The sequence below is a fragment of the Zingiber officinale genome, chromosome 1A (genome assembly GCF_018446385.1).
Source record: "Zingiber officinale cultivar Zhangliang chromosome 1A, Zo_v1.1, whole genome shotgun sequence".
Classification (NCBI taxonomy): domain Eukaryota; kingdom Viridiplantae; phylum Streptophyta; class Magnoliopsida; order Zingiberales; family Zingiberaceae; genus Zingiber; species Zingiber officinale.
Window position 1 is genome coordinate 134,561,343 of NC_055987.1, and position 68,619 is coordinate 134,629,961.

Consider the following 68,619-nt stretch of genomic DNA (forward strand, 5'->3'; position numbering starts at 1 on the left):
ATCAAATACGTATAAATTTAAGTGATACAGAACTCAAAGATAATCTATCTACCCGTAGTCGTCCCTATTATCAAGGCGGCATATTGTCAAGACTGCGTCCAACTAAGCAAGACCCAGAAGGAAAGAAAACAACTGCGCGTTGCATTGCAGCGCGTACATTAACTTCCTCGCGAGCATCAAATTTAATGAAGTCAATTCCAACCAAGCTCGTGGCCTCCACCGTCCTCCACTGTGCAGTAAGTACTATCAGAAACAATCTCATGGCTTTAGATGACATCCTCCTGTGCGACTTGTTTCAATGTAAGAAGACGGAACACATCAACGCGTTAAGAGGCATTGAAAAGAAAGGTCCCGAACAGACAAAGCACCTGTCCAACTAATTACGACCTCCATTTTGTACATATATAGATATATATCGATCGTATTTAATTAAGCTGATAAAGAAAACAGAAAAAAATGATTCACACTTCGACACACAAGCATCTACTTCAAAGAAAATAAAAAAAAGATCTTTGCTTTAAGCAGACATCCTCCATTGTGATTTCTTTCAGATCATGAAGAAAGAAAGGAAGGAAAGAAAGAACAAGAGAGGACGAAGCTAAACCCAACCATATATATATATATCTGCTGTACGAGTAAAACGATCGAGAAGTTATTCATCTAAACCAGCAATTACGGCTGCTAACTCTACCCGCGATCTAGTTGTGGAGGGGGTTTGGGCCGGTGGGGACGAGGCGCTTCTCGACGCCGTATCTGGGGTCCATCTCCTCCGCCCGCTCCGGAGGCGGTGGCGTATGGGGAGGACGGAAGGCGGCGTCCCGGGAGGCGCGGCGGCTGCTGCGGCCGTGGAGGTGGACGACCGACGGTCCGGAAGGGCGAGTCCGTGCGGCCGGAGTCAGGAGGAGGGCAGTTGTGAGTAGGATGAGGATGAGAGCGAGGGAATTGGGGAACGAAGACAGCTTCATGGCGGATTCCATGAAGTAAGGGATTTGGGGAAGCCAAATGGGAAGAGGGGAGAGCAGAGTGAGGGGAGTTATAAAAAGCAAGGAAAAGAAACAGAGAGAGAGAGAGAGAGAGAGAGAGAGCGCTTTCAAATTAATGAATGAGTCCCAAAGAGTTTTAATGTGCATGGGGTCGTCTTCTTATCAGTCGCTATTTATAGAGATCACAAGCGGAGGTGAGACCGTGAGAGTGATGCCTACTCGTGAATTGTAATTGATAATACGGTTTAGATCATGTGAGATTTGGGCGTGTTTACCACATGGATGATGATCATGTACTTGGTTTATAAGACAGAATTACTCATGAATTACTCACGATACTAGAAATTTAAAATATAAATATTTTAACAAAATTAATGATTTGCTTTTGTTGTCATTAAGATTTAAGAGCAGGAGAAATTTGGCTTCAACCTACAACTTCACCTTTTAAAGTTGAAAGGTTATCAATTATTCTTACCTCCTAATTAAGTTCTCGAAATAATTTCCTTTAACATTTTGTATTTTTTTTTATCATGATTGATTAATGTTAAATCATGAGAGTGAAATGAAGCAGATTTGAAACTTTAGCAGGTAAAATGTTTTTTTAAACAAAAAAGTGAAAGATAATTAAGGGAGTTGCATTCAAAATAAGTGTAATTGACCTTCATTTGAGTCACATTAAGGTTATTATTTTTATTACAATCATTTAGCATCTTTTCTTATAACTAAAGAATCATGTAACTTGGGTTGCAGGTATGTAGGCGATAGCTTGTAAAGAAATGTAATGTTGAAAATTTGAGTAGGTCTATTCTTCATTTAAGCAGATTTTATTCAGTTTTGAACCAAATGGTGTTAAGTAAATGAGACTAAAGAAATTTGTGACAGAAGCAAAATGAATCAAACAGTGGCAGTGATGCACATACAACTGTGACTGTCAAAAGAAAAGAACATGATACAAAGGCAAAGCTCTTCAAGTGTATTCAAGAAAAAAAAAAAAATCATTTCCCGAGCAATCGACGGCCTCGCTGGTTTGCACCTTTAACCCTCTCATGTATCTCATCCGTATCATCCTGCATGCGGTCCAAAGCTACAATTTGGCTGCAATTTCCAAAACAAAACAAAATTTTAAATGATTGGTATTAACCAGCAGCTAATTTTACACTAATGCAGAGAAATACTCTTTAATCAGACGAGCATCTTCTATTCGTGTATATAAATTGGGTAACTAGTATAGGACCGGGAAAAAAAACAAAGGACAAAAAACTAGTAAACATGATCTGGTTTTGACAAAATAGCATTTGTGTGAATTGGTACCAATGACAAAACTGAAGAGTTGAAAATATCCCATATGTTATTTATCTATCTTGAGTAATTATTAGAAACAAAATGAATTAGATAAGAGAACATTCAGATGATAGGTAACCCACCTCCCAATCTCAGAACCCATGTCAATAGCCATACTTTTCAGCTCACCCAACAAATTGCTTAAATCAGAAAGCACATCGTCTTGCTTTGCCTTCTCATGCTGGCACAACAAGCATAGAATGAATGTAGTGTAGTTTAGTGAAACAAAAACTAAATAGGACACGTAATAGATTCAATATCCACCTCGACTTTCTCAAGTGGAGAGGCTTGTTCCGAGGGAAGATGCCGAGGTTCTGACCGAGGTGGAGCAGTAGCTAATCCCAATTTCTGCTTCTGCTCCAGGTGGCTACTCTTAGTATGAAAATCATCTACCGATTTTGTTGACAAAAACTCAGAAAGAGTTGAACCAGTATGTATGGATTTCAATAGATTTGTTGGGAATTGTTTGACCAAAAAAATGGTTGCACTTTACCTTGGGGTACTGGAAGAGGTCCCTTAATTTTGTGTGTTTTCTTTGGCTTCCACGTCTTAGAAAACAAGCCCCCAAGACTTCCTAAAAGTTTTTCACCCTAAAGAAACACATACATTAATTAGAAACATAGTCTACCAAATTAACATGACAGCACAAGACATTACATACAAAAAACTGTATCAGGAACAGGTAGAACAAAAATAGACATATGTGACTCAAGATTATTGCTTCCACATCCTACTCCCGGTAGGGGTGAAGGTGGGTTAGGTTGGGTCTAGTTTCGGCCAAATTTTGATCCGACCAGTCTTTTGGATCAAGGAAAATTAATCCAATATAGTATCCAAGACAAAGTACGGTAGATTTGGCCAAACCCAAACAAGATCTGATTGGCTATCAATTTTCAAATCAGCATCAAGGACTTCCAATGTCAACAAAAGTAAAAAAAAAATTAATGGAACAAAAATTCATTCTAATGTCATAAATTAATATCCAAACACCTACTTAATGTGCTATAGTTATGAATCAAAAAATATAATATATAATCCTAGTAGTACAATGCAATAGAGTAAATAAGTATTTCATTACTATTAGAATTCACTGGTACATGTCAATTTTAAGAGTAAATTACCCAGGATAGCAAAATAGGTAATTGACTATTTATGTGATTAAATTTTGAGCAAATTAAACTTAGGCTTGGTCAAGCTAATTGGCATTTAGATATCCATGTATAACCCAAGATCCATATACATGTATATTTATATAAAATTAGATGCATCAAGCTGGATCATGTAACAATTGGATCGGATTTCTTGCTCATCCCTGATTCACAAAACCATGAGTAAATTTTATATCTCACAAGTTTTTGAAAAGGTATTGATTTTGAAAATAAAACCAACAAATTGTCCCCACTAACAAGTAAGTTTTCAAACAACTTCAGTGTTAAATTTAACAATTAATGAACTGCTAAGACAACTGAATATACTAGAAAAATGGTGTACCTATTTTTTGCAAGCTACTCCACTTGATATATCATGACAATACAAACATTCTAATAAATTGGTGCAGAAAATGGTGCCATAGATTCATTGAAAGCTCATCTACTATAAGTTATAAAAATTAGGCACAAATTACTCTTTGCCAAGGATGGATTCTACGTCAAAGACTAACTCACAAGTAGTCGTAAAATAGGTAAGATAAGCACAGATGCCTGGATTTTTCTACTTAAGTCTATTGAACTTGTTTGATTAAATATATTTCTTTGCAACTCAACACAGAAAGGGAATAGAAAAAAAAACTAACAAAAAGGTAGCATACCCTACTAAGATCGTGCTCAATATCTGCAACAGCTTGGTGGGTCCTAGTAATTTGCTGGCCTTGTTGATGCAACTTTACAAGAGTATTTGAAGCATCTTCTCTCATTTCTTCAGCAATTTTAAGGCACCCATTTAGGGTGTTTGTAGTCTCTTGAGCCTTGTATACAGCATAGTTTTCCAGTTCTTGTACAGATTGGTTCTCAATGCCACCTGAATCACGGAATTCATTCCTGTATCTGGCATTTCCTGATGAAAATCCCAAACGCGAGGATGCAGAAGTAGTAGGTTTGCTGCTTTGATCAACTTCAAAATCAGAAACAGAATCGAACGGGCTGGAGCTAGAAATTACAGGTTTTGTCTTCTTGTTGGTGGCTGATAGAAGAACCTGCCTTGCATCCATCTCAACTTTGACTTGCTGATAGCAATGGATGATAAACTCAGTACGGAGAGAGAAATAAATGGAAATGATTTATTTTCTTCTGCACGTGACAAGGGTAAAAGAAGCCGAATAATACATTCTTGAGAATATTATCCAAAAATAATGACAAAAGATGGAAAAGACAGCCCCATCATTTCAATTTAATAGCAAAAAATAGTTTAGGTACAACAGCAACTAAGAGCCTCCACAATGAAAATATTTGAAGAGGATAATTCTTCAAATATCCCTAAATCTCAAATTTTCACCATTGGAAGAGGGTGGAGATTGGGATATTAGAAATCACCGGGCAAAAAGTTTTGCCCCGTGATTTCTATTTTTTTGTATTTTTTATAAAAAAATTAAAATGGGTTATACAACATAGTGCACATGCCTAGCAGGTGAGCTTTAGGATTTAGGGTTTAGACCCTAAACTCTAAACCCTAAGCCTACCCGTGCTGTAATTTTCTCTTTAATTTTTTAAATTCTATATTTACCAACATTTGCATTGATTTTCAATTGACCAAGTTTTGCCCTGTGATTTCTATTTTTTTTTGTTTTTTATAAACAAAATTAAAATGGGTTATACAACATAGCGCACATGCCTAGCAGGTGGCTTTAGGATTTAGGGTTTAGACTCTAAACCCTAAACCCTAAACCCTAAGCCCACTTGTGTTGCAATTTTCTCTTTAATTTTTTAAATTCTATATTTATCAACATTTGCATTGATTTTCAATTGCCCAACGTTGCCAAAAGGTTGTGAACATTGCCAACATTCAATTTTTGAAACATTGGGCAACGCTCATTTTTTTTCTATATATACATCATTTTTTCATTACCAAATTTCATCAATTTCAACTTATTTCATCCATCTTTCTACCAAAAAAACACTACATACCAAAAATTTGGAGAAAAGCTAGTAAAAATTCTAGTCATTATTTTAGGGATTCATTGAACTCTTTAGATATCGACAAAAAATCGAGCGGGTAAAATTTTCAAATTCATCCTACAACATCCTCAATTTCCATTTCCCACACAACACCCATATAATTCCAAACCTTTCCATACCCACCACCATATTATCATAATTTCCAAAGTTATCCAAATTTTTCGAGTAGCGACCCTCGAGCTCCATTGTATACATGCCCCCTAGAATATTGGTAAAGTAGCCAATATTTCATGCAAGCTCAAGGATCGCTTCTCAAAACATTTGGATAACTTTGAAAATTATGATAATATGGTGGTGGGTATAGAAAATGATGGAAATTATGTGGGTGTTGTGCGAGAAATGGAAATTGAGTATGTTGTATATTAGGACAAACTCAGGAATTTTCTCTATTTGAATTTTTGTCAATATTTGGAGAGTTAAATAAACTCCTAAAATAATGATTGGAATTTTTATCGATTTCTTTCCAAATTTTTGGTATGTAGTGTTTTTTGTTGGGGTAGAAAGATGGATGAAATAAGTTGAAATTGATAAAATTTTGGTATTGAAAAAATAATTTTGATGGCCTCTTTTTCTACTCGCTCAGGCTCCTCTTCTCTAAAAAGCTTGGATTGTCCTTTTTGTTAATACAGTCTGACCTGGCTGTTGTTTTGATGTTGACACTGATTTAAGTTTGTATCAGATATTAATTAAACTCAGACTGATTAATGATCAAGGTTGATCATGTGGAGAGGAAAAGTCCAAGTACGGATACTTGGCACGCGAAGTCGGAGAGGGCTCAGAGCTGCTCTCCGGACTAGGTCCGAGAGGGCCTGCACTGCTCTCGCACTCAGGCCGAGAGGGCCCTGCCTCCCGACCCGGACGTGAAGTCGGAGAGGGCCCTGAGCTTGTTCTCCGCACTCAGGCCGAGAGGGCCTGTGAGCTTGTTCTCTGACCGGACGAAGCCCGAGAGGGCTCGGCACTGTTCTCCGCACTCAGGTCGAGAGGGCCCTGAGCTGCCTCCCGACCCGGACGGAAGCCGGAGAGGGCTCGATAGCTTGTTCTCCGGACTAGGTCGAGAGGGCCTGAGCTGCTCTCGGACCGACGGCCCGAGAGGGCTCGGCACTGTTCTCCGACTAGGTCAAAGAGGGCTCTGAGCTCGCCTCTCGACCCGGACGGAAGTCGGAGAGGGCCTGTAGCTCGCTCGACCAGAAGACGTTAGGTTTAGAAGCTCTAAAACCAACAGGCATGGATCGGTCATCGACCGATCCAAAGGATATTGTCGTCCGGATCACCGTCGACCGATCCAGGATACCTTAGTTATCCGACGCCTCCGATCGATCAAGAACTACACGCAGCCTTCGGTTATCTCGATCGGTCCGTGACCGATCGCAGCGACGTGATTCGAATCAGAGGACCGCCCGGACCGATCCATTTATAGGCCGATCGGTCCACGCATCATCAAGATTATCCCGCATCGATCGTGATGTGTCCGGATCGTCCAGTATGGATCGGCCTCGTTGACCGATCCACAACGATGCCGTTGTCTTCTGCTTTCTCGCGATTTCGATTCATCCGATCTAACCATCTGCCGTAAGCTTTTGAGTTGTGCAGTGTCGTGCTAATGCTTAAATTCAAATTAAGCTCCATCAAGAATAAGACCAAGTGCTCTTTCCGTGTTTCACCGCAAATGGTGCAATGAGCGCCAACGCTCAACGGTCGCGATCACCAGCAACTGACTCTTGCTTATTGGTTCGAGCTCAAAGACACCAGTGAAGACCATGGATGGTATTGGTGTGAGTTCAGAGAACCAGGAAATGAGTGGCAGGCGAGTTATCAGGATGAAAGCTGATCACATGTGTATCGTGAGTTGTCACTGCCATGAGCAGAGAATAAGAAGAAGAAGAAGGTGTATAATCATGGTGATAAAACAGGAAAAACAATACTTTTTTGAGCTCTTGGCTGAGGAACTTCTTCTGTCTTTGCGCTTTGCTTTCATCGTGGCCGTAAGTTTATTGTTCATTCCTTTTAGCCACTAAACTCTGTAAGTCTTGTGCTTCATTTCAAATCTTTTCTGAGACTTTGTGGAGAGGTTACTCCACCAAGAAGGAGAAATACTTAGCCGGAATCTGTCCAGGGTGTGATCTACCGAAAGATCAAGGGATCGTCCACCTTACGGATACGCCGAGGAGTAGGGGCAAGTTATCCCCGAACCTCGTACATCCTTGTTGTGTTAGTGGTGGGTTGTTTCTTTTCCTTGCATCAGTTTTCCTTTTGCTTATTTTCGCTGTGCTAACAAACTTTTGTGAGGAGATTAATTGAGTTTTTAGAGGAGGCTATTCACACCCCCCCTCTCTAGCCATCCGAAGGTCTTAACAAGTGGTATCAGAGCAAGGCGCTATTCATCCGGATTAACACCCTAAAGAGCAAGAAGATGGCTATGAAGGAAAGTTTTAGCACCAATCGTCCACCCTACTTCGACGGAGCGGACTTCCAATATTGGAAGAGCCGTATGGAGTATTATCTCAAGACCGACATCTCCATGTGGTTCTCGGTCAAGGAAGGGTTCACACCCCCGAAGGACAAAGAAGGTAAGGAACTAGAGTCGTCAAGGTGGTCCGCCGAGCAAACTCACAAAGGACAAGCCGATGCCAAGGCGGTGGTCACTCTACAATGTGGGATAGCCAAAGATCAACTTGTCAAGGTAGGTCCATTTGTGAGCGCAAAAGATTTGTGGAACAAGCTCATCGAGCTCCAAGAAGGAACCCGAGACTCTCGGATCGCCAAGAGAGACTTGTTCCTAAACCAACTACAAAATCTCACCATGAAGGAGAACGAAACGGTAAGTGAACTACACGGAAGGTTCAAAGAGATCATCAATGGTCTTCATTCCGTAGATGAACGCGTAGAGAATCATGATCTTGTAAGGTACGCTCTCAAAGCCTTTCCGAGGAATGCCTTGTGGTCATCTATGGTAGATGCCTACAAGGTCTCCAAGGACCTTTCAATTGTTAAATTAGATGAATTCTTTTGTGAAATGGAACTTCATGAACTTGCTAACAAGGGTTAAAAAGAGAAAGGTATTGCCTTAGTTGCAGGAGAAAAGAGCAAGGATGGAAGAAAGAAGAAAGAAAAGAAGAAGGAGAAAGAGATTCCTACATCCTCATCCTCCTCCGAGTCCGATGATGAAGATGGATCATCATCAAGCGAGATGGCCAACTTCGTAAGGAGAATCATGAGAAGGAGCCGGAGATACAAAGGGAAAGGTAAGTCTATTGATCAAAATGTTGATAAGACTAATGTTACGTGTTATGAGTGTAGCAAGAAAGGACACTATCGGAGCGAGTGTCCAAAACTCAAGAAGAAGGAGGAAAGGGCCAAGAAGAAGAAAGCTCTCAAAGCTACTTGGGATGAATCCTCCTCAAGCTCATCGGAGGAAGAGAAGAAGGAGAAAAGCACATGGCAAGGGAGGAATCGGATTCCGGAAGTGATACATCAGCCGCGGCTTCATCATCTTCGGATGATGAAGATGTAACTTCTCCTCACTTAGAAAAATGCTATAAAACTATTGCACATTTATCTACTTTGCTTAAGAAATCAAAAACTGAAATCAAATCATTAAAAGATGAAGTAGAACACTTGAAGACTCTTAGGGAAGATGAGGTTAATGACCTACATCAAGAGCTTCTTGAGAATGAAAACAAAGCCTTAAAGAGTGAAGTTGAGAAACTCAAGAAAATGCTTGAGAAATTCTCAACTAGCTCTAAGACCTTAGATATGATTCTAAATGCCCAAAGGGCTGTCTACAACAAGGCTGGGTTAAGATATCAACCTAAGGAGTCTAATTTCATTTCCCTAGTGTCTAGAACCCAATTTCATAGATCACATGCTTCTAGGGTTCATGAGACTAGGAAGGGTGTGACCAAGGCATGGGTTCCTAGGTCTTTCATTGTAGATGCATTAGGTCCCAAGATTTGGGTACCTAAAACATCTATCTTTCGTGTCTTGTAGGCATTTGTCAAGGGGGAGCATCTATCAATTTGGTTTGTTGATAGTGGATGCTCCAAGCACATGACCGGGGACAAGTCACTCTTTACTACCCTTCAAAACAAAAATAGAGGTAATGTGTCCTTTGGTAATAATGGTAGCCTTAAGGTTATAGGAGTTGGAGATATTCATATATCCGAATGTCTCCAAATCAAAAATGTCCTTCTAGTCAAGGGGATGACCTTTAATCTCCTAAGTGTCAGCCAATTGTGTGATACGGGTTACACAATTGAGTTTCATTCAAGTCAATGTATGGTCAAACACATTGACACGGTACTAGTAGGCACAAGGGTAGATAACATTTATCAAGTATTTTTTAAAAGTGCTACTAATGCCTCTGCTAAGTGTTTCATGTCAAAAGAAGAAGAATCATGGCTGTGGCATAGGAGGTTGGCCCACGTAAACATGAAGAATATTCGAAAGCTGGCCAACAAAGGATTAGTGCGAGACTTACCAAGCATCAAGTACCAAAAGACAAAATTATGTGATGCATGTCAAAAGGGTAAGCAAACAAAAGCGTCTCATAAAGGTAAAAGCGTTGTAAGTACATCTACTGCTTTAGATTTATTGCATATGGATTTGTTTGATTGTAGTAATGTTATTTCATTGAATGGAAGTAGATACTGCTTAGTGATTATTGATGATTTTACTAGATATACATGGACTTTCTTTTTGAAAAATAAGGATCAAACCATAGATGTTTTTGTTTCTTTTTGTAGAAGAACTGAAAATGAAAAATCAACAACAATTAAAACAATTAGAAGTGATCATGGTGGAGAATTTCAAAACCATAGATTTTTAGAATTTTGTCAAGAAAAAGGATATAGGCATGAGTTCTCTACTCCAAGGACCCCATAACAAAATGGGGTTGTGGAGAGAAAGAACTGAGTCTTGCAAGAGGCTGCACGAAGCATGCTCAATGAGTACTCACTACCGAGCTACTTATGGGCTGAAGCTGTAAATACCGCTTGCTATGTGCAAAACCGAGTCTTGATACATAGATTTTTAGGAAAGACTCTCCATGAACTTTGGTTTGGGAAACCCCCTACAATTAAACATCTTAGGGTGTTTGGTTGTAAGGTGTTTATCTTGAACACCAAGGATCATCTTGGAAAGTTCACGGCTAAGGCTGACGAAGGGATACTAGTCAGGTACTCTCTCATCAGCAAAGCCTATCGAGTCTACAACAATAGGACTAAATTGATTGAATGTAGCCTTTGAAGAAATTCCTAAATCAAATGATCAATCAAGGGATGTAGGAGAAATTCAATTTGAACTTAGAAATCTAAGTTTAAATGATCAAAACATAGAAAGAGTCGAAATTGACTCCGATGATGATGAGCAAAGGCAAGAGAGGGCTCAGTCTGATCCTCTGCCTGATACTGAGCCCTTGCCTGTGTCTAGTGAGACCACTCATGAGACACCGCCAACACCAAGGCAATCTAGGATAGCCTCTAGTCATCCCCAAGACCAGATTGTGGGAGACATTCAACAAGGGGTTAGGACTAGATCATTCTTTAGAAATGAGTCTAATGAGGTCGCCTTGATCTCAGAAATCTAACCAAAATTAGTTGATGAGGCATTGCACGATCCTGATTGGATCATAGCTATGCAAGATGAGTTAGGTCAATTTGAAAGGAGCCAAGTGTGCGACTTAGTTCCTAGACCTAAGAAGACCACCATTATTGGAACCAAATGGGTCTTCAAAAATAAGTTAAACCAAAAGGGAGAAGTCGTAAGAAACAAGGCAAGACTTGTAGCCAAGGGCTATAGTCAAGTCGAAGGCCTCGATTATGATGAGACTTATGCTCCCGTGGCTCGATTAGAGTCCATTCGTTTAATGCTAGCTTTTGCTACACATAGAGGCTTCAAGCTCTATCAAATGGACGTTAAATCAGCCTTCTTAAATGGTTTCATTAAAGAAGAGGTCTATGTTGAACAACCACCGGGGTTTGTGAATACCGAAGCTCCAAACCACGTGTACAAGCTCAAGAAAGCTCTTTATGGGCTTAAACAAACACCTCGAGCATGGTACGAAAGGTTGTCAACTTACTTACTAGAAAAGGGTTTTGTAAGAGGTCAAATAGACCCAACACTATTTCTGCGTAGAGATGGTGAAAACATATTTGTAGCCCAGGTGTATGTCGATGACATAATTTGTGGCTCAAATAATAAGGACTATTTGAATGAATTTATCACTCACATGGAAAGTGAGTTTGAGATGAGTCTGGTGGGAGAATTGACATTCTTCCTTGGATTTGAAATCAAACAAACTCGAGATGGCATTTATGTCCATCAAACAAAATACACTCAAGAGATGCTCAAGAAATTCAAATGAGTGACTCTAGGAAGTATCCACTCCAATGGCGCAAACACCGCCTTGACAATGATGAGAATGGAAAACCACTGATCTAACGCAATATAGAAGCATGATCGGTAGTCTTCATATCTCACCTAGTCGACCGACATACTTTGTGGGCATGCGCTAGATATCAAGTATGTGCAAGGAATCTCATTTAATCGCAGTTAAGAGAATTCGAGATACCTTAAGGGCACAATTAGAGTAGGTCTCTAGTACGTATCGAGTCTTTTGATTTGATAGGTTATACCGACTCCGATTATGCTCGGTGCAAATTCGGAAAAGCACTAGTGGGGGTTGCCAATTTTTAGGTTCATCATTGGTTAGTTGGTCAAGTCGGAAGCAACATTGCGTTGCTCTCTCCACAACCGAGGTTGAATACATTGCCATGGGAGAGAGTGTATCACAATTGTTGTGGATGATCCACACCCTAGAAGATTATGGGCTTTCATATAAGGGAGTGCAAGTGTTGTGTGATAACATCAGCACAATAAACCTAACAAAAAATCCAGTCCATCATTCAAGGACCAAACATATTGAAGTGCGTTATCACTTCATTAGAGATCACGTAGCTAGGGGAGACATTGCACTCACATATGTTGAGTCAAAGTCAAACCTAGCTGATATTTTCACCAAACCTCTTCCGGAAAATGAATTTAGTCATTTGAGGAGAGAATTGGGAATGTGTTTGGCTTAATAGGTCATTAGGACCACGTCGTGATCAATAAGGACAATTAAAACGATAAGAAAAAAAAAGGAAATTAATTTGGGCAACTTGGGAACATCTCACACAAACTATAAGGTTTAACAAATTATTTTTGTTTGCTAGAAATGGGGTGAGATGCTAGGATCAGCTGAATTATTCAAAATGTATCATGCATCCCTTGAATAATTAGGTTGAAAAGACATAAATTGAGTATGGGGAAGACCATTACATAATTCATGTGTATTTGGTTCCTAGATCTTACTCATATATTCCAACCAAGGAAACTTGGTTGGACCTTTACCTAGAAATTATGTAACTTTGGTTGATAGACTGTTTGATACCTTTGATCGATACTTTTCATGATTTTGATTGAAACTAGGACAAGTCCTTAAAATAATGATAGCAATTTGGTTATATTTTGACAAACTTGAAACTGAACATAACAAGGTCGAAAATTTCAGTTTTCAAGCCTTGAGTTGTCTATTTTTCTAAATGTCTGAAACTTTCGGGCTATAAACAATTTCAGACCATAATCTTTAGGAAATAGTTATGCTTGTAGATTCTTTAGGTTCTAGGTACTGAATTTAGAAGTTTTACTGGAGAAACTTCTACGAATTATCGAACACCTCTACGAATTTCAGTTACTGAAATTACTGGAGAAACTTCAGTATCAGACACTGATTGGTCTACAGCCCGATCAGGAGAAGGTGGATCGGTCTGTCGACCGATCCAAAAATCTCTCCAGACCCTTCTGTTTGTAATCTGATCGGTCCAGGGACCGATCATGTTCGTTTTGTACGCCAGGAAGCCTACTGATCGGTCTACAGACCGATCAGGAGTTCCCTGATCGGTCCGGGGACCGATCAGGTCAGGCTGGTATGCAGAGTAGCCCAGACCGATCAGGAGGTTTCCTTATCGGTCCAGAGACCGATCAGGAGGTTCCTTGATCGGACTGGTGACTGATCAGGAAGTTTCTAATATCTCCTGATCGGACAGCCGTCCGATCACTTCAACACCTGGACCCTAGCTGATCTCTCTTAAATCTTTCCGATCCTTTCTCTTCTCCTTTCACGCTGAAGCCCTAGCCGACACTTTCCTACACCTCAACTCTTCTCTTCTCTTTGCACGCCGAAGCCCTAGCCAAAGCCCTAGCCAAAAGATACTTCAATGGCACCAAGGTAACTCCATACTTCCCTAGAACTACTCATCTTGGCATTTCAGTTTCATTTCTCACCGTATCTGTGCATTTTGTTTTGGCTTTCGGTTGTTGGTGGCTCCGGTGCTCACTTATTTGCCTCATTGTATCACATTGTTAAACCTTAGGAAAAAACAAGTGGGTGAAGGAACCTCTAAATCACCTGAGAAGTCTAAGACTAAGGCTCCCTCCCGACCTCAACCATCTGTCTCCGGGAGATTCCCAAACCACCATTTTGAACAAGCCTATAAACAACGAAACTTCAAATTGCTCCCCTGTAGGTCTGTGGATCGAAAATTCATGGACAAATTTTGTCCATCTATGTCAGAAATCATTGCCTATTACAAACTTGATTCACTTGTCTATTTAGAACGAGATATCAATTATGACTTAGTATCTGAGTTTTATAACAATCTTCATCAAACTAATGATGTAAGTTATAAAACAAAAGTTGCTGCACTCTTGATTTCAGTTCTCGCCTTCTTTCGATTATCTAGCTTGTCGTAGTGTTCAGAAATGTCTTTCCATATATCCCGACTTACTGCACTTTATCTTCACCCTTCGATGTCTCATCGACTCCATTTATGAGTATTTTTCGGACATCCTAGGTGGGCTAGATGAATTAGATGTTGATTTTCCTACTTTTGCAGCCTTGAGATTATCTCCTGATTACATTCTCTTTAAGATTGTCACAAACCGCTTCCACAATCACATCTAAACCCTTGTCCGAGATCCACCATATCATTGCTCGATGCATTATGGATTACGCTTGGCCCGACTTTGACATCTCGCCTAGCATCTATTCTTCGATCATCTCCTATAGTGAGCCAAACAACTTCACTGTTTATATGCCTTATGGGCATATAATTATAGATTGGCTCGAGACCCTTTAGATTGATGTCTCCAAGGGTAGAATAGTCAAGATGGTCAGATGACTGCAGACTTGGGAAACGGGCATTTTCCAAGTCCGGCATCATAGGACAGAATGGGGATTGGAAGGATGGGAGAGCACTAGGTGAGTTACCACGGCACCTCCACGACAAAGTTACGGTTGTTCTCGCTCCTCCCGCCGCTGACGATGGAGAGGCGATCCCGATCCGGCAGATCCCGATCGCTACCGGCAGATCGCCAGCCGGAGAGCCGCATTGATCAAGACGACGAGTTCTCGAGCTCCACGGCCGCGCTCGATCGACCGCTACGATGATCTACGCAGTCAGCAGTTGGCGACACATCAGGCGATTATGGGATGGATGGCCAGATACCCACCTCCGCAGTATTTCCGGGCTATCCATCCTCGAGCAGCGGCATGCCACCTCAGGGACCCACTCCTCCAACTGATGATGCTGATGCTCCTCATGATGAGGAGGTTGATTGGTACACATTGTTCTATGCTGTCTTTTTGATTATCTATGTTTTGGATGTTGTTTGTTGGATACTTATGTCTGACCTGGATACTTGCTGATTTCATATATTTATGCTGCTCATTTTCTTGTTTTTCTTTATGTTTCACTTCCTATTGGCTATTAATATGTTGTTCATATGTCATGTCTTGTATGTCTCTTATTTCTTTATCACTGTCTTATAATACACTTAGAGGGCATTCTAGGTGGATTAAGAAAAAGACAGTATGGATTAAGGGGGAGTCTTTTAACGTTTTCTTACCTAATTCGCACCTTTTTGGTCTTTGACAAAGGGGGAGAAGATAACTAAGTTTAGAGATAAATGAAAGTTTAGTTTTAGGGGAAGGATCTTGATTCCCCTATCCTTACATGGTGTTGTATCTGTCTTAGGGGGAGGATCTTGATTCCCCTATCCTTACATGGTGTTGTATCTGTCTTAGGGGGAGGATCTTGATTCCCCTAAAATTAGGGAAATATGAACATTTCTTATCTAAACTTAAATCGTGTTGACAACAATTTCTCTTGCAACAGCAAGATCAGAGTACAAGAAATACAGCAAGAAGCCAAGAACAATATGAATGTAAAAACACTGGTTTGCTTGCCTTCTCGTCGACTGTTGATGAAGCAGCAACTTCACGGATGCCAACCACAGCAGCAATTGATCAGTTGGAGACCCAGCCGAGGGAAGCTCACACGAAGCTTCAATAATGGAGAGCTCAGCAAAGCTCAGATCGCAAGGAGGAAGAAGAAGTTTTTCTTCTTTTTTTTTTTTTTTTTTTTCCATCCTTGCTCTTTTCTCCTGCAACTAAGGCAATACCTTTCTCTTTTTGACCCTTGTTAGCAAGTTCATGAAGTTCCATTTCACAAAAGAATTCATCTAATTTAACAATTGAAAGGTCCTTGGAGACCTTGTAGGCATCTACCATAGATGACCACAAGGCATTCCTCGGAAAGGCTTTGAGAGTGTACCTTACAAGATCGCGATTCTCTACACGTTCATCTACGGAATGAAGACCATTGATGATCTCTTTGAACCTTCCGTGTAGTTCACTTACCGTTTCGTTCTCCTTCATGGTGAGATTTTGTAGTTGGTTTAGGAACAAGTCTCTCTTGGCGATCCGAGAGTCTCGGGTTCCTTCTTGGAGCTCGATGAGCTTGTTCCACAAATCTTTTGCGCTCACAAATGGACCTACCTTGACAAGTTGATCTTTGGCTATCCCACATTGTAGAGTGACCATCGCCTTGGCATCGGCTTGTCCTTTGCGATTTTGCTCGGCGGACCACCTTGACGACTCTAGTTCCTTACCTTCTTCGTCCTTCGGGGGTGTGAACCCTTCCTTGACCGAGAACCACATGGAGATGTCGGTCTTGAGATAATACTCCATACGGCTCTTCCAATATTGGAAGTCCGCTCCGTCGAAGTAGGGTGGACGATTGGTGCTAAAACCTTTCTTCATAGCCATCTTCTTGCTCTTTAGGGTGTTAATCCGGATGAAGAGCGTCTCGCTCTGATACCACTTGTTAGGACCTTCGGATGGCTAGAGAGGGGGGGGGGGGTGTGAATAGCCTACTCTAAAACTTAATTAATCTCCTCACAAAAGTTTGTTAGCACAGCAGAAATAAGCAAAAGGAAAACTGATGCAAGGAAAAGAAACAACCCACCACTAACACAACAAGGATGTACGAGGTTCGGGGATAACTTGCCCCTACTCCTCGGCGTATCCGTAAGGTGGACGATCCCTTGATCTTTCGGTAGATCACACCCCGGACAGATTTCGGCTAAGTATTTCTCCTTCTCGGTGGAGTAACCTCTCCACAAAGTCTCAGAAAAGATTTGAAATGAAGCACAAGACTTACAAAGTTTAGTGGCTAAAAGGAATGAACAATAAACTTACAGCCACGATGAAAGCAAAGCGCAAAGACAGAAGAAGTTCCTCAGCCAAGAGCTCAAAAACACAGCACTCTTGCTTGATCGACAGAGAGTTTTTGAAAATCCTCACTCAAACCTCTCTTCTTCCTTTTTCTTATTCCTCTGCTTTCTCACTGTCTTCAGCCAGAGCCGAATCACTGTCACCTGTATCGAATCACTGCGACTAACTCAGGCGTCGCCAATCACTCTTCCTCCTCATCTGGTTCTCTGAACTCACACCAATACCATCCATGGTCTTCACTGGTGTCTCTGAGCTCGAACCAATAAGCAAGAGTCAAGCTGTTGCCAACTAATCGCAGCCAGTGAACGTTGACGCTCCAATTACACCATTTGCAGCGAAACACAGCAGAAAGAGCACTTGGTCTTATTCTTCTGATGGAGCTTAATTTGAATTTAAGCATTGGCACGACACCTGCAACCTGTAACTCAAAAAGCTTACAACAGATGGTTAGATCAGATGAATCAGAAATCGCATAGAAACAGCAGAAGACAAATGACATCGTTGTGGATCGGTCAACAGACCGATCCATAGTTCGACCGATCGGGACACATCCCGATCGACCGATGATATTGATCGGTTCTGGACCGATCAGTTTATAGGTGGATCGGTCCACGCATCGATCCCTATTGTTCAATCACATCGCTTCATCGATCGGTTATACCGATCAAATAACCTACGTAGCCGCGTGGTTACCGATGGTCACGAGACCGATCGATAACTATAGATCACCGATCGGTCGACGACCGATCCGCATACCAAAGATCACTAGATCGGCCAATGCACCGATCCAATGCCTCTCGTTGGTTTTAGAGCTTCCCACCCCTAAACCCTAACGCCTTCGTCCAGAACGAGCCACCGAGCCTCTCTCGACCTAGTCTGAGAACAAGCTACCGAGCCCTCTCCGACTTCCACGTCCGGTCGAGAACGAGCACCGAGCCCCTCTCGATCTAGTCCGAGAACGAGCCGAGCCTTCTCGACTTCGTCCGTCCCAGAACGAGCTACCGAGCCCTCTCGACCTGGTCCGAGAACAAGCTACCGAGCCCTCTCCGACTTCCACGCCCGGTCGAGAACGAGCTACCGAGCCCTCTCTCGACCTAGTCCGAGAACGAGTGCCGAGCCCTCTCCGATTGGTCCCGTCCAGAACGAGCCACCGAACCTCTCTCGACCTAATCTAGAGAACAAGCTACCGAGCCTCTCCGACTTCCACGCCCGGTCGAGAACGAGCCACGAGCCCTCTCTCGACCTAGTCTCGAGAACAAGCCGCCGAGCCTCTCTAACCTAGTCCGAGAACGAGCACCGAGCCCTCTCCGGCATGCCAAGTATCCGTACTTGGACTTTCCTCTCCACATGATCAACCTTGATCATTAATCACCGAAGTTTAATTAATATCGATACAAACTTAAATCGGTGTCAACATCAAAACAACAAAGTCGATCAGACAACAATCTCCCTTTGTTGTTTGACAACACGATTTAAGTTTAGATCAGAAATGTTCATATTTTCCTAATTTTAGGGGAATCAAGATCCTCCCCTTAAGACAAACCTCATATTACAAGGATAGGAGAATCAAGATCCTCCCCCTAAAGCCAAACTTTCATTTATCTCTAAACTTAGTTATCTTCTCCCCCTTTGTCAAACACTGAAAAGGTGCGAATTAGGTAAGAAAACGTTAAAGGACTCCCCCTTAACCCATACTGTCTTTTTCTTAATCCACCTAGAATGCCCTCTAAGTGTATTATAAGACAGTGATAAAGAAATAAGAGACATACAAAACATGGCATATGAACAGCATATTAATAGCCAATAGGAAGTGAAACATAAAGAAAAACAAGAACATGAGCAGCATAAATATATGAAATCAGCAAGTATCCAGGTCAGACATAAGTATCCAACAAACAACATCCAAAACATAGATAATCAAAATGACAGCATAGAACAATGTGTACTAATCAACCTCCTCATCATGAGGAGCATCAGCATCATCAGCTGGAGGAGTGGGTCCCTGAGGTGGCATGCCGCTGCTCGAGGATGGATAGCCCGGGAAATACTGCGGAGGTGGGTATCTGGCCATCCATCCCATAATCGCCTGATGTGTCGCCAACTGCTGACTGCGTAGATCATCGTAGCATTGGTCAATCCGAACGCGCAGCCCGTGGAGCTCAGCAACCAGTAGCTCATCGTGCTGATCAATGCGGCTCTCCAGCTCGGCGATCTGCCAGCGCAGATCAGGATCTACCTCTCCATCGTCAGCAGCAACAGCAGGAGGTGCAGCAACAGGAACAGCCGCAACCTGTCGTGGAGGTGTCCGTGGTAACTCACCTAGTGCTCTCCCATCCTTCCACCGAACCTCCCCATTCTGTCCTATGATGCCAGACTTGGAAAATGCCCGTTTCCCAAGTCTGCAGTCTTGCCTGACCATTTTGACTATTCTACCCTTGGAGACATCAATCTGAAGGGTCTCGAGCCAATCTGTAATTATATGCCCATAAGGCATATAAACAGTGAAGCTGTTTGGCTCACTATAGGAGATGATCGAAGAATAGATGCTAGACATGATGTCAAAGTCGAGACGCCGACGCAATCCATAAAGCATCAGGCAATGATATGGTCGGATCTCAGACAAGGGTTTAGATGTGATTGACATAAGGCAGTTTGTGACAATCTTAAAGAGAATGTAATCTGGGGCAGATAATCTCAAGGCTGCAAAAGTAGGAAAATCAACATCTAATTCATCTAGCCCACCCAGTCTAGGATGTCCGAAGAAATACTCATAAATGGAGTCAGATGAGACATCAAAGGGTGAAGATAAGGGGTCTGGTAAGTCAGGATATATGGAAAAGACATTTCCTGAACACCTACGGCAAGCTAGATAATCAAAGAAGACTGAGAAACTGAAATCAAGAGTCTGCTTAGCAACTTTTGTTCTATAACTTACATCATTAGTTTGATGAAGATTGTTATAAAACTCAGATACTAAGTCATAATTGATATCTCGTTCTAAATAGACAAGTGAATCAAGTTTGTAATAGGCAATGATTTCTGACACAGATGGACAAAATTTGTCCATGAATTTTCGATCCACAGACCTACAAGGGAGCAATTTGAAGTTCCGTTGTTTAAAGGCTGGTTCAAAATGGTGGTTTGGGAATCTCCCGGAGACAGATGGTTGAGGTCAGGAGGGAGCCTTAGTCTTAGACTTCTCAGGCGACTTAGAGGTTCCTTCACCCACTTGTTTCTTCCTAAGGTTTAACAATGTGATACAATGGGGCAAATAAGTGAGCACCGGAGCCACCAACAACCGAAAGCCAAAACAAAATGCACAGATACGGTGAGAAATGAAACTAAAATGCCAAGGTGAGTAGTTCTAGGGAAGTATGGAGTTACCTTGGTGCCATTGAAGTATCTTTTGGCTAGGGCTTTGGCTAGGGCTTCGGCGTGCAAAGAGAAGAGAAGAGTTGAGGTGTAGGAAAGTGTCGGCTAGGGCTTCAGCGTGAAAGGAGAAGAGAAAGGATCGGGAAGATTTAAGAGAGATCGGCTAGGGTCCAGGTGTTGAAGTGATCGGACGGCTGCCCGATCAGGAGATATCAGAAACTTCTTGATCGGTCACCAATCCGATCACGGAACCTCCTGATCGGTCTTTGGACCGATCAGGAAACCTCCTGATCGGTCTGGGCTACTCTGTGTACCAGACTGACCTGATCGATCCCCGGACCGATCAGGGAACTCCTGATCGGTCTGTAGACCGATCAGTAGGCTTCCTGACGTACAAAACGAACCTGATCGATCCCTGGACCGATTAAATTACAAACAGAAGGGTTTGGAGAGATTTTTGGATCGGTCGACAGACCGATCCACCTTCTCCTGATCGGGCTGTAGACCGATCAGTGTCTGATACTGAAGTTTCTCCAGTAATTTCAGTAACTTAAATTCGTAGAGGTGTTCGATAATTCGTAGAAGTTTCTCGAGTAAAACTTCCAAATTCAGTACCTAGAACCTAAAGAATCTACAAGCATAACTATTTCCTAAAGATTATGGTCTGAAATTGTTTATAGCCCGAAAGTTTCAGACATTTAGAAAAACATACAACTCAAGGCTTGAAAACTGAAATTTTCGACCTTGTTATGTTCAGTTTCAAGTTTGTCAAAATATAACTAAATTGCTATCATTATTTCAAGGACTTGTCCTAGTTTCAATCAAAATCATGAAAAGTATCGATCAAAGGTATCAAACAGTCTATCAACCAAAGTTACATAATTTCTAGGTAAAGGTCCAACCAAGTTTCCTTGGTTGGAATATATGAGTAAGATCTAGGAACCAAATACACATGAATTATGTAATGGTCTTCCCCATACTCAATTTATGTCTCTTCAACCTAATTATTCAAGGGATGCATGATACATTTTGAATAATTCGGCTGATCCTAGCATCTCACCCCATTTCTAGCAAACAAAAATAATTTGTTAAACCTTATAGTTTGTGTGAGATGTTCCCAAGTTGCCCAAATTAATTTTCTTTTTTTTTCTTATCGTTTTAATTGTCCTTATTGATCACGACGTGGTCCTAATGACCTATTGAGCCAAACACATTCCCAATTCTCTCCTCAAATGACCAAATTCATTTTCCGGAAGAGGTTTGGTGAAAATATCGGCTAAGTTTGACTTTGACTCAACATATGTGAGTGCAATGTCTCCCCTAGCTACGTGATCTCAAATGAAGTGATGACGCATTTTAACATGTTTGGTCCTTGAATGATGGACTGGATTTTTTGTTAGGTTTATTGTGCTGATGTTATCACACAACACTTGCACTCCCTTATATGAAAGCCCATAATCTTCTAGGATGTGGATCATCCACAACAATTGTGATACACTCTCTCCCATGGCAATGTATTCAGCCTCGGTTGTGGAGAGAGCAACGCAATGTTGCTTCCGACTTGACCAACTAACCAATGATGAACCTAAAAATTGGCAACCCCCACTAGTGCTTTTCCGATCCAATTTGCACCGAGCATAATCGGAGTTGGTATAACCTATCAAATCAAAAGACTCAGTACGAGGGTACCAGAGACCAAATCTAATTGTGCCCTTAAGGTATCTCAGAATTCTCTTAACTGCAATTAAATGAGATTCCTTGGCACATACTTGATATCTAGCGCACATGCCCACAGCAAAAAGTATGTCCGGTCGACTAGCTGTGAGATATAGAAGACTACCGATCATGCTTCTATATTGCGTTAGATCAACTGGTTTTCCATTCTCATCATTGTCAAGGCGAGTGTTCGTCGCCATTGGAGTGGATACTTCCTTAGAGTCACTCATTTTGAATTTCTTGAGCATCTCTTGAGTGTATTTTGTTTGATGGACATAAATGTCATCTCGAGTTTGTTTGATTTCAAATCCAAGGAAGAATGTCAATTCTCCCACCAGACTCATCTCAAACTCACTTTCCATGTGAGTGATAAATTCATTCAAATAGTCCTTATTATTTGAGCCACAAATTATGTCATCGACATACACCTGAGCTACAAATATGTTTTCACTATCTCTACGCAGAAATAGTGTTGGGTCTATTTGACCTCTTACAAAACCCTTTTCTAGTAAGTAAGTTAACAACCTTTCGTACCATGCTCGAGGTGCTTGTTTAAGCCCATAAAGAGCTTTCTTGAGCTTGTACACGTGGTTTGGAGCTTCGGTATTCACAAACCCCGGTGGTTGTTCAACATAGACCTCTTCTTTAATGAAACCATATAAGAAAGCCGATTTAACGTCCATTTGATAGAGCTTGAAGTCTCTATGTGCAGCAAAAGCTAGCATTAAACGAATGGACTCTAATCGAGCCACGGGAGCATAAGTCTCATCATAATCGAGGCCTTCGACTTGACTATAGCCCTTGGCTACAAGTCTTGCCTTGTTTCTTACGACTTCTCCCTTTTGGTTTAACTTATTTTTGAAGACCCATTTGGTTCCAATAATGGTGGTCTTCTTAGGTCTAGGAACTAAGTCCCACACTTGGCTCCTTTCAAATTGACCTAACTCATCTTGCATAGCTATGATCCAATCAGGATCATGCAATGGCTCATCAACTAATTTTGGTTCGATTTCTGAGATCAAGGCGACCTCATTAGACTCATTTCTAAAGAATGATCTAGTCCTAACCCCTTGTTGAATGTCTCCCACAATCTGGTCTTGGAGATGACTAAAGGCTATCCTAGATTGCCTTGGTGTTGGTGGTGCCTTATGAGTAGTCTCACTAGACACAGGCAAGGGCTCAGTATCAAGCAAAGGATCAGACTGAGCCCTCTCTTGCCTTTGCTCATCATCATCGGAGTCAATTTCGTCTCTTTCTATGTTTTGATCATTTAAACTTAGATTTCTAAGTTCAAATTGAATTTCTCCTACATCCCTTGATTGATCATTTGATTTAGGAATTTCTTCAAATGCTACATCCGAGGACTCTTCAATCAATTTAGTCCTATTGTTGTAGACTTGATAGGCTTTGCTGATGAGAGAGTACCCGACTAGTATCCCTTCGTCAGCCTTAGCCGTGAACTTTCCAAGATGATCCTTGATGTTCAAGATAAACACCTTACAACCAAACACCCTAAGATGTTTAATTGTAGGGGGTTTCCCAAACCAAAGTTCATGGGGAGTCTTTCCTAAAAACCTATGTATCAAGACTCGGTTTTGCACATAGCAAGCGGTATTTACAGCTTCAGCCCATAAGTAGCTCGATAGTGAGTACTCATTGAGCATGCTTCGTGCAGCCTCTTGCAAGACTCGGTTCTTTCTCTCCACAACTCCATTTTGTTGTGGGGTCCTTGGAGTAGAGAACTCATGCCTATATCCTTTTTCTTGACAAAATTCTAAAAATCTATGATTTTGAAATTCTCCACCATGATCACTTCTAATTGTTTTAATTGTTGTTGATTTTTCATTTTCAGTTCTTTTACAAAAAGAAACAAAAACATCTATGGTTTGATCCTTATTTTTCAAAAAGAAAGTCCATGTATATCTAGTAAAATCATCAATGATCACTAAGCAGTATCTACTTCCATTCAATGAAATAACATTACTGCAATCAAACAAATCCATATGCAATAAATCTAAAGCAGTAGATGTACTTACAGCGCTTTTACCTTTATGAGACGCTTTTGTTTGCTTACCCTTTTGACATGCATCACATAATTTTGTCTTTTGGTACTTGATGCTTGGTAAGTCTCGCACTAATCCTTTGTTGGCCAGCTTTCGAATATTCTTCATGTTTACGTGGGCCAACCTCCTATGCCACAGCCATGATTCTTCTTCTTTTGACATGAAACACTTAGCAGAGGCATTAGTAGCACTTTTAAAAAATACTTGATAAATGTTATCTACCCTTGTGCCTACTAGTACCGTGTCAAGTGTGTCAATGTGTTTGACCAAACATTGACTTGAATGAAACTCAATTGTGCAACCCGTATCACACAATTGGCTGACACTTAGGAGATTAAAGGTCATCCCCTTGACTAGAAGGACATTTTTGATTTGAAGACATTCGGATATATGAATATCTCCAACTCCTATAACCTTAAGGCTACCATTATTACCAAAGGACACATTACCTCTATTTTTGTTTTGAAGGGTAGTAAAGAGTGACTTGTCCCCGGTTATGTGCTTGGAGCATCCACTATCAACAAACCAAGTTGATAGATGCTCCCCCTTGACAAATGCCTACAAGACACGAAAGATAGATGTTTTAGGCACCCAAATCTTGGGACCTAATGCATCTACAATGAAAGACCTAGGAACCCATGCCTTGGTCACACCCTTCCTAGTCTCATGAACCCTAGAAGCATGTGATCTATGAAATTGGGTTCTAGACACTAGGGAAATGAAACTAGACTCCTTAGGTTGATATCCTAACCCAGCCTTGTTGTAGACCGCCCTTTGGGCATTTAGAATCATATCTAAGGTCTTAGAGCTAGTTGAGAATTTCTCAAGCATTTTCTTGAGTTTCTCAACTTCACTCTTTAAGACTTTATTTTCATCCTCAAGAAGCTCTTGATGTAGGTCATCAACCTCATCTTCCCTAAGAGTCTTCAAGTGTTCTACTTCATCTTTTAATGATTTGATTTCAATTTTTGATTTCTTAAGCAAAGTAGATAAATGTGCAATAGTTTTATAGCATTTTTCTAAGTGAGGAGAAGTTACCTCTTCATCATCCGAAGATGATGAAGCCGCGGCTGATGTATCACTTCCGGAATCCGATTCCTCCCTTGCCATGAGCGCTAATTGATGAGTGCTTTTCTCCTTCTTCTCTTCCTCCGATGAGCTTGAGGAGGATTTATCTCAAGTAGCTTTGAGAGCTTTCTTCTTCTTGGCCCTTTCCTCCTTCTTCTTGAGTTTTGGACACTCGCTCTGATAGTGTCCTTTCTTGCTACACTCATAACACGTAACATTAGTCTTATCAACATTTTGATCAATAGACTTACCTTTCCCTTTGTATCTCCGGCTCCTTCTCATGATTCTCCTTACGAAGTTGGCCATCTTGCTTGATGATGATCCACCTTCATCATCGGACTCGGAGGAGGATGAGGATGTAGGAATCTCTTTCCGAAAGAGATACCAAAGATAACTAAGTTTAGAGATAAATGAAAGTTTGGCTTTAGGGGGAGGATCTTGATTCCCCTATCCTTACATGGTGTTGTATCTGTCTTAGGGGGAGGATCTTGATTCTCCTAAAATTAGGGAAATATGAACATTTCTGATCTAAACTTAAATCGTGTTGTCAAACAACAAAAAGGGGGAGATTGTTAATACAGTCTGACCTGGCTGTTGTTTTGATGTTGACACTGATTTAAGTTTGTATCAGATATTAATTAAACTCAGACTGATTAATGATCAAGGTTGATCATGAGGAGAGGAAAAGTCCAAGTACGGATAATTGGCACGCGAAGTCGGAGAGGGCTCGAGCCTGCCTCCGGACTAGGTCGAGAGGGCTCGCACTGCTCTCCGGACTCAGGTCGAGAGGGCTCGGTAGCTCATTCTCCGGACGCGTGGAAGTCTGAGAGGGCTCGGTAGCTTGTTCTCCGAACTAGGTCCGAGAGGGCTCGATAGCTCGCTCTGGACCAAGTCGGAGAGGGCCTCGGCACTGTTCTCGGACTAGGTCGAGAGGGCTTGTAGCCTGCCTCGGACCCGGACGTGAAGTCGGAGAGGGCTCTGAGCTTGTTCTCCGCACTAGGTCGAGAGGGCCGGTAGCTCGTCTCCGGACCGGACAAGTCGGAGAGGGCTCGGCACTGTTCTCCGGACTCAGGTCGAGAGGGCTCTGAGCTCGTTCTCGACCCGACGCCAAGTCGGAGAGGGCCTCGGTAGCTTGTTCTCCGATCAGGTCGAGAGGGCTCGGTAGCTCGTTCTCCGGACCAGAAGGCGTTAGGGTTTAGGGGGGAAGCTCTAAAACCAACAGAGGCATTGGATCGGTCTGCATTGACCGATCCGATATTGTCGTTCGACGGCTCTGTCGACCGATCCGGTGATACCTTAGTTATCACCGACCTGGCTGTTGTTTTGATGTTGACACCGATTTAAGTTTGTATCAGATATTAATTAAACTCGGACTGATTAATGATCAAGATTGATCGTGTGGAGAGGAAAAGTACAAGCACGGATACTTGGCACGCGAAGTCGGAGAGGGCTCGGTAGCTCATTCTCCTGACTAGGTCGAGAGGGCTCGGCACTGCCTCCGGACTAGGCCGAGAGGGCTCGATGGCTCGTTCTCACCCGAGCGTGGAAGTTGGAGAGGCCTGAGCTTGTTCTCCGGACTAGGTCGAGAGGGCCTGGTAGCTCGCTCTCTGACCGGACCAAGTCGGAGAGGGCTCGGCGGCTCTCCGCACTCAGGCCGAGAGGGCTTGGTAGCTCGTTCTCTGACCCGGACGTGGAAGTCGGAGAGGGCTCGGTAGCTTGTTCTCCAGACTAGGTCAGAGAGGGCTCGGTAGCTCGTTCTCTGGACCGGACGAAGTCGGAGAGGGTTCGACAGCTCGTTCTCCAGACTAGGTCAGAGAGGGCTCGGTAGCTCGTTCTCTGACCCGGACGTGGAAGTCGGAGAGGGCTCGGTAGCTTGTTCTCCAGACTAGGTCAGAGAGGGCTCGGTAGCTCGTTCTCTGGACCAGGAAGACGTTAGGGTTTAGGGTTGGGAAGCTCTAAAACCAACAGAGGCATTGGATCGGTCTGTTGACCGATCCAGTGATACTTTGGCTGTCTGGATCGGTCTGTCGACCGATCCAGTGATACCTTAGTTATCACTGACCTGGCTATTGTTTTGATGTTGACACTGATTTAAGTTTGTATAAGATATTAATCAAACTCAGACTGATTAATGATCAAGGTTGATCATGTGGAGAGGAAAAGTCCAAGTACGGATACTTGGCACGCGAAGTCGGAGAGGGCTCGGTAGCTCGTTCTCCGGACTAGGTCAAAGAGGGCTCGGCAGCTTGTTCTCCAGACTAGGTCAGAGAGGGCTCAGTAGCTCGTTCTCTAACCCGGACGTGGAAGTCGGAGATGGCTCGGTAGCTTGTTCTCCAAACTAGGTCAGAGAGGGCTCGGTAGCTCGTTCTCTGGACCAGACGAAGTTGGAGAGGGCTCGGCAACTCGTTCTCCAGACTAGGTCAGAGAGGGCTCGGTAGCTCGTTCTCTGACCCAGACGTGGAAGTCGGAGAGGGCTCGGTAGCTTGTTCTCCAGACTAGGTCAGAGAGGGCTCGGTAGCTTGTTCTCCAGACTAGGTCAGAGAGGGCTCGGTAGCTCGTTCTCTGGACCAGGAAGACGTTAGGGTTTAGGGCTGGGAAGCTCTAAAACCAACAGAGGCATTGGATCGGTCTGTTGACCGATCTAGTGATACTTTGGCTGTCTGGATCGGTCTGTCGACCGATCCAGTGATACCTTAGTTATCTGATCGGTCTCGTGACCGATCAGTAACCACACAGCAGCTTTCTGTGGGTTATCTGATCGGTCTGGTGATCGATCAGTAAGAAGCGATGTGATTCAGAACAATAGGGCGATCGGTCTGTGGACCGATCCACCTATTCAGAACAATAGGGCGATCGGTCTGTGGACCGATCCACCTATAGGTGGATCGGTCCACAGACCGATCAGTATCATCCCAGACCGATCAGGATGTGTCCTGATCGGTCCAGAGGGCTATGGATTGGTCTATTGACCGATCCACAACGATGTCGTTTGTCTTCTGCTGTTTCTCTGCGATTTCTGATTCATCTGATCTAACCATCTGCTGTAAGCTTTTTGAGTTACAGGTTGCAGGTGTCGTGCCAATGCTTAAATTCAAATTAAGCTCCATCAGAAGAATAAGACCAAGTGCTCTTTCTGCTTTGGAGCGTCAACGTTCACCGGCTACGATCAGTTGGCAACAGCTTGACTCTTGCTTATTGGTTCGAGCTCAGAGACACCAGTGAAGACCATGGATGGTATTGGTGTGAGTTCAGAGAACCAGATGAGGAGGAAGAGTGATTGGTGATGCTTGAGTTGATCGCAGTGATTCGATACAGGTGACAGTGATTCGGCTCTGGCTGAAGACAGTGAGAAAGCAGAGGAATAAGAAGAAGGAAGAAGAGAGGTTTGAGTGAGGATTTTCAAAAACTCTCTGTCGATCAAGCAAGAGGTTACTGTTTTTGAGCTCTTGGCTGAGGAGCTTCTTCTGTCTTTGCGCTTTGCTTTCATCGTGACTGTAAGTTTATTGTTCATTCCTTTTAGCCACTAAACTCTGTAAGTCTTGTGCTTTATTTCAGATCTTTTCTGAGACTTTGTGGAGAGGTTACTCCACCGAGAAGGAGAAATACTTAGCCGGAATCTGTCCGGGGTGTGATCTACCGAAAGATCAAGGGATCGTCCACCTTACGGATACGCCGAGGAGTAGGGGCAAGTTATCCCCGAACCTCGTACATCCTTGTTGTGTTAGTGGTGGGTTGTTTCTTTTCCTTGCATCAGTTTTCCTTTTGCTTATTTCCGCTGTGCTAACAAACTTTTGTGAGGAGATTAATTGAGTTTTTAGAGGAGGCTATTCACACCCCCCCTCTCTAGCCATCCGAAGGTCCTAACACTTTTAACTCGTGAGATCTAGTGTTTTGAGATGTATCATTGATTAGAGCTTGGGGCGGCTTGTCGGCATGACTCCTTCAACACTCAAGTCAGTCACTGAGAAGGGGAAAGAAAACGAAGTAAAGAAGAAGAGGAGAGGAGTTTGGTGGAGAAGAGATGCTTCCGCTTGAGAGAAGAAGACCGATGTACCTAGAATTTACCATTCATGGTGATTATATAGTTGTTAGAAGGAAATCTCCACGTCACCTGCTTCCATGCCTGTCTACTTCTTCCCGCTTGAGTCAGTGAAGACAGATTTGTGATGATCTGTTATTGTTCTTCTAATCCTTGATTGCCACTTGGGGTGAAGAAGGCCTCAAGAGAACCATTTCTGACACCCATTACTCATCTCTCCATTCATTGATTGTCATGTACTATGAAGAAGGAATCAAGGGAGTCGCCTCTGACATCCATTACTTGTCTCTCCATTCATTGATTACCACGTACTAATAACCAAAAGCTTCACCACACTTGAAATATGACAAAAGGATTTATTTTACTAAGTGAAGCGATCCTCAATGCTCAGAAGAACTTAATAATATTGCTCTGTGGAATTTTCGTTATATTGCTCTGCGGAACTCAATGATGTTTTCACTTTAGTGTTATTGCTCGATAGACATCAATGATATTACTCTACGGAGTTTAGTATTTTTGTTCAGTGGACATCAATGATGTTACTCTGTGAAATTTAGTATTATTTCTCTATGGATCTCAATGATGTTACTTTGCAGAATTTAGTATTATTGCTTGGCAGATCTCAATAATGATACTCCGTGAAACTTAGTATTATTGCTCAGTGGACCTCGATGATGTTACTCTGCGAAACTTTGTATTATTGCTTTGTGGACCTCGATGAGATTACTCTGCGGAATTTAGTATGATTGTTAGGCGGACCTCAATAATGTTACCCTGCGGAACTTAGTATTATTGCTCGGTGGACCTTGATGATGTTTCTTAGTAGACTTTAATGTCATTGCTCGGCGAATCTCAATAATGTTACTCTGCAAAACTTAATATTATTGCTCGGTGGACTTCGATGATGTTACTCTGCGGAATTTAGTATTATTGCTCGGTGGACCTCAGTAACATTGTTTTGCGGAGCTTCGATGATATTGCTTGGCAGACCTTCAGTAATGTCGCTGGGTGAAACTCTATCACTATTACTCTGCAAAACTTTGGTTATATTTCTGGCAATATTTATTTACCCCATGGGACGGAACCTAGCTATATTACCAGAGAGAACCTCACTATATTACTCAAGGTAAACCCAACAACCATCAGATGTTCCTCCTTTAAGTTAGACTGAAGAGCGAAGTCGAATGAAATCTGATTAAATGTTCAAAGATAATATTTTCAGAAAAAAAAACCCCGGCTACCATTAGATGTATATATAGAAAAAAAAATGAGCGTTGCCCAACGTTTTAAAAATTGAATATTGGCCACGTTCACTAACTTTTCTATTTGGCAACGTTGGCCAATTGAAAATCAATGCAAATGTTAATAAATACATTGAATTTAAAATAAAAAAATTTTAAAAAAATAAAGAGAAAGCTGTAGCATAGGTGGGCCCCTACTACCGGTCCACCAGCTAGGCACACTCGTTGTGATGTAGCCGTAAGCTGGATAACCCATTTTACTTTTATTTAAAAAAAAATAGAAACAACTAAGCAAAACTTTTTGCCCGGTGATTTCAATCCCCATCCCCTCCCAGTGGTGGAGATTTGGGATTCGGGGATATTTAGAGAAATACCCTCCAAATATCTCGTATTGTGGATGCTCTAAGAAAAAGTTGGTAGATGCAGCAAACACAAATATCAGTTAATTAAGGCTAGTCTAACACATGTCAATCTGGAAATTAGCATATAATCGAGTTACCAACAAGTCTAAACACAAAATATTATAAAACCATAACTTCTAGGTCATCATTTAAATAAAGACATTAATGAAGACTAGAAGCTGATTTTTCGAAACCACATTTAAACCCTTGAAACTAACATCTATAATTAGATTTGAAGAACCAAAAAGTTGTAACCTGATAGATCTATCTGTTCTATTTTTCTTTAAGTACCATTCATCAATCACTGATTAGTCTATTGTTTTTGTGAAAATTTTATCCATTTTTTTATTACATAGATAACACTAATGACAATAATGGAAAATAATCTCAAATTGATTTTAATCAATTGAGATTTATTATATTTGACATCACGATCAAAATCAAAATCGATATGAATCAAATAACAAAAATAATACTTCCAAATCTATTATATTCATTACTATGCTTATAATTGTATACCATATTTAATCTTTCCATTATTGTTTAGACAATTTGTATAAATAAGTCTATTGACTTTAGTAAATAACAGATCAAAAAATTAATTCCTCCCAATTTTCTCCCAATTAGTCTATTTCCTCCCAATTTTCTTCTTTCGAATTTTTGTTACAACAGCTATAGGAGTTTCTACATTTTGATATCATCGTCTATAGTGCAGCAACCTCGACAACTTCGACAACGACAACAACAGTTTCGATAGTAGCAGCTTTTCTTTTCCTTTCATCAACAACTCTTTTCCGTCAATGACAGCAACTTCAACAACGTCAATTATAGCAAGGCGGAGTTGTTATATGTTCCTGTTATTTTTCTCTTCGTTCTGTTTTTTTCCCCTTCCCCATTCTACCAAAAAAAACAAAAAAAAAACCTAAAAAAAACCAGAAAGCAGAAAAAAAACAGAAAAAAATGTCTTCTTTCAGTTCTACTGAGATCCTGCATCATCACAAAATATCTCCTTGTCTTTTCATATGGTTCCTTCTTTTTCCATTAAACTTGACCATGATAACTATTTACTATGAAAATTGCAATTTCTTCTTTACTTTGCGTTCATGACTTACTTGGTCATGTTGATGGTACTTCATCTCCACCTCGAAAAGATGATCCATCATATGCTATTTGGTTTAAGAAGGATCAATTAGTCTTGACTTGGTTAATCTCATGAGCCTATACTTCCCGTACTCGTTAGCCTCAACACCTCTGGTCAAGTTTGGGAAGCTCTTGATCATTCTTTTACACCCCACTCTCAAGCATGGATTCTCCAACTTCATCTACAATTACAGTCTGTGCAACGAGGAGATGCTTCTATTAATGACTATATGCAATTAGTCAAGACCATTGCTAACAACCTAGTTGCAATTGAACATTTGGTCTCTGATCCAGAACTATTAATGCATGTTCTTGCAGGTTTGAGTTTTCAATATAATAACTTTGTTCCCAGTGTGACGACTCGCATAGATCAAGTGTCACTTGGAACTCTTCATGGTATACTATCTTCTTATGAAAGACTTCTACAAATACAATCTCAAAGGGTGTCAAATTCTCTGCCTTCATCGACACACATGATTAGCAAAACTCCACAACCTGATCAACATAATCATCCTCCTCCCAAACATGGTCATCAAAATCAGATTGGAGGTTTTAGAGGCCAAGGTCGAGGGCGCTGTCAGATTTGCTTCAACTATGGTCATTATGCTCAAAATTGTTATAAAAGATATTATTCAAATTTTTGAGGAGGACCTGTATCATCAAATCGACTCCCTCCCACATCTTGACAATCTAGTACTCAATTATCTCATTCTGGAGCATTCTCACTCTCCATCCCTCCTAATGCAACGTCATCGATTCCTAAAACGCCAGGATGACATCCAGATTCTGGAGCGAGTCATCATGTTACACCGGAGTATGATATTCTTGTCGAAGCTTCGCCTTATCATGGACCGACATGGTACAAATACACAATGACTTAGGTTTGCAAATTGCTCACATTGAAAATACATCCTTTCATTCATATGGTCATACTTTTCGCATACATAACACTCTTCATGTTCCTTCTATCACTAAAAATTTACTTTCCATATGTCAATTTGCTCTTGATAATAATGTGTTTTTTAAATTTCATCCTCATCATTATCTTGTGAAGGATCTCGCGACATGAACTATTTTACTCCAAGGGGACACTAAAAATGGTCTTTATCATCTTCAACCCACTTCTCTCAAAACCTTTGTTGGAGAACGTACGGATAAATTCTCTTGGCATGCGCGTCTTGGTCATCTGCCTCTATATCTTGTTCATGATATTATTTATCGTTTTGGTTTACCAACTTTTTTAGCGTCATCATCTCATTTATATGAAGCTTGTATGAAAGCAAAATCTCATAAACAACCTTTTGTATCCTTTACTCGTAACTCTAGTTTTTCTTTAGAAATTATTCACTTTGATTTATGGGGTCCTGCTCCTATTCTTTCTAATCAGGGTTCTCTTTACTATGTTATTTTAATTGATAACTTTAGCAAGTTCATTTGGATATTTCCTATAAAAAGAAAATATGATCTCTTTGATATTTTTTACTGTTTTCAAAGGCATGTTGAGTGTTATTTTGATCATAAAATACTCTCCCTTCATTCTGATTGGAGTGGAGAGTATCAAGCGCTTCATCATCATCTTACTTCCTCTGGCATCCTCCATCGAGTCTCTTGTCCCCACACTCCTGAACAAAATGGATCCACTGAGAGAAAACATCATCATGTGGTTGAAACTGCCTTAGCTCTTCTTAATCATGCCTCAATTCCACTTAAATTTTGGGATGATGTCGTCCAAATCGCAGTCTATCTTATCAATCGTTTACCCACTCCGCTACTTTAAAACAAGTGTCCCTTGGAAAGATTTTATAATCGTCCTCCAGATTACTCTTTCTTCTGTATCTTTGGTTACACATGTTAACCTTGGTTACAACCTTACTCTAAACACAAGTTAAACCGTCGCTCTCAACAATGTATTTTTCTTGGTTATAGTAATTTGTATCATGGGTACCGTTGCCTCCATATTTCGACCTGATGGATATATATTTTTCGACATGTTACTTTTGATGAATCTCTTTTTCCGTTTACAGTTGCTACCTCAAATCCTCCTTCAGATAATCAAGGAACCTATCTAATATCACCGAATAATATACTAGAATCCCAACAGATTACTTCATCAAGACATATTGAAAGTACCAGGAGATGGTATATTGGGTCATGCTCTATCTCCACAAATTCTTGTAGACTCAACAGCTAATGGTGATCCACTCTCTAGTTCTGATTTCAATTCGTCTAACCACTCATCTCCAAGTAGCTTTGATGATGATACTCCTTGGCAAATGTTTCCTCTAAGCAATATTTATGCACGATGTCAACCAGTTTCCACTTGTTATCCTCTTCCATATGCTCTTATTACTTCTTCAAATTTTGTTGAACCTTCTAGCTTTACATAGGCAGTCAAAGATCCAAATTGACGTGCTGCGATGACTATAGAGTTTGATGCCCTTCTTCGCAATGCAACTTGGAGCTTAATTCCTCGTACTCCATCTATGAATATTATGGGCTCTAAATGAGTTTACAAAATTAAGTATCGTGCAAATGGATCTATTGAACATTACAAAACTTGCCTTGTTGCTAAAGGCTTAAATCAATAAGTAGATATTGACTTCAATGATACTTTTAGTCCAGTCGTTAAAATTACAACTATTAGATTGCTACTATCTATAGTTGTTAGCTCCAATTGGCCGATACGACAATTAGATGTTTCCAATACTTTCCTTCATGGACACCTTAAAAAAAACTATTTTTATGGAACAACCACTTGGATTCATCCACTCGCAACTTCCAAGTGTGTCGACTTCAAAAATCTATATATGGTCTTCGGCAAGCACCTCGTACATGGTTTCTATCGTTTATCTACCTGGCTTCATATTCAGGGATTTTCTAACTTAAAAACTGACTCTTTCCTATTCTACAAATGTAATGAGGAATTTTTAATATTTATTTTGATTTATGTGGATGATATCTTAATAACTGGTAGTGATCAAAACGGTATTACTACTTTACTCCATCTTCTTCGTCAAGAGTTTCCTATTCGAGATCTTGGCAATGCTCGTTTTTTCCTAAGTATAGAGTTTCTCTCCCATTCTGAAAGTTGTCTTCTCTCTCACAGCAAATATATTACTGGATTTCTACAACAAGCTAAAATGGATAGTGCACGTTCTATCTCCACACTAATCATTGAAGGTGGTTTCACTGCACCTTCATCCTCCTCTTCGGCTGACCTAGATCTACCGAAGCATTGTTGGTACTCTACAATATGTCACCATTATACGACCCGATATTGCTTTCGCTGTGAATCATGCTTGTAAATTTACGCATGCTCCTACTGAACACCATTGGGAAGGTGTTAAGAGAATTCTTCAATATCTCAAAGACACTATTTTACATGGTCTTCTTTTATATCGTTAATCCTCACGAGAGTTGATTGCTTACAGTGATGCAGATTGGGAGCTCCCGAAGATAAACGTTCTACTAGTGGATATGCCATATTTCTTGGGCAAAATCTTATTTCTTGGCTTTCAAAGAAGCAACCTACAGTCTCTTGCTCAAATACTAAAGCTAAATATAAAGCTATAGCTAATGCGACATTAGAAATTATTTGGCTACAATATCTTCTTTCAGAATTACACTTTTCCTCAACTGCTACGCCCAAAATCTGGTGTGATAATATTATAGCAACTTATCTTGCGACAAATCCTATTTTTTATGCTCATATAAAGCATGTAGAGATTGATTTCCATTTTGTTCGTGAGCATATGACGACTCGACAACTTTCAGTTTTTTACATCTCTACTGAAGATTAAATTGCTGATATTTTTACCAAGTCATTATCCAGACAACATTTCACCAAATTAGCATTAAACTCAATGTTCAGACACTTTCGTTGAGTTTGTCGGAGGTAATGATAATAATGAAAAATAATTTCAAATTGATTTCAATCAATTGAGACGTATTATATTTGACATCACAATCAAAATCAAGATTAACATGAATCAAATAGCAAAAATAATACTTCTAAATCTATTATATTCATTACTATGTTTATAATTGTATATCATATTTAATCTTTCCATTATTATTTAGATAACTTGTATAAATAATCTATTGAATTTAGTAAATAACATATCAAAGAATTAATTCTCTATTCTATTTCTTTTCCTTATCTATTAGTTTCAACAAACACAACCAAAATAGATGAATATATGAATCCTCACACAAGTAATTGTGATGATTTCTTCTCCTTTGTTTTTTCAAAAAAAAAAATATTGTTTACAAAATGGAAGCAAGTGGCAAACAGAGAAAAGGCAAAATTCTGTTCGATTAGACTTGAGAAGAAACACTTCAAGTGAAAATGCTTGATAGGAAATCCCACTTCTGAGATACAAACAAGCTAGCAGGATTGGAAATAAGAAACATCAGCTTCTCGGAAGTATTGCATCCAGTAAAATAAGAGCAATTTGGAAACAAACTTAAAACATTAAGCTAGACTTGGAGATCCTAAAAAGTCAGCAACAAGAAATAAGAAACGATCGATAATACTCAAAAATGTCAGGTAATTAAGAAGCCAATCAGATGCTTAGCAACCCGGAACCTCAAATCCGAAACAAGAAAGAGCTACAGACGGTGTACCACAAGGACGTCAAAGAAACTGACATACCTTAGCAATCGAACCCGGCAACAGATCCAATTAGCAGCGAAGAATGAATAAAATGGCGGACGGAAGAGTTAGTTAAAAGGATCTGAAGATTTCGCCCGAGCGGCCGCGTCAAAGAAAGAGACTTGTGCGGAAGCGGTAGGAAATCTAGGGCGAGAGTCTCGCGTCGAAAACTCTCTCCGAAACGTAGTCGTCGTCCTTAGTTGAATGGATCAAAGAAGACCGAGCACGGGCGGAAAGACGGGAATAGGCAAGGGAAATTGCTCCTCCACCTCGTGGACTGTGATCACTGCCAAAAAATTTGACCGTTGGGCGTCTCCTGTGATGAAGTCTGGCACAACTCAGGAACCCACGCGGTGGTTCAATGAACAATCATGTCGACGATTTGGGTAAGTAATAAGTTGAGTGCTAAATAAAATATGTTTTTAGATATATTAACTCGCTCTGCTAATTATGCGTAAATAAATAAATTATATATCTTATTTCTATGCAACTCCTCTACAAGTATGGAGGATGTGGTTCAATTACTTGGGCTACTTTTGTCTTTTTCTACAAGGCGTGGTGTAAGCTTGGATTGACTTCCCATGTTGTTTCGTTTTTGCCAGAATTCGGTCCGAGGAGGCTTCTATTGGCAATTCTCAGTTTTCAGATTTCGGAGCAATTTTGTTTATAGTCAAGTTAATTCGGTCTGCTAAAGTGTGTTTTTAATTTTTATTAGAATAAAATTGTATCGCTCATTCTAAACAGTCTATAATGACAGTCTTACATAAAATACAGACACATAAATTATGAGTATTTGCACGAAGAAGGACCATTTTATATCCGCTGAGATATTTTACTGCAGCATACATGAGAGGAGAGGAGGATGGAGGAGACAATAAAACGAGAGAACTCTGCTGCTGCTCATCCTTGCTAGCACGTGCCGACTATTGCAAGTGCTCCCAATGTGTCTCGCCACTCACTGAATGCTCTCGCCCTCTCCGCACACGCATCGAAAAGAGATAAACCTTCAATCCATTGTTATAGCATCACGTACAGGGAGATACAGTTTTGGGGCTAAAATTGCTCTTTCAAGAATAATGTCATATTCTTTCCATGAAACACACAACTTTCCATCCTCTTGGTTCCATTCCATTCTAATAGAGTATGATGGTGGAGCCCGTCCAGGTGATCTACCCGGGCTATGGGCTACTCCGACACGGTCACCCAGGCTGCTCTCTTCTTCTCTTGCATTTTCTTTCTTTCTCTCAGGGTAAATTTAAGCTTTTTTCTTATTGATTGTCATTAGCTACCCGGGCTACAGCCCGGGTAACCTAGAACGTGGCTCCGCCCGTGAGTATAGTTGAATACATAGAAAAGGTTCATTTATGATCTTGTACAAAAATCGTGAATAAGGCTAGTTGGGGATGTGACTTCTTGGTTGACCGCGTATAAACTCCGCTCTGCTCTGCAACACAAAAAACGTTAGTGCCGAGCCAGGAAAGGATTCCCGGCGTTGGCCCTCCAATGCTCAAATAAGGCACCGGAACAGTAGAAGAAAGTGGAGCAATAGTGAAAGCACAAGTGCGAATAGTGAACAATACATACCTCCGTCGATGCATGGACCCCCTTTATATAGTGTCCTAGTGGAGGACATGCACCCTCCTTAAGGCGCAGACATGCTTCCCCAACCGTCCTATGAAAGGACATGTCAGAAAAGTGTCTCTGATACCATACCTTAACAAGACATGCAAATCCTTAATAAAACAGTAGAAGTTTCCGTTGTACAATCCGCCTGTTGACCATACCCTGCTGTCAACGGCCGCTCGGCTGGGACTCCTCAGCTTGGTCGACCTCTGCTGCTTTTCCCCGTAGTGACTTGGTTCAGTAGATTGCTTCTGCCCGACTGGACAAGCACTCCAGTCACCTTAACGTTCCTCCGATTCGTAATGAGCATTTGATGTTCTTTCCGTAATGCTCTTGGTCGTACGGGCGTTCTGCTCAGACAAGTTGTAAGTACCCCATGGTAATTTTGATTTGATCAACCAAGTCAAATTAGGTCCTGTTATGTTTTAATGTCATGTGTCTAAGTGTGCAAAAACTTGGAAGCATAGAAATCGAGCGAAAGATGCAGCTAGCGAGAAGGATAGAATTAGAGAGAGCTGACGGCCTCAGTGCGTCCGAGAGATGAGATGCTACAGATGAGTACGCTGGCGGAGGAGAAAGAAGCACACAGCAGTTCTGAGAGACGAGAAGCCGGAGCAGAAGGATGCTCGAGAAGGCCAGAAAATGAGTTCAAGTGAGCCCTATTCCAAATAACCGAAATCACCCAAGCGAGCAGCGTCGAGTGGAAGATCCGGAGAAAAAGTCAACCGGAGGTTGACTGTGCTCCGGGCGCCCGAACCACCCGAACCCAAGGCGCCCCAGATGCACACCTTGGTTAAGCTAGATTAGCTCAGTCCTGGTGCCCGGACCTGGTCCAGGCGCCTGGACCGAAAAGTTTATTGCTTTGCCAGCTGTCGCGATCCATTACAATGGGGATCAAATTTCATCCCCCTTCAGGCACCTGGAACTCTTCCAGGCACCCCGATCAGGACTATAAATACAGTCGTAATCCCAGAAGCTAAAAACAACACTTACAAATGATTCCATTTTAGTTTAACTTTGTAATTATGAGCTTTTACTGGTGTAAGAGGTTGCTCCGCCCAAAGGAGATTTTTAGTGAGCTTTAATTTACTTAGATTAGCAATTCGCTGATTGCAAACCAAGTAATTCTTTCTATGCCTCTTCCTTTTAATTAAGTTCTTAATTCTTTTATGCAAATGTTTATCTTAATCAAGCTATAAGTTTTGAGAAAGGTATTTCTGGTTTTTGATTTCAAGTAATTCACCCCCTCTTGCTGACCTTTAAAGGACCAACAATTGGTATCAGAACAAGGACGCTTCAAAAGGACTAACCGTCGACCGAAGCATAAGAAATAGTCGGACCAAGTATCTACTCACCGAAGTTCGAAGGGGAGTTCGCAATTTGAAAATGAAAGATGGATGTATTATTTAAAATAGATTTTTATTTACTACTAATATTAAAATATGGTTTTGTAGTTCTAAAAGACAAAGAAGAATATCAATGGACCAAGAAAGAGCAAGCAGATTTCATAACAAATGGACGAGCTGAATTGCATCTACTAAGTGTGCTACCTCCACAAGAAGTCAACAGAATCGATGCCTACAAATCAACAAAAGAGATTTGGGAGATGTTTCTGGAGCTACACGAAGGTACGTCCGAAGCCAAACTCACAAGAAGGTACCTGCTCCGGAACCAGATCTGCAACGTCTAATTGGAGGAAGGAGAAACCGTCACACATCTCCACTCAAGAATCAAGGAGCTCATTATCGGACTCACAATCTCAGAGAAAAGATAACCAACTAAGATTCGCTAAGGTACACGCTTAACGCATTTTCTAGGACTTCGGAATGGTTAACCCTAATAGATGCGTACTTCATCTCTAGGGACTTAGAGATAACTGATTTATAATAATTATTTTTAACATTTGAGATTCATTAATCCAGAAATGCTGCAGGTCTAAGCACGAAGACAATGCAGAACATTGCCCTTAAGGAGAAAACTAACGAACAAGAGTTCAAAACATCCCTTGACGATGATGAAACGACATTCATGGTAAGGAAATTTAAAAAGTTATTTAAAACTAATAAGTTTAATCAAGTGAAGGGTAAAAGAAGGGAAAAAAAGTAAAATGCTAACACTGCAATAAAGAAGGGCACATGAAAGACAACTGCCCAAAACTAAAGAACAAGTACACAAGCAAAGACAAGAGACCAACCCAGAAAAGGCACAAGAACCTAAAGGCGATGTGGGACGAAACTTCATCAGAATCAAAAATCGAAGGCTTCGCCGGACTTGCATTGATGGCAAGTCACCAAGAAGACGACGAAGCCAGTTCATTGAAGATGAGCATCGAGAGCATTAATGAAGGGGAAGGAACATCGAAAAAAAGTAGTTTTACAGGGGGAGCATCAAATTCTGAAATCGACAAGGTAAGTTAGGTACGGTCTTTACCTCATGACCAGTTACTTAAATTCATAAAAATATTGTCAAAAATGCCTGTAAATTAGAGATTGAAAATATAAAATATAAAATATAAAAAGGAAAATGATGAATTAAAACTATCCTTAGCAACAATATGTCGATTAGAAGATTTCGACAAGATAAAAATTGAAAATGAAAAGCTGAAAATAGAAATAGAAAATTTGAAAAATTTTGCATGCTCACATGTTTAACTAGCTCGAAATTATTCATGACTTAATTGGTATTATATATATCATAAGAACCAAATCAGAAAATTATCACCAAAACATATTCTTAATTTTTTTTTATTAATCCGGTAGGAAGGAATCTATTTTGGATTTTAAAATCATGCTTGGATTGAATTTTTATGTCTTACATTTGAATTAACTTAATATTTTTTTTGCTTAGAATTGACTAAATAATTTTTTCCTATAATTTCTGTTTGAAATAAATTTGATCCTAATTTTTCTAAAAAATAAAATTTCATTACTCATTTATGAAAAAAATTCAAATTTTTTGACCGTTGTATTATTTCTATATAATTATTTTTTAAAAAATTCATATTTTTCAATTTAAAAATATCTTACCATGATATTTTTTTGTAAAATTTATTTTTCTGTAAAACTTTATCATTTTCTCTATCTAATAAAATATTTTTAAAATTTTTTTACCGTTGGTGAATTTTCTATGAATTATTTTTCTAAATGTAAATTTTTAATATTAAAAATTCTCAAAAATTACATTTTTGAAAGTTAATTTTTTTATAAAAAAAAATAATTCCTCTATTATTTTATCAAAAAATTTCTCATATTTTTTTGAGCTCAGAAATCATTTTAAAGAAAATTTTAGTAAAAATGAATCATTAAAGAAAAGAATTTATTACTGTTTAAATTTAATTCAATTTTTCTTGAAAATTTTATTTCATCTTTGGATATTTAAGCTTATTAGTTAAAAAAAATTCAGAATTTTGTGAACAATAAAAAATAATTTCTTTCATTATAAATCAAGAAACTTAAACTTCTTGATTTTTTTTTATGATAATCATTATATTTTATCCCTTAGATTTTATTTTAATTTATTTTCAGTTATTTGTATAGATTACCTCATTTTAATGTGATCAACTGGGGAGAATTAAAGATTAGGTCTAGGGGGAGAGTGCATTTTATTTTAGGGTGATTTTTTTTAAAAAAAATAATGTACCTGTAATTTTATAACTGTTATTTGTTTGTCGTTTACCCTAACTTAACTTGGGGTTGGTCACATGAAAAAGAGGAAGATTGTAAGTATCCCATGGTAATTTTGATATGATCAACTATGTCACGCCCCGAGAATAAGGTTGTCCGACAAAAATCAAACAGCACCTCCCCTGTAGCAGTGACATATGGAACCAACATACATAACCAACAGATATACATATGCAAAATATAGCCAACACGGCTAGAACTAAACACATGCATGCAGAGATAAGCAACCCATTCGGTTGCTAAATCAAACACAGCAGAAAATGAAATCACCAGTACCAAAATAGCAAAACTACTCACCGCGGGCTGGCCCGGCTTGACTCCTCGACAAAACAAAACCAAATACAAGTTAACCTAAAGTCCACAATGAATTATTACAATACCAAGTTCACAAGTCCAAATCATAACAAAACGATAAACTAAAACCAAAAACCCGTCCTCGGTAGCGACGTGGGACCGGCGGTCAGAATCCTCCTCCAAGTGTACTGGCATCAACTAACGGCTACTTGGTGAAGTTACCAATTTACAGGGTGGTGAGTATAAAGACTCAGCGGGTAAGGAATAGATAGTGCATGAGTAAAACAGTGTGCCAGGTATACAATATGATACAGTCTCGGAAAGATAAATAGCAGATACTACTGTGTACATAAAGCATGTAAATCCATACCTGATACCATATCCTAGGCTAATAGTATAGAGTCAGAAGTATCACAAACTACTACAATACTGCTCATAACTACCTAGTTCACATGTAAAGTATACTGTCAAGGTAAATAGAGTCCAAGCATATATAACAGGTATGCGATAATAGAACTGCGTAAGTAAACAACTAACAGCATAAGCATACAACAGCAATATAAACATGTAGGATAACAACAACGTATGCAGAAATAGCCACCCCACCCACCTCTCTGCACCACGACCCCTGTATGGTCGAGAGGCCAGATCGGTGACTACTGAACCACTCCAGCCGTCACCACTCTCGGGTAACCGAGTGGACAGTTCGCTTAGTAGCTATCTAGCTACGTCGCAATAGGGTCCCTGCTGCTCACAACTCCAACCGCCACTACCCATGCGTGACCGAGTGAGTGCATGACAGGACAAGCGGCACACTCCCGCTACCACTACCCATGAGTGGTCGAGTATGCGGCTCTGGTCAACGACCCCCTCAACCACAAGGGAGACATGGCCGCCGACATTCATGCTATGACATGATGAGGATAATGCAACAGTCATCATACGTATATAACAGAAAAATCAGGTATGCTACATGAAGTCGCATGCTCAATACGAATTATAAATAAACAATAGTCACCCAGGTATACATAGTGTCTAGTATATGCTAATTATCAAAGACAACAACATGAGACTGTATTGATATGAATTCGAGTAGCTCAAAGATTGAGTGGACAAAGTATCAAGCACAAGAAACGAATACGAGTGGAGTCAAGATAGATACTACATATCTGAAACTAACTTATGCACTAGGTTCGATAACTAAAGAAGCAAGTCAAGAAGTACCCACCTCTAAATGTAGGCTGAATCCGATGTCAACTTCGTCCCGACTTCCCTCTCGATCAATGTCCTGCAACAACGTATCAATTTTTACCATATACGTATATAACTGAATTGTTGGTTAGTCCTAGGAAAACGTACCGGTTCCACTGTACAAAAATTTTTGTACAAGTGTCGAACTTTTCCTTAAATAACCTATTGTGTTCTTTAGAAGTTAAATTAGGAATCACAGACGGAACTTAACATCATTGATTCCAAATTTAACTTATCTGTTCTTAATGGTTTAGATTTGAATTGCAAGCGGAACTTAACACTATTGATTCAAATCTACCTAGGTTATTAATTCCATAAATATTAATTTCCAAAATTGACTTCCAGGACTGCATGGCGAGGCACATGACCTTCTTGGATATGGGAGCAACCACCACCGCCTAGGCAAAGCCTTTTAAGGAAAGCTAATATTTATTTCCTTAAATAACTCTAGGTTAACCAAAAGGAACAATCGAATCACAAATTCGAAAAAGAAGAAAACACAAAATCGAAAAATAAATTCGATTAAACTAGATCTAACTGCCTATTATATTTAGAATTTATACAAAGAAAAATAACTAGTATGATGCGGAAGAAAAATACTAGTTATACCTTCTCTTTGTAAGTTAATGATCTCAAGATCTTCTGCCGAATTCCTCGCCTCGCCTTGGACGTCGTGTGGGCGACGATCCTCCAAGATGAACACCACCCAAAAGAGTCCTTCCTCTTCCTCTAGAATCTGGCCACCACCGCCACCAAGGAGAAGATAGCAAAGGGAAAGGGAGAAAGGAGAGGGCCAACCACCAAGAGATCACCCAAGTAAAAGAATAAGAGTTGTGTCTCATGAAGCTCCCTCACCTCTTCTTTTATATTACTTGCCCAAGGCAAATAAGGAAAAACTTTTTACAAAAAAATAAAATCATCCAAGAGTTTTTCCTTTTCCCTTTTAATTTTTCCTTTTCTTTCCTCTTGATTGAATCAATCACCAATCAATGGTTGTGATCAATCCTATTTGGTTTAGGATTGGGATTGGCCGACCCCTTGCTTGGACACCAAGCAAGGTGGCCGGCCATCATATTTAGGAAAGAAAAATAATAATTTTTTTTATAAAATTTTACAAGAAGAAAACTCTTATAAAATTTTACAAGCTCTCTTTCCTAAGTAAGAGTTAAAAAAGGAAAGTTTCTAAAAATTAAAACCATGTTTTAAATTTAAAAACTCTCTTATAAAATTTCCTTTTTTAACATGATGATAGAAAATTTTAATTTTAAAACTTATCTCCCTTTTTTCCTTAAACCATGAGGATGGTTAAAAAAGAAAAGTTTTAAAACTTTTAAAACTTTCTATTAAAACATGTGGCCTAATTCAAATAAGGAAAGTTTTAAAAATTAAAATATCTCTTTTAAAACTTATAGTTTTCTACAAAGAGAAGATTTTAAAAATTCAAAACAACCCTCCCTTTTTGAATTATTGTGGCCGGCCCCTTCATGCTTGGTCACCAAGCAAAGGGCCGACCCCTATAGGAGAGGATGTGGCCGGCCCTTGCTTGGTCACCAAGTATTGGACCGACCCACTTCTTGGACACCAAGAAGATCCTTACATTTGGATGGACTTAAGGCTATAATGAGGCTACGACAGGGACCTAAAAGAGAAATTGATTTTGGCCTTCCGATGAGCTTGAGTATCCCGTGTTCGCCCCGAACACACAACTCAAGTTCATCGATAATAACTCATTCCACTAGAGAGTTATTATCGCACTACCGCACCAATCCCAAATTATATTATGGGCTCCTTCTTATTATGAGTGTGTTAGTCTCCTTGTGTTTAAGATTACGAATGTCCACTAATTAAGTAAGTTACTGACAATTCACTTAATTAATATCTAGCTCCAAGAGTAGTACCACTCAACTTTATTGTCATGTTGGACTAGGTCCACCTGCAGGGTTTAATATGGCAATCCTTATGAGCTCATCTTGGGGACATTCTCAACCTAGATAACTAGGACACAAATTCCTTCTATAATCAACAACACACACTATAAGTAATATCATTTCACAACTTATCGGGCATATTGATTTATCGAGCTAAACCTCACCCTTTGATAAGTCAAAGAAATAAATATTAAATATATGTGCTTGTTATTATATTAGAATTAAGAGTACACACTTCCATAATAACTAAGGTTTAGTTCTTTTACTAAGTCAGTACAAAAAGAACTTACCTAAATGATCCTACTCAATACACTTAAAGTGTATCAGTGTAATTTGTTAGTCAAGATAAACTAATACTTAATTACACTACGACTATACTGATGATTTGTTCCTTTCCATCTTAGTCGCGAGCAACTGTTTATAATTTATAGAGAGCCGACAACATGATCTTCTGAGTGTGACACCACACTCCATGTTATCTACTATATAAATTAATTGAACAATTACATTTAACAAATAAATGTAGAAATTGACCAATGTGATTCTTTTATTTCAACAAATAAATGTTTACAAAAGCTAGGCTTTTAGTATACACTCTAACATGAATAACTAAGCTAATGCTCAAAACAGGCATTCTAATCCGGGTTCATTCATTATTCAAATAGACCCACACTGCTCTACTCCAAAACCAATCCTGAACCCTAATTTAAACCATCCCCATTAAGGTTCCCAATCAAGATTTAACCCCCATTTACTAATGAGCAATTACAATACAAGCTACAACAGGTATCTAAATTCCAAACTCTCACCTTAGAACAAAATCGCTTCTGTAAGCCCTCTTCTCGAAAGTGAAATCGCTGGTAATTTGCTCACTAGTGAAGTCTGCTGCCACAGCTCACCCAACCGAGCTTCTACAAGGCTATATGCATCACAAGCATCCCAATCGATACCTAATCAGTATCAAATTCAATTTGAAACCAACATTTAGGTATGCAAACTTAACATCTATAGTGGTAGAAACCTTACCTAATGGTTCCCAACCGAAGAATAGCTACCGGGAATTGTGACCGAGCCCCTCACAGCAAGCCACTGCCAAAATCAAAACCACAATCCATTCATTCTCTCATCTGGCCACACATCACAGCTTCCATAGCTACCAAAACTCTAACTGAATCAATCCTCACCTCAACTTACCTCAATGGTGAAATCCCTCACAGTCGGCGAAGGAAACCTGACGGAGAAGAAGTATCCGACGAACATAGCTCCGCTCTAGGCCTTGGGAAGAGGAGATAGCTGCCTGGAGTACCAATCCTCGCCACTATCTAGCTCTGGAGCAGGCGACCCAACTCTGGTGTTTACCGAGCTCCGACCACCTCACCCGACCGAGGGTTCTTCCCGCGACGCAGAAATTCGGAGAGAAGAATAGAACCCTGGTGACACTGTAGACGAGGATAGGGGACTGGGAAGCTTCGGTGAGACCTTGGCGAACCACTCGTCGCCGTGAGCTCGGGGCGAAGGGTCGTCGTGGCGCTGGATCGGGGAACTCGAGTGAAGGGGCGCACAGTAAGGGAGTCGGCGTTTTTAGGGTTCGCTACTGTAGCTCCTTATAGGGTTAGGTTAGGTTAAGTTTGTATCCTAACCACCCCTTAATTACCTCCTCACATGGTAATTCCCATTACCATCTTGTGCTTAACGATTTATTCCCTTAAATTCTATCATACAACCTCCAAATAAATCCAAAAAAATGCCTAAAAATTCCCATAAATTATTATAGGTTATTTACTTTGCCGTATCTCACAAACTAAGTCAAGTTAGGTTGTGTTATGTTTTGATGCACTGTGTCTAAGTGTGTAGGAACTTGGGAGCACAGAAGTCGAGCGAAAGACGTAGCTAGTGAGAAGGGCAGAACAGGAGAGAGGCGACAGACTCAGTGCGTCCGAGAGATGAGGCGCTGCGGAAGAGTACACTGGCGGATGAGAAGGAAGTGTGTGGCGGTTCCGAAAGATGAGAAGCTAGAGCGGAATGACGCTCAAGAAGGCTGGAAAATGAGTTCGGGTGAGCCCTATTCCGGATTGCCAAAACCACCCAAGCGGGCAGAGTCGAAGCAGAAGACCTGGAGGAAAAGTCAACTAGAGGTTGACTGTGCTCCAGGCGCCCAAACCGCCTGGACCTAGGGCACCCTAGGTGCGTGCCCTGGTTGAACGGATCAGCTCGGTCCGGGCGCTCGAACCGCCCGGACCCAAGGCGCCCTAGGCACGTGCCTTGGTTGAGCTGGATCTAGAGATAACAATTTCACCCGAACCCGATGGAGGATCCGATACCCGACCCGAATGGAGAAGGGTATGGAGGGACTATCAATACCCGATACTTAACCCGAATACCCGATTAAATAATATATATACATATATTAAATAAAATTTTCTTTTTACAAAATCAACTTGCTATTTTTGTTGATATTAGGAGGAGATTATATAGATGTTTAATCTATTTTTTTAATTATATATATATTTTTAATAGGATGTTAATTTTAATATATTTTTATTAAATGATAATAGTTGGATAGAAAGAAGAAAAATTAAAATTATAGAAGATATCCGATCTTTTAATGGGTATGAATATACCCATCGGAGATCCTATATCCGATGGGTATGGGGACGGAGGATATAGAATCTGACCTGAATCCGACCCATTTCTATCCTTAACTGGATCAGCTCGGTCTAAGCACCTGAACCTGATCCAAGCACACGAACCAGAAAGTTTATCGTTTTGCCAGCTGTCACGATTCGTTGTGACAAAGATAAAATTTTATCTCCCTCCAAGCGCTTGAAACCCTTCCAGGTGCCCCGATCAGGACTATAAATACAACTTTAATTCCAGAAGCTAAAAACAACACTTGAAAATGATTACATTTAAGTTTATCTTTGTAATTATGAGCTTTGACTGCTGTAAGAGGCTACTCCGCCCAAGAGAGATTTTTAGTGAGCTTTAATTTCCTTGGATTAGCAATTCACTGATTGCAAACCAAGTAACTCTTTCTGTGCCTCTTCCTTTTAATTATGTTCTTAATTCTTTTATGCAGGTGTTTATTTTCATCAAGTTATAAGTTTCGAGAAAGGTATTTCTGGTTTTTTTTTTATTTCAGGCAATTCATCCCCTCTTGTCGGTCTCTAAGGGACAACATAAGTCACTTGGTAGATCAGACACTTCAGGCCCGATTGACGGTTGGAGTCGATTTTTGCTCGGCCAAGTTTGGTGGGTCCGTTGACCACCATTGACCATGTTGACCACCTGGAATTTGACTTCCACTTCGACTGCTGTCTCTGCATTTGACCCACCCTTGGTGGGCCCCCGTTATAGCCGCATCACAAGCTTTCTCCTCAAGTCTAGTCGAAAGAAGTTATAAGTTCGACTGATTAGACCAGTAGTGTCTTCAATGAACTTTCCCTGATTGGGCATTCTCTATTCTAGGGCTGCAAATCGACTTATATTATTTTTATAGTCATCATTCTACCTCATCTTATTAACCCGAGCCTAGAATCGTTGCTCAGCTACAATGAATATTGAAACTTTCTTGCTGGCCTAGGTTTACAGTCACCACTCAACTATCATCTGACTTTGACTTCCACATTGACTGCTGTCTCTGCATTTGACCCACCCTTGGTGGGCCCCCGTTATATCCGCATCACAAGCTTTCTCCTCAAGTCTAGTCGAAAGAGGTTATAAGTTCGACTGATTGGACCAGTAGTGTCTTCAATGAACTTTCCCTGATTGGGCACTCTCTATTCTAAGGCTGCCAATCGACTTATATTATTTTTATAGTCGTCATTCTACCTCATCTTATTAACCCGAGCCTAGAATCGTTGCTCAGCTACAATGAATATTGAAGCTTTCTTGCTAGCCTAGGTTTACAGTCACCACTCGACTATCATCTGACCTAGGTTTAGAGCCATCGCTTGACTATTTCTTGTTGACCTGGGTTTAGAGTCGTCACTCGGTTATCATCTGATGAACCTGGGTTTAGATTTGTCGATCGACTATCATCTTACGCACCTAGGTTTAGAGTTGTCGCTCGGCTATGGTCGTTGACTTCGGAGTTTATAGGCATAGGATCGGAAAGATGTTAGAGGGGGGATGAATAACGTTCGTAAAAAAAATTAAGAGTGAATTAAAAACATGTACGTAGCGGAAGAAAAGAAAACAATGCCAACAAACCAAGTTTTACTTGGTCGGAGCCTTCGACGACTCCTACTCCAAGGTCCACTCTCGATGAGTACTTTCATTGGGCAATCCACTATCAGTTCATAAATATATTACAGGAATTGGTTACAAGAATTGAAAAGAATAATGTTACCAACACAAAAAGGAAATATGAAAGACTCTTCGTTCTTTGAACTTTGGAGTAACCTTTCGATATTGTCAGAACTTTTTAGGAGCAGCACACAAGAGAGAAACTTGTAGTAATTGTTCTTTTTAAGCTCTTGGTCGAAGGCCTTTATATAGGCCCATTTCGAGACCCTGGAATCTCTCCGAGCGCTTGGACCACGTGGCTCAGTCAGTCGACGCACTCTACATCATCTTGTGGATGAATTTTATGATCCGGGCACTTGGACCGACTCCAGGCATTCGGATCGCCATGGTGCCCTAGGCATCTACCCGGGCGAGACTGGTCCTAGTGCCTAGACCCCTTCCGAGCTCTCGAATCTTTTTTAGCTCCTTCTTTTTCTGCAAAAAAGAGTTAGTTCTGGGCAACAAAAATAGGTTCATCCTACAAAATAGAGTTAGTACAACTTAGTAGATAGGAGTAGTAATTGGATCTTGTCTCCTCGAGACTAGGATCTAGCCAAGACCTAAACTTAGGTTCCTCAAATGACTCTAAGTTTGATCGAAGCCTACAGTTCTCTCAATGGGGAACACGTCCTCACTGGATCTCTTCTCTAGTTGCTCACCTTCACTTACCAACTGCGGTCACTTGACTTGCGTTTGACCCACCAGGGTTTTTCGTCAATTGTCAGGTCCATAAACCCATCTAGATTTAGGCCGATTGTCAAATCCCGAGGATCCAATCGAACTTTTTGTCAGATATTGAGCTCCACGAACCTATCTGGACTTGTCACCAGCTATTGGGTCTCACAGACCTAGCTAGATTTTAGCTTGGCCTCAGGTCCTTCAGACCAGTCAACTCCTGCACACTTGGTAGAAAGGTTAGACAAACAACATATCTAACTTTAACCTATTTTTCATACATCAAAATCAGATTATTAGTGCAACCTGCGCCAACATATAGCCGCCGCTCTTCTTTTGTTCTTGTTGACTCATGGGTTTATAGTCGTTGCTTGACTGTTGATCTAGGATTTATAGCTGCCGCTCGACTATTGTCGTCGAATTCCGAGTTTATAGTCGTTGCTCAACTTTTGATCCAAGGTTTATAGTCACCGTTTGACTGTTGATGACATAGACTCTGGGGTTTATAGCCACCGCTCAACTTTTGTTCTAGGGTTTATAGTTGTAGCTCGATTGTTGATTTTGTCGACTCAAGGGTTTATAGTCGCCGCTCACTTGTTGATTTCGTCGACTCAAGGGTTTATAGTCATCGCTTGACTGTTAATTTGAGGTTTATAGTCGCCTCACGATTGTTGAATTCATCGACTAAAGGGTTTATAGTCACCGCTCGACTGTTGATCCTGGATTTATAGTCGTCGCTTGACTTTTGTGCTTTTCTTGAATAATTTCATATCAAGGGTTTATAGTCGTCGCTCGATTTTTTTGATCTAAGGTTTATAGTCGCTGCTCGATTGTTGGTCTAGGGTTTATAGTCGTCACTTGATTTTTTGATTCAGGGTTTATAGTCGTCGCTCGACTATTGATCCGAGGTTTATAGTTGCCGCTTAACTGTTGATCTGAGGTTTATAGTTGTCGCTCAACTTTTGTTCCAGGGCTTATAGTCGCCGCTCGACTGTTGTTGGTGTAGACTCAAGGGTTTATAGTTGCCGCTCGACTTTTAACTTGGTCGGTCGACGTAAGAGTCTAGTATACTTGTGATTTTTATTTATCGTTCCCATGCACTTATAAGATATATGTTTACACAAGTGTATTTAAATTTAACCACGCCCCTCTCATCCAGCCCTATAGGGTTAGAGGTAGTTTACGCTCCAGGCCTGCTCAAGCTTTATCACATCTTCGTCCTGTAAATAGTAAGCTCCCAATCGGAGCTTATGAATAACTTTGTAGGGTCTCTCCATGGGGCTTCTAGCTTGGTGACATTGCTGACTGGCTTCACTCTCTTCCAAACCAAGTCGCCGACCTAGAATGACCTCGGGATCACCCTCCAGTTATAGCTCTGCTACCTGTGTTGCCGATATACCATTAGTCGAACCGCAACCTTTTCTCACACTTTATCTATCAAGTCAAGCTCCATGAGGCTCCAATAAGCATTTCCATCATTATAAAGCTACACCCAGTCGGACTCTACTCCGACTTCCACTGGAACCACTGCTTCACCCCTGTACACCAGGTGGAATGGGGTTATACCGGTCGCCTCTCTTGGTGTGGTGTGATGAGCCCACAATATGCTAGGGAGTTCATCGGCCCAGCTGCCTCTAGCGTGGTTGAGCTGAGCCGAGACAAGCCCGGAGTCTTCTAAGGATCTCCTTGTTGGTGACTCCTGTCTGGCTGTTACTCTACATATAAGCCACTGAGGTGAAAGCCTGTAGAATGTCATAGCCTTCACACCACTCCTTGAGCCTCTATCCTGCGAACTATTTTTCGTTCTCCAAGACGAGCCGGCGAGGGATGTCGAACTAACATAAGATGTTTTGTCATATAAATTTGATAACCATATGCTTGATTATCTTAGCTAGTGGCTCAGCCTCCATCCATTTCGAGAAATAATCTACTATCACTAGTAGAAATCTTCATTGACAGGTTGCCATGAGAAATGGTCCAACGATGTTCATGCCCCACTGATCGAATAGACAGGACACCGTGGATGTTTTCATCTCCTCAGTGGGTTAGTGTGGGATATTATGATACTTCTGGCATGACAAGCAAGTAACAACTGTCTGAGCGACATCATTTTACAATGTGGGTCAAAAGCTGTTGCAAGATGTAGTCAATGTCCTCTAATTCAACGCACTTAAGCAGCAACCTTGAGAACACTCTTTTATATAACTGGTCTCTAATCAGAGTGAACCACTCGACTCTCTTTTTAACAAACAAGATTTCTCCCGATCGACCAGTGTAGTGCTCGATCAGAGGAATTCTATCAAGGGCATCTTCCAGTCACTCGAGAAGTTTATCTTAGCCGTCTTGTCGATGTGTGTCATCAATAAGACTTGTTCAATCGACTTATCAATGACGATCGACGATAACAAACTAGCTAACTTAGCTAGCTCGTCTGTGGCCTGGTTATCCGACCGGGGTATCTTCTGTACAATCACTTCTTGGAAACTTACCTTCAACTTCTCGAAAGCTTTAGCGTATAGCTTAAGCTGGGCGTTACTTATCTCGAACGTGCCTAGTAACTACCGAGCTGTCAGTTGAGAATTCTAATGAGGACTCTTGTGACCCCTACGTGTGGAGTTGCTTGCAGGTCCGTTATCAGGGCCTCATATTCTACCTCATTATTTGTAGCCTGATAATCTAGCCGTACGAATAACTGCATCCTATTTTCCCATGGCGATATTAATAGGATGTCGATCCTGCTACCTTGCCGAGTGGATGAATCATCCATATATATCTTCCAAGTCATGTCTGGCTCGACATTTTAGACCTCAGTGACAAAATTAGCTAAGGATTGAGCCTTGATTGCCATCCGTGGTTGATACTATATGTCAAACTCGCTCAACTTAATGGTCCATTTGATCAATCGTTCGGATGCTTCTCGGTTAAGGAGAACTCTTCCCAGTGTGCTGTTAGTCATCACCACGATCGGATGTGAGAGAAAATACGGACGAAGTCTCCAAGCAGCGAGTAGTAGCATGTACACCAATTTTTTGAGACTGGTGTAGTGGGATTCTGCATCTTTGAATATATGACTTAAAAAATACACTGGCTATTATTCAAAGTCGTTCTGCCGCTATAACGCCGACCGAACCACATACTCTATGGATGACAAATAAATCCAGAGCGATTAGCTGACGTTGGGTTTTTCCAATACAGGTAGGGAGGTAAGGTACTCCTTAAGCTCCTCCAACTCCTTGTCACACTCTGCATCCCACTGAAACTTCATCACACGACGCAGTACCTTGAAGAATGTGTGACTCCGGTCGGATGATTTGGAGATAAATCTTGATAATGTGGTGATCTATCCGGTCAGCCATTAAGCCTCTTTCAAGTTGCGGGGCAAGGGCATGTCCTGCAATGCCTTCACCTTGCTCGAATTTGTTTCAATCCCACATTCAGTGACAATATAGCCAAGTTCCCACTCTTTGCTTCGAACAGATACTTGCTCAGATTTAGCTTGATTCTGTATGCCCTCAGAGTTTGCCAAGCTTTTTCGATATCTGCGCAAAGGTCGACAGTTCAGAGAGAATTTATCAAGATGCCATCAACATATACCTCTATGTTACGACCGATCTACCGTCGAAATAACTTGTTCATCAATCTTTGATAAGTGGCATCGGTGTTCTTCAGTCAGAACGGCATGACATTATAGTAATAGGTACCATCGGGCTTAATGAAGTTGACATTCTCTTGATCTTCACGGGCGAGCAACACTTGGTGGTAGCCCTGGTATGCGTTGAGCATGCAGATCAGCTCACAACCCATCGTGAAGTCCACCATTTGATTTATTCGGGGCAGGGAGTAGAAGTCGTTCGGGCAGGTTTTGTTTAGATCGTGGAAGTTGATGCAGACTCACCACTTGTTGCTCGGCTTGGAGACCAGCAAGATGTTGGCCAACCAACTCGGAAATTGTACCTAGCGGATGTGACCAGCTTCAAGCAACTTTTCTATCTCCGCTCGGATGATCTAATTTTGCTCCAAGTTGAAGTCCCTCTTTCTCTATTTCACTGACCGAGTGTTCGGTCGTACGTGAAGCTCGTGCTAAGTAACACTAGGTGAGATGCTCGAGAGCTCGTGTGTCGATCAGGCAAACACATCATAGTTTTGCTTAAGACAGGTGACCAGCTCTACCTTCTTCTCATCTGTCAGATCGGCGACGATAAATGTAGTGGCTTCCGACCAGCTAGGATGAATCTGAACCTCCTCTTTTTCATCATAGATCAGCGTGGGAGGTTCCTCCATGATGGTGTTCACCTCCAAACGTTGGATCTTCCGCACAACCCTTATCTTCAATTTGACCATCTCCACGTAGTACAGCCGAGCGGTCAACTGGTCGCCTTTGACTTCGCCCACCTCATTGTCCATCGGAAACTTTATTTTTTGACAGAAAGCAGGCACCATAGCTCGAAACTCATTTAGGGCCGGTCGACCCAATATAACATTATAGGCAGATAGCACATCCACCAGAATAAAATTTATGGTCATGATCCTCTTGAGAGGCTCCTCTTCAAGCAATATGGTCAGCCGAACCTGGCCAATTGGCAATACTTTGTTGCCTGTAAACCCATAAAGCGACATCGTAATGGGCTGTAATTCACTCCAGTCAATATATAGTTGTTCGAACGCTTTCTTAAAAATTATATTCACTAAGCTACCTGATCCGGCAGTGAGGAGGGGGGACCCCCCTTTAAGCAGAGTCAACGCCACGTGGAGGTTGAAAGGTAAAAGGTCAACCAGAGGTTTGGCCGAGTGGATAAAGATTGGGGCGACTGGCCAAACGTTCCGAACGGAAGCAAAGACACCCCGGCGGGGAGTAGGGGTTCCGACGCTCGTTGAACAAGGTCGTATGGCCGAGCGGGTAGCCCGCTTGGCCGAAGGCCTAAAGTAGCAATACTGCGAACAGTCTCTACCGAGCGCACGACCGGGAGTCGATCCGGTCAGACCAAAGGTACTTGTCGAGCGGCTGGACGCTCGGCGCAGGAACAGAAAAGACAAGGATTAAGGGACATCGAGAAACATCTTCTAACAGCAGGCATGTTCGACGACTAGGCCATACGCAGAATCGTACGATGGAAGGTTCTGTTGTCCCATCAAAGAGATGCTCATACTGTAGCAGTATGGGGTCAGGCAAGCTCCTCTGACAAGCCCATACTGAGGTATGGTTAGAGGACACTTATTCACCTCGGCATGTGTGCACTCGCTTCTCCACAGCCCTATATAAGGGTCCTCATACTTCGCCGGAGGTACGCATTCTCCCGTATTCGAAGCCACTTCTGCATTTCCTCTTGCCTGACTTGAGCGTCGGAGGGTCGTCGTCGGGAACCCCCTCCCGGCCCAACTTCCTTGCAGGTTCGTCGAAGACCCGTGCGACCGGTCGGAGATCCACGTCAGCAGTTCGGAGAGCGCCACGTGCCCAGCGTCCGTTGAGTCAGCATTTGGACAAGATCAATTTGGCGCCGTCTGTGGGAACGCACCTGCATCCGAGCGGAAGCAATGGACGAAGCTAGACGACCGCATACGGTGATGCTCTCCATGGAGGAGCTAGACGCTCTGGTCGAGGCAAGAGAAGCTAAGCTTGTGGAACAACAAAAACAGAAGACGCAAGCCGAGCAGATTGAGCAACAAGCAACATCAGCATTAGGAGGCCGAGCGGAAGCACCGCATGCTACGGTTCCATTTCATCGGGCCCTATTCCGTACGCCTCCTGAAGCCGCAGCAATTAATCATGATCGAGGATCTTTATCAAACGAGGCGCTCGTGCGAGACAACAGAAAAGGCAAGGCCCCCCGAACGGACGCTTCTCCTGAGCGGATCAATCGTCAGTTTTCGGAGGTCATCCTGCGGGACCCTCTACCAAAGCATTATGTGCCCCCGGCGATCGGTGAGTACAACGGAACCACCGACCCGGATGATCATCTGGATAAGTTCGACAACACAGCTACCCTTCATCAATACACAGATGGAGTAAAGTGCCAGGTGTTCCTTATCACCCTCTCGGGATCGGCGCAACGGTGGTTCCGGAGGCTGTCGGACGGATCCATTACAAGTTTCAAGGAGTTCCGCACGGCCTTCCTCCACCATTTCGCAAACAGTCAGCGTTATCAGAAGACAAGTGTCATCCTGTTCGCCATCAAGCAAGAGCCCAGAGAGCCGCTCAGAGCTTATATACAACGATTCAACTAGGTGGTCATGGATATTCCAACGGCCACCTCAGAAACGATGACGAATGTGTTCACGCAAGGCCTCGTGGATGGGGACTTCTTCCGCTCGCTCATTCGGAAGCCGCCCCAAGACTACGATCATATGTTACACCGGGCCAATGAATACATCAATGTGGAGGAAGCCCAGGCGGCCCGAAGAAAAGAAGTTTCAACTTAGCGGCTGGCTCCTCCCGAGCGGAAGGCTGTCACTCGCCAGGAGCCGCCCAGAGGATCGCGGGCCGAAGCAGTCCGCTCTCACCATGCGAGGTCCCATGTCGTCCAAGAAGTAGCTGCCGAACGACCCAAACCAAAGAAGAAGGTATGGACCCCCATGTTCTGCTCATTCCACCGGACCGACACGCATAACACAAGAGATTGCCGAAGCCTTCCCTTGATCGCCCACCCCGTTCCCCGGAGTGGACGCCGTCGATCGCCATCATCCGACAGGCGACAGCGACATTGTGAAGCCGATCGGATGATATCCGACCGGCGACAGAGACAGACTCCCGAGCGACATCATACTCTGAGGCGTGAGGACAATCCCCAGAGGTCTAGGGAGCAGGCTAGGCCGTCTGCACGGGAGGAAGAAAACAGAAGCAACACTTCCCGAGGCAAATCAACATTATCGCTGGTGGGCCGACCGGAGGAGACTCCAATAGAGCAAGGAAGGCGAGCATCAGACAGCTTCAGATCCATGCGGTCGGCTGCAGCCAAGAACGGGCGAGCGGTCCCGAAATCAGTTTCGGGCCCAGGCACTTGGAGGGAGTCGAAGTGCCACATGACGACGCTCTCCTCATCAAAGCGGTAATAGCTAACTATACTATTCACCGCGTTTTCATTGATACAGGAAGCTCGGTCAATATTATATTCAAAAAGGCCTTCGACCAACTACAAATCGATCGAGCCGAGCTGCTGCCCATGACAACCCCCCTCTACGGGTTTACGGGCAATGAAGTTCTGCCGGTCGGACAGATACGACTGGCTATTTCGCTAGGAGAGGAGCCGCTCAGAAGGACGCGGACTGCCAACTTCGTCGTGGTCGACTCTCTTTTAGCATACAATGCTATTTTGGGGCGACCGACGCTCAGTGAGTTCCTAGCGGCCGTCTCCACCTTCCACCAGAAAATCAAGTTCCCGGTGGAAGATAAAGTGGGAGAAGTACGAGGAGACCAGCTGGCGGCTCGGCGATGCTACGTCGAGATGGTCCAAGCTGAAGCTAATTCCGCTCGGAAGACGCCACGGATCGAGGTGAACGCTATAACCGAAAAACCACCCTCTTTGGTTTATGAAGAAAAAAAGGAAGTGCAGATTCACCCGACCCGATCGGAGGCCACCACATTCATTGCGGCCGATCTGGAGGCAAGCCAGAAAAAGGAAGTAATCAAATGTCTCCAGAAAAACTGTGATGTCTTCGTTTGGTCGACGCATGAGCTGCCCGAAATTTTGCCAAGTATAGCGCAGAACAAGCTCCACGTCCAACCGGACGCTCGGCCGGTGAAGCAAAAGAAGAGGGACTTCAGCGTCGAACAAAATGCCATCATCCACGCGAAGGTTGAGAAGCTCCTGGAGGCCGGCCACATACGCGAGGTCCAGTTCCCGAGCTGGCTGGTGAACGTAGTACTAGTCTCCAAGACGGGCAACAAGTGGAGAGTTTGCATCGATTTCTGGGATCTCAACAAAGCATGCCCAAAGGATTTTTATCCTCTACCCCGGATCGATCAGCTGGTGGACTCCACAGCCGGTTGTGAGTTGATATGCATGCTCGACGCCTATCAGGGCTACCATCAAGTGCCGCTCGCCCGAGAAGATCAAGAGAAGGTCAGCTTCGTTACAGCCGATGACACTTACTGCTACAATGTGATGCCGTTCGGATTGAAGAACGCGGGAGCAACTTACCAGCGCTTGATGAACAAAGTGTTCAAGGAGCAGATCGGACGAAATTTGGAAGTGTACGTGGATGATATTCTCATCAAGTCCGTCCGAGCGGCTGATCTCTTTAAAGACATGGAGGAGACTTTCCGAACGCTGAGGAAGTATGGAATTAAGCTGAACCCTCAGAAGTGTCTGTTCGGGGCAAAAGGCGGGCGTTTCTTGGGCTATATAGTGACCGAGCGGGGCATCGAGGTAAATCCCAGCAAGGTGAAAGCATTACAAGATATGCCGCTCCCAAGAAATCTGAGGGAAGTACAGCGCTTGACCGGTCGGATAACAGCATTGTCAAGATTCATCTCGAAGACGGCCGATCGGAGCCTCTCATTTTTCAAAATCTTGCGCAAAGCTACTAAGTTTCATTGGGATGAAGAATGCGATCGGGCGTTTGAAGAACTGAAGACATATCTGAACTCTCTGCCCGTGCTCGCCAAGCCAGCTGTGGGTGAGCCGCTCTGTATTTACTTATCCTCGACCGAGCAGGCAATAGGCTCGGCATTAGTGAGGACGAGTGGGGAAGAACAACCTGTGTACTTCTTGAGCCATATATTAAAACACGCCGAATCTCGCTACACTGGGCTCGAGAAGCTGAATTTTGCTTTGGTCCTCGCCGCTCGGAGACTTCGCCCCTATTTCTTGGCACATACTATCATCGTCCGGACAAATAGCCCTTTGGGAAGAGTGCTGTTGAACCCAGAAGCGTCCGAACGGCTCATCAAATGGACCACGGAGTTGAGCGAATTCGACATTCAATATCAACCTCGTTCGGCGATAAAGGCGCAGTCCTTGGCAGATTTTGTCACAGAAGTGCAAAAGCGAGAGCCTGAAGCTATGTGGAAAATATTTGTAGACGGATCGTCCACTCGGCTAGGGAGCGGGATTGGCGTGCTATTACTCTCTCCTCAAGAAGAAAGGATGCACTTATCCATCCGGCTGGATTATAGAGCTACAAATAATGAAGTGGAGTATGAGGCCCTTATAGCCGGTTTGCAGGCCGCTCGGCATGTTGGAGCCGGTCGGGTGACACTCCATTCAGATTCTCAGTTGGCCGCCCAACAGCTCTCGGGCACTTTTGAGATTAACAACGCTCGGCTCAAACTCTACGCTGAAGCCTTCGAAAAGCTCAAGGCCAACTTCAGAGAAGTCATTATCCTGAAGATACCCCGAGCGGATAACCAGGCGGCAGATGAGTTAGCCAAACTCACAAGTGCAATATCACCGGTCGTCTTCCAGCAGCCAATTGAACAAGTATCTTTGGTGGCGCACGTCGACTGGATGGAGGGCCTCGCGTTTCCGAGCGATTGGAGGACAACCATCATAGAGTTTCTGCGCTCGGGTGTGACACCGTCCGATCGGGAGGCTGCCCAACTATTAAGAAGGAGAGCCGGTCGGTTCACACTCATTGGAGACCAACTCTACAAGAAGGCTTTCTCCCGCCCGCTTTTGAAATGTGTGAGCTCGGAAGACGCGGCGTACATCCTCCAAGAAGTGCATCAAGGATCGTGCGGAGGGCATCCGGACGGACGATCGCTGGCTAAGAAGATCCTGCTGGCCGGATACTTCTGGCCAACCCTGCAAGCAGACGCCGCTCGGACCGTCACGACGTGCCTTTCCTGCCAGAAGTATCACAATGTCTCCCACCGACCGGCTGAGGAAATAAAGGCATCTATAATATCATGTCCGTTCGATCAGTGGGGAATGGATATAGTGGGTCCGTTCCCTATGGCGATCGGTCAGCGGAAGTTTCTACTGGTGGCGGTCGACTATTTTTCCAAATGGGTGGAGGCCAAGCCACTAGCCAAGATCACCGAGCAGATGGTCAAGAAGTTTATCTGGTAGCATATAATCTGTCGTTTCGGCATCCCTCGCCGACTCGTATCTGATAACGGACGACAGTTCACCGGGAAGCTGCTCGAAGACTGGTGCAAAAGTTATGGCATTGAACAACACTTTACTTCCGTGGCTTACCCCCAAAGCAACGGCCAAGCGGAAGTAACCAACAGAGAAATTCTTAGAATTCTTCGGGCTCGCCTTGACCATATAGGAGGAAGCTGGGTGGACGAGCTGCCGGGCGTCTTATGGGCTATCCGCACGACCCCAAAGGAAGGAACGGGCGTCAGGCCATTCCATTTGGTGTATGACGGCGAAGTGGTTATCCCGGTTGAAGTCGGCGTTGAGTCCGTCCGAATCTAGAATTATGATGATGATAAGGCCGAGTGGAGGAACATGGAACTGGATTTGATCGATGAAGAGCGAGCCAAGGCGTCCGTCCGGCTGATGGCGTACCGGCAAAGAATGAAGCAGAACTACAACCAGCGCGTGATCCCTAGAGTATTCCAAGTTGGCGACCTTGTCTGGAAGAAAGTAAAGCCGGTCGGCGACGTTGGCAAGCTAGAGGCTCCTTGGGCGGGCCCCTTCAAAGTCATCGAAAAGCTCCGCTCGGGTGCTTATTATTTGGAGGATGAAGACGGACGGCGGCTGGATCGACCATGGAGCACGAATCATCTCCAGCCGTACCGAGCTGGGTGAGAGGTGCACTGATGTAATTTTATATATATGTTCTGGTCGCCTATGTCCTTGTAATGCAGGAAGCAAAATGATAAAAGATGGCAAATATCTTCGCCGAACGGCAATGTTAAAATTAGCCTTAAAGGCCGTCGAGCTCCGACGTTAAAAATCGAGAGTCGAGCCGGCGACTATAAACCCTCCGAGTGGAAGACCGTCGAGCTCCGACGTTAAAAATCGAGAGTCGAGCCGGCGACTATAAACCCTCCGAGCGGAAGACGGTCGAGCTCCGACGTTAAAAATCGAGAGTCGAGCCGGCGACTATAAACCCTCCGAGCGGAAGACCGTCAAGCTCCGACGTTAAAAATCGAGAGTCGAGCCGGCGACTATAAACCCTCCGAGCGGAAGACCGTCGAGCTCCGACGTTAAAAATCGAGAGTCGAGCCGGCGACTATAAACCCTCCGAGCGGAAGACCGTCGAGCTCCGACGTTAAACCGTCGATCTTCGACGTTAAAAATCGAGAGTCGAGCCGGCGACTATAAACCCTCCGAGCGGAAGACCGTCGAGCTCCGACGTTAAAAATCGAGAGTCGAGCCGGCGACTATAAACCCTCCGAGCGGAAGACCGTCGAGTTCCAACGTTAAAAATCGAGAGTCGAGTCGGCGACTATAAACCCTCCGAGCGGAAGACCGTCGAGCTCCGACGTTAAAAATCGAGAGTCGAGCCGGCGACTATAAACCCTCCGAGCGGAAGACCGTCGAGCTCCGACGTTAAAAATCGAGAGTCAAGTCGGCGACTATAAACCCTCCGAGCGAAAGACCGTCGAGCTCCAACGTTAAAAATCGAGAGTCGAGCCGGCGACTATAAATCCTCCGAGCGGAAGACCGTCGAGCTCCGACGTTAAAAATCGAGAGTCGAGCCAGCGACTATAAACCCTCCGAGCGGAAGACCGTCGAGCTCTGACGTTAAAAATCTAGAGTCAAGCCGGCGACTATAAACCCTTCGGCCGGACAAATGCAATAAAGAGGTTTAACTGGTGAGTCGTTTCATCGATCGGACAAGTACCCAAAAGTACTTCGTCAACATCCAGCGAACAACCTCTTTTGTCGAAACATGATATATTAAGCCGAGCGGACAAGCTACGCAAAATACTTCGTAAAAAACCCCCTTTCGAACACAAGAAAGGTGGGATGAGAAGCGAATAACGAGGAGAAACAAAGGAACATGAACGGTAGTTGGCTAGCCGAGCGGACAACACTCTTATTGATTAGAAAAGGAAAAAGCAAGTAAAAGGATAGCATTAAAGAAATTAAGGCCGAGCGGCCTAATTACAAAAATGGATAAGTTTTTGGCCGAGCGGCCGAGTTACATAAAAACTTCCTATTCAAGAAAATCATAAATCTCCGGGGGGATGTTGCCGAGGAGCGCCGCCTGGTGTTGGGCCGGGATAAGGACGGAGTCGGCCAGATGACCCTTGGATTTCAAATAGGTGGTGGTGGCATTCATGGCAAGCTCGAAGGCGGTGTACATCCGTTCGCAGACTTTCTCCGAGAATACTTCCGAACGGATATAATTCAACCTCAGGGCTGTGACTCGGCCAGGCTCAGCATCTTGATATTCCTTGAAGGCCGCTTGAGAGGCTGCGAGGGACTCCTGCAGAGTTTTCAGCTCCTCTTTATACTTATTTGTCTCCGCCGAGCGGGCCACCTTCTCGTCGTCCAGATGATCCATCAGCTCCTTAACTTTTTGCTCCAGGCCCCGAGCCTTTACGTTCTTCTTCTCCAGATCAGAGATAGCCGTTTTCTTCCACTCGGTGGCCAAGCTTATCTTGCGGTCCAGTGATTTGTTCAGGCAATCAAGTTCGGCCAGAGTGTGCGCCTGGTCGACCGTCTTCTTCCGTTCGGCCTCCAACAAGTCTTGGGTCTTTTTGAGTTCCTTCTGCAGCTCGGCATATGATGGGCCTTGGGAAGGAGCGCCGCCCGAACTCCGTAGCCTTTTGAGCTCCTCGTCCACCATGGCGAACCGATTGGAGACAGTAATCACCTCCACCCATCTCTAACAAAAGAGAGATTATTAATAGCCGATCGGAAAGAATGCGTAAAGGACATGAAAAAATAAACTTACCCCCGTGGCCTGTTGCATGTGGCTGTTGGCCAAGTTGCTGAGAGGAATCATAGCGACGCGTGCCCGAGCGTCGGCCCACATTTCGGCCAAAGGCCCCTTCATTGTAATCATGTGCTCGGGCGCGGTCGGCCGAGCGGCCTCAGGCATTAATTCCTCGGTGGGGAGATGCAAAGAGACCCGGATGGTGCGATGCCGATCGGGGGTCGTCTGGGCGGAAGCCGGGGAAGGATCGGAGGCCGGCGTCGAAAACTGGGACAAAATTGTTGAACGATGGACTTGACGGGGAGCGGGCGGAAGGGAGCTGACGGGTATAGCCTCCAAGGGGTCCGCGGACGCATCCAATTGGGAGGGGGTCTGATCGGACGAAATAGCCTCCACAGCTGGAGCCTTGCCTCGGGAATCCGCGGTGGTCCGCTCGGCGGGATGGACCGCAGATGTAGCCGAGCGGAGTGGCGTCTCCGTGCGGCGCCTTTTTTGACGGAGGGGGCGCTCTTCCTCCTGAGCCAAGCCTTCCTCCCGGACGGAAGGCTCTCGACTAGCAGTTGCGCCAGCCGCCGGCTCCGGGAGAGAAGCATGAGCGGCCTACTCCCCAGCATTTGTCTCGCTCTCTCCTTCGTTAAAGCCGACCGGCTGGATGCCAAGCGTCTCCATCTCTTTGGCCGCCGTGGCCTCGAGCGCCGCTGCCTTCCTCTTCAAAATTCCAGCCATCACCGACTCCATGACAATGTTCGCTGCAAAGGAAAACAAAGAAAATCAGTTAGCAATTAAAACGAATGCACAAAGTAAAATTCTTATCGAAGCCGCTCGGAAGGGGGGTCCTAATCGGACTCAGACCGAATATATACATCACCTGTTCAGGCAGGAACTTGTTGATGTCAAACCTTAGACCGGCCAGCATGTTGGCAGCATGAAGATAGTCCGGTCGGGTTTTGAACCTTTTGAGCTCTGGTGAGGTTGGTGGTCCGATCTGCCACTGCGTTCGGAAGGGGGCCCGCTCGGGCATACGAAGGTAGAAGTAGAATTCTTTCCAATGCTTATTGGAAGAAGGCAGTTTATTGAAGAAAACTAAACCAGGCCGAGCCTGGAACATATATGTGCCCAGCTCGGACTGTTTAGGGTAATAAAAAAAGTAGAAAATCTCCGGTCAGAGGGGGATATTGTGGATTTTAAACAAGACGACAACGCCGCATAAAAGGCGGAAAGTGTTGGGGACTAGGCTTTCGAGCGGAATGCCAAAAAAGTTGCAAACTTCAACGATGAAGGGATGAATGGGAAATCATAGACTGGCTGTGAACTGGTCGCGGAAAACACAAAACGCTCCGCGCAGCGGTTTATGTGGCCGAGCGGAGGGAGAGGGTAAGATAATTTCGAAGTCAGAAGGGATGTCAAAAGTATCCATCAGAATATCAGTGTCACGTCGATCGAAGCGCGACTCCATGGAAGTATACCATGGGCCGAGGGCTTGGTATGGAGTTTGGGAGGAGCTAGCCATTGTCCGAGCGGACGAAACCAAAAAAGACGAAAGGCAGAGGATAAAAGAAAGAAGATGGCAAACGAAACAGTGCCCCGAGAACCAAAACTCGGGAAAGAAACACAAAGAAACACGAACCACAAGAACCAAAGATAGAGCAGAGGAAGAGCCTTACAGAGAAGAATGAGGATCGAAGGAAGAACGCCGAAGATCATCGGAGAACAGAAGAACAGGGTCGCCGGAATGCTGAGAGCGAGAATCTATGGAGCACGCGAGAGCATAAAATGCGGCGAAGGAAGAAAATGAAGCCTTTATAGGGTGGAGCCCGAGCGGCCTCCACCGTCGGATTCATGTCGCGAGAACCGGAGCACCTATCGCACTGTTTATTTCAAACCGCCTCGATCCCGTCGGAATACCACGCCGCCGCCGTACAATGACGGCAGCATCGCCATGTGGCATTCAGCCATTGGAATGCATTTAATGAGCACGTGCTCGACCTTAATGATAGAGATTGGCAAAAACTTCGAAAAGATACCGAGGAATGTTGGCGTTGATTGGCGTTTTAGCTGCCCCCTTGTGTCCGAGCGGAGGGTAGTTGCATATGAACGCCGCTCGGCGCAACTGATGGTCCAGTCAGTCAGAATAATCGCCTCCTTCGACTAGACTTGAAGGGAAGGCAAGTGATCCGGCAGTGAGGAGAGGGGACCCCCCTTTAAGCAGAGTCAACGCCACGTGGAGGTTGAAAGGTAAAAGGTTAACCAGAGGTTTGACCGAGCGGATAAAGATTGGGGCGACTGGCCGAACGTTCCGAACGGAAGCAAAGACACCCCGACGGGGAGTAGGGGTTCCGACACTCGTTGAACAAGGTCGTATGGCCGAGCGGGTAGCCCGCTCGGCCGAAGGCCTAAAGTAGCAATACTGCGAATAGTCTCTACCGAGCGCGCGACCGGGAGTCGATCCGGTCAGACCAAAGGTACTTGCCGAGTGCCGGACGCTCGGCGCAGGAACAGAAAAGACAAGGATTAAGGGACATCGGGAAACATGTTCTAACAGCAGGCATGTTCGACGACTAGGCCATACGCAGAATCGTACTATGGAAGGTTCTGTTGTCCCATCAAAGAGATGCTCATACTGTAGCAGTATAGGGTCAGGCAAGCTCCTCTGACAAGCCCATACTGAGGTATGGTTAGAGGACACGTATTCACCTCGGTATGTGTGCACTCACTTCTCCATAGCCCTATATAAGGGTCCTCATACTTCGCCGGAGATACGCATTCTCCCGTATTCGAAGCCACTTCTGCATTTCCTCTTGCCTGACTTGAGCGTCGGAGGGTCGTCGCCGGGAACCCCCTCCCAGCCGGACTTCCTTGCAGGTTCGTCAAAGACCCGTGCGACCGGTCGGAGATCCACGTCAGCAGTTCGGAGAGCGCCACGTGCCCAGCGTCCGTTGAGTCAGCGTTCGGACATGATCACTACCTATATAAATAAAAGTTTAGTGAATACTATAGTTAGCTATTACCGCCCGGATGATCAAGGCGTCGTCGTGAGGGATCTCCACTCCCTCTAGGTCCCGAGGGCCAAAGTTGATCTTCGTCTCTCTGCCTACTCCTTGCTGCATCCCACAATATGTATATCTAATCGCCGAGCATGTGACTTCTTTGCTCGGTTGGAACTATCGTCGGTTGGCCCCTCGATAATCATTCCAATTTCGCCCCGAGTGACATTGCTTTGATTTTCCTCCTCCCAAGCTGAGGATCTGGTTCACTCTGTTAGGACCGTTGTTGGCCGGCTAGAAGGGGGTTAAATAGCCCTACACAAATAAAAGAGATACCCTTCTTGGACTTTTAAAATAACACTGGCATAAATAATTAAAGACTGAACTTAAAAGAAAAGAGACACCGGAGTTTTACTTGGTTATAACCGGGGAGGTTGTTAATCCAAGGAAGATGATCACACTAAATTCTCCTTCACGCGGAGAAACCTCTTTTACAACAGTGTAAGCACAGAAAGAATGAAGCTAAACAAAACAATAGAAGCGTACAAGTGTTGAATATCAAATTGCTTGTTGAATTGAAAAGCTTCTGTACCAAGGCTATATTTATAGCCTTCGTCGGGGCACCTGGAGGGTTCCAGGCGCCTGGAAGGGGATAACCCAAGCTGCATCTTTTGCTCGACTTCATGTGCTCCTAAGCTCCTACATACTTAGACACAAGGTTAAAACACCATAGGACCTAACCTAACTTGGTTGATCACATCAAAGCAACCTTGGGGTTCCAAAAATCTCCCCCTTTTTGATGTGAGCAACCCAAGTTAAGTTAGGGTAAAGAGACATAAAGTTAAAATAATAAATTCAGTAATAAAGTGAAAAGAAACAAAATTGAATCTACTCCTCCTAGCCTTAATCTTTTTCTTCTCCCCCTTTGATCACATAAAAATGGGATACTAAAAAAAATCTAAGAGTAGAAAATTTTTGAGATAACTTTAAAAAACTTTAAAAACTTTGATAATACTGAAAAAAAATTGTAAAAATTTCTAAGTAAAAAACTTTCAAGCAAAAAGATATTTTTGACTAACTATTAAAAAAATATTTTTTGAGAAAATTTTTCTAAGTTTGTTTTTGCAAGTAAAAAAAATATTTTTGAGAATTTCCAAAAAAAATTCAAGTTGAGAAAAAAAAATTCTAAGTAAAAAAAGTTAGTTAGACATTTTTGCATAATATTTTTGAGACATTTCCAAGTAAGAAAAAAAAATTTAAAACATTAAGTAATCCAAATTTAATGCTTTATCAGTTAGTCAATTAAATATTTTATTTTAATATTTTGACTTCCAGGATGTGGCGAGACACTAGACCTTCTTGGTTATTGGATTATCAACCACTTCTAGACAAAGCATCATACAGAAATTAAACGTTTAATTTTTTTACTAAAAGCACTAAATCTAAATTAAGGTTCAAGTTAAACACGACTTCAGAACCCAATATAGGTTCCAACCAACTGGGTTAATTAGGTATTTCTTAAAGATATATTTCTTTAAAATATTTTTAATTTATCCCTTGTAATATCTAAAATACAAATTTAGATTATTGAATTTTCTAAAACTTGTATTAGATGAGCATGCAAAATTTTTTTAAGTTATTTATTTCTTTTAGCAAATTATCATTTTCTAATTTTACTTTGTCAAACTCTTCTAACGGGCAAGATTTAGCTAGAATTAATTTTAAATTTTTAATATCTTTTCCTAATTTGTTGCAATCTTTAGTTAATATTTTAACAAACTTAAATAATTTATCAGGAGGAAGAGATCGTACCTGACTTACCTTGTCGATTTCGTTATCCGTGACTCCCCCTGAACTGCTGCTTTCTTCCGATGTAGCTCTCCCTTCATCGATGCTCTCAATGCTCATTTCGAATGAGCTTGAATCGTAGTCCTCATCTTGATCACTTGCCATTAATGCAAGTCCAGAGAAGGCCTCAATTTCCAATTCAGACGACGTATCGTCCCACGTCGCTTTTAGTGTCTTGAACTTTTTTGTTTGGACAGGCTTCTTTTCTTTGTCATTGTCCTTGTTCCTTAGCTTAGGGCAGTTGTCTTTGACGTGCCCTTCTTCGTTACAGTGGTAGGACCTAATCATCCATTTCTTTTTACCCCGCGGATGGTTAGTTTTACTTGAATTAAACAACTTTTTAAAGCACCTTACCATCATTACCATTTCCTTGTCGTCGAGAAAATATTCTGACTTATGTTTGTCTCTTGTTGCCTTAAGAGCGATGGTGTGCTTCGGCTCCTTCGTACCTGCACATCTTGATT

The 68,619-nt window shown here is 42.6% G+C and overlaps 2 protein-coding genes across 3 annotated transcripts; both read right to left on the reverse strand.

The window, feature by feature from the left end:
* Positions 1–698: 698 nt before the first annotated feature.
* On the reverse strand, positions 699–965 carry LOC122003447 (CLAVATA3/ESR (CLE)-related protein 10-like). The gene has a single exon (XM_042558553.1). It carries the CDS (start codon positions 963–965, stop codon positions 699–701), a length of 267 nt encoding a protein of 88 aa, XP_042414487.1.
* Positions 966–1,855: 890 nt separating this feature from the next.
* Positions 1,856–37,129, reverse strand: LOC122010152 (SNAP25 homologous protein SNAP33-like). 2 transcript variants are annotated; one of them, XM_042566593.1, is made up of 6 exons: positions 36,803–37,129; positions 4,132–4,545; positions 2,818–2,914; positions 2,589–2,713; positions 2,408–2,505; positions 1,856–2,078 (listed from the first exon to the last, which is right to left on the reverse strand). In XM_042566593.1, the coding sequence occupies exons 2-6, from the start codon at positions 4,528–4,530 to the stop codon at positions 1,979–1,981; spliced, it is 819 nt and encodes a 272-aa protein (XP_042422527.1). In that variant the 5' UTR covers positions 4,531–4,545; positions 36,803–37,129; the 3' UTR covers positions 1,856–1,978. The 2 variants fall into 2 exon arrangements, with proteins under 2 accessions (XP_042422527.1, XP_042422519.1); XM_042566585.1 differs by having other exon boundaries at positions 4,132–4,609.
* Positions 37,130–68,619: the final 31,490 nt, after the last annotated feature.

Bases quoted from the DNA above. Each gene is read 5' to 3' on its own strand.
- LOC122003447 (XM_042558553.1), bottom strand. From the start codon at position 965: ATGAAGCTGTCTTCGTTCCCCAATTCCCTCGCTCTCATCCTCATCCTA.
- LOC122010152 (XM_042566593.1), bottom strand. From the start codon at position 4,530: ATGGATGCAAGGCAGGTTCTTCTATCAGCCACCAACAAGAAGACAAAA. The intron at 2,506-2,588 runs GTGGATATTGAA...TTGTTGTGCCAG, and splicing joins CTCCACTTGAGAAAGTCGAG to CATGAGAAGGCAAAGCAAGA. The intron at 2,079-2,407 runs GTGGGTTACCTA...TGGAAATTGCAG, and splicing joins ATGGGTTCTGAGATTGGGAG to CCAAATTGTAGCTTTGGACC.